Source organism: Apium graveolens, chromosome 3, assembly GCF_009905375.1.
Source record: "Apium graveolens cultivar Ventura chromosome 3, ASM990537v1, whole genome shotgun sequence".
In the NCBI taxonomy this organism is placed as follows: Eukaryota; Viridiplantae; Streptophyta; class Magnoliopsida; order Apiales; family Apiaceae; genus Apium; species Apium graveolens.
Genome location: NC_133649.1, coordinates 174,353,516 through 174,425,604, shown reverse-complemented (window position 1 = coordinate 174,425,604; position 72,089 = coordinate 174,353,516). Strand labels below are relative to the sequence as shown.

The 72,089-nt window shown below is 38.5% G+C and overlaps 2 protein-coding genes and 1 non-coding gene across 3 annotated transcripts; 1 reads left to right on the top strand and 2 right to left on the bottom strand.

The window, feature by feature from the left end:
• Nucleotides 1-12,839: 12,839 nt before the first annotated feature.
• Nucleotides 12,840-15,005, bottom strand: LOC141714728 (uncharacterized). Its single transcript, XM_074518228.1, has 3 exons — nt 14,745-15,005; nt 14,213-14,603; nt 12,840-13,792 (listed from the first exon to the last, which is right to left on the bottom strand). Exons 1-3 carry the CDS (start codon nt 15,003-15,005, stop codon nt 12,840-12,842), a joined length of 1,605 nt encoding a protein of 534 aa, XP_074374329.1.
• A 47,838-nt stretch (nt 15,006-62,843) lies between these two features.
• On the top strand, nt 62,844-62,950 carry LOC141715805 (small nucleolar RNA R71). Its single transcript, XR_012572554.1, has one exon. It is a non-coding gene; the product is annotated as a small nucleolar RNA R71 (small nucleolar RNA).
• Nucleotides 62,951-64,983: 2,033 nt separating this feature from the next.
• On the bottom strand, nt 64,984-65,493 carry LOC141714726 (uncharacterized). Its single transcript, XM_074518227.1, has one exon. It carries the CDS (start codon nt 65,491-65,493, stop codon nt 64,984-64,986), a length of 510 nt encoding a protein of 169 aa, XP_074374328.1.
• Between the last annotated feature and the right edge of the window lie 6,596 nt (nt 65,494-72,089).

The following is a 72,089-nucleotide window of genomic DNA, read 5'->3' as shown; positions in this document are numbered from 1 at the left end:
TGTAGTGTATCTTGGAGAAATTGGTGCACTTATGTATCTTGGGAATAATACAAGGCCATATATTGCATTAGCTATGAATTTATTGGTTAGATTTTGCTCTGCTCTAATGGATAAATATTGGAATGATATCAAACATATATTTCGTTATCTTCAAGGAACAATAGACCTTGGAATATTCTTCTCGAAAAACTCGACATCTTAGTTCATTGGATATTTAAACGCTGGATATTTGTCAGACCGTGATTTTGGAAAATCACAAACTGGATATATATTTACAAATTTTGGTACAGCCGTTTCCTGGAAATACACGAAGCAAAGTACAGTGATAACCTCAACAAATCACTCAGAACTAATTACAATTTATGAACTCAGTAGAGAATGTGTTTGGTTGCGATCTATCATTAAGAATATTCAAGAATCATGTGAATTATCGGACATCACAAGAAACCCTACTATTATATTTGAGGATAACACTACATGTCTTGATTAACTCAAGGAAGTATATATTCAGGGCGACATGACGAAATAATAAGGGCGACATGACAAAGCATATTTAAGCAAAAAAAAAATTACACTCACGAGTTTCAAAGATTAGTGAAATTGTTATATATCAAATTCGATCATGTGACAAACTTGCTGATTTATTCAAAAAATCATTACCGAATTCAATAGCTAGGAAGTTACGACATAACAATTGAAATGCGTCGATTCAAGAATTTCTTACAACAAAATTTTAAAAATGATTAATTTTTTTAAGGGGAGATGATACTCTTTTTCCTTTATCAAAGTTTTTACCCCGCTGGGTTTATTTTAAACAAAATTATTACGAGAAAGTCTATGACCCAAGCCTAAGGCTGTAATTCGGGCCAAGCAAGCTGAGTTTCAAACCGGGCGTAATTCGAGCTGAGCTGGCTCATTTAACTAATCGGGTCTAAATCTCTACCATAACTCGACTCGTTTAATTTCACGAGTGGAGCTGAGCCGACTCGTTTAGATAAAGGAACCGGTTTTAACGAGTTAGGCGAGCCGACTTGTTTAATTTTACACTTAATCAAGACTAAATCTCTACTTTAACTCGGCCCGTTTAATTTTTCAGTTCGAATTGAGCCGTCTCGTTTAATTAAACGAGTCTCAATCTTTACCGGAACTCGCATTGTTTAACTAAATGAGGTGAGTCGAGACCACTTAAACAAGTTGGAGCCGAGCGAGCTCGCGAGACATCACTGAAATTACAATGCTACCCATACACCACAGTGACAAATAAAGTGACAAATAAAGAAGAGTGTTATGAAATGACTATCGCGTGGTCAATCTTGTCCCAGTGGGACTAAATTTTAGGTATAGAATATTATCATGTAAATTAATTAAATGTCCCTTTCACTTGTTATAAACATGATGTGTGTATATGTGAATGTAAACTTGCACCGAATATTCTATCTTCTGCTCCTTCTCATTTTCTTGCTCTCTCTCTCTAATATATATAGTAGTTTTTCTAGTAGCTGTTATATTGTTATTATAACTAATATTTTAAAACAGATAACTAATAAATACAACATCACTATATATCTTTATTTATGTATATGGAGTCTTAAGAGCAGTCTAGATCATGTCAGCAGAAACACTATTTTACCGGTAGAAGAAGCATTGGTCCATGTCCAATTATTGTTTGACAAATTATTTATTTGCGGATAATTTTTATAAAATAAACAAAACTAAAGTACAGATGGAATAATGTAATAATGTGATTGTATATTCACATCAATTTCGTATTCGGTCAAATTTAGTCGTGTTTGAATTTGTGTAGTTGAATTTGACCTTTTTTTTACAGAGTTTTCGGAATTGTTGCGAACATATGATAACAATCATGGCTTAATCGTCATGAATCAAGATCATTTAAAAAAGAGAAATAATAGAATATCAAAAATTTATTCCAATATAGGTATGAAATAATAAGTGTCAGTATTTGATTGGTAATAATTTTTATAAAATGATGAATTTATTGTACATTAATATACATTAATATGAGTGTATAAATATATTTTTAAATAATTTGATGAGTGGAAAAAATATTAAAATAATTTCACGATAATCTATTTCAACCCGATTCTTGATCACGTCAGTCGAATTGAAGTGTATAATTCTGACCGTTGTAGCGTAGACAATTTAATGAGTGTTGTCACAACTCGGTAATATGCAATTAATTTGTCCATATGAATGGTAGTTCGATGAGAACGATCAACTTTTAAAATCCATAATATGTTCCGCAGAAGATTTTTTTTATATATTTTAGGTACAGTGAATTATTACAGAGATAGGTTTGGATACTATATAATCAGATTATAATCTGATGGCTCTGCATCAATCAATTAGACAAGGGGGCAATTACACAAAAAACATGGGTTAATAATTGGAAGAAAGAAAGATAATTTGGTCAAAAGATGACTGAGCCCGAGGCTCACTTGCATCTCCTCTTAGTGATTTTAAGTATAAGGTGGGTCCCATTAAAAGAATGGCTACATGTTTCTTTCACATGTCACCCAACATGCATTCTAATTAGCCTTTTGTATTCCCCCTCCTTTTGATCTTAAAAGTAATGTTTTTAAATTTGGAAGAAACCAAAAATGTTTGAATATACAAATATCAGAAATGCATGGTGTATGACTATCGATTGATAGTAGGCTTGATAATCCGTTGTTTTAAACTTCGTCCAAATATACTCATTTCTACATGTGGTTCAAAACTTTTTCCCCCTAAAATAATCGACGTAAAAGGGAAAAATCACAATAGATCGGACGGTCCAAAATTAAAATAATACATTTTCACTACTTCAATTATAAAAAGAACATTTTTAAATCAGAGGAGTAGATATATATATATATATATATATTTATTTATTTGTATAAAACTTAAGACTTAAAAAAGTTGTAAGCTCAAAAAGCTTGTATATTTGTACAAACATTTTTAAGCTTTGATATTACTTCCTCTATTTTTTTTATAAGTCGTTTGACTTTTTGTACACGATTCTAAGTTTTTTGACCGCATAAATAAAATAATTTTTTTATTTTTTTTGTAAATTAAAATTAAAATTTTATATTTTTATTCAAAAAATAAATAAATTATTATTTTAATTATATAATCAAAACTAGAAGTGTGTGCATAAAAATTAAAAGCACAAAAGCTTGTGGCCAGGGGAAATTTGAAAAAAAATCGAAGGCCGTGGATTGATCATTGAATTTTGGATGAATTGAATATTTGGGAGAGCACATGGGATGGCAATGATGCAATTTTTTTGAACATCCAACGCCAAAGAGCCATTTCAGTAATTGCAAAGGCCGTGTCAATGTTTAACGGAGTTAAGACCATTGAACTAAATTAATATTAGAAGGAGATAGGCTGTGGGATATGTTTTTAATTTATTTATTTTTAAATTTAATGGGGAAAACTTAAGAAAATCTAATGTAATGTCTTTTTCGAGCCTTTTGTGTGAATCTCTAAAAATGACTTTAATTTAATTATATTTCACTGAACTCGTCGAATCTATACTACTTATATTATACTATAATAATCGGAATAAATTATAATTTGGTTTAATGGTTATTCCCAAATTTTGGTTATTAAAAAAAATAATATCATATATCCGCTAAACTACTAATTTATAAAACTACTATACACACATAATCTACTTATCCTACTAAACTACAACCACGGTTTATACTATTATTAAAAAAAATAGTGCTACATATCCGTTAAACCATTAAATTGTTAAAATATTAAATATATCATACTTATCCTACTAAACTACGATCACAGGTTAACCTATTAATTTTTTTATTAATTTATTATTATTATTATTATATATTTATATAAATAATTTTAAAATTATAATATGACGGAATAAATAAAAACATTCAATATTAACGAGAACCCGTGCATCGTACGAGATTTAAGCTAGTAATTATACTATAATAACGGAAATGAGGTATAATTTGGTTCAACGGTTATTCCCTAATTTTGGTTATTAAAAAAGTAAATAAATAATGTTATATATCCGCTAAACTACTAAATTATTAAACTACTACACACATAGTCTAATTATTCTACTAAACAACAACCACAATTTATCCTATTATTAAAAGAATAAATAAATATTGCTATATATCCGCTAAACTACTAAATTATTAAACTACTAGATATAATATATTTATTCTACTAAATAATGATCACATGTTATTCTATTATTTTTTTATAAATTTATTATTATTATATTGTTAGATAAATATTTTAAAATTATTACATAACAGAATAAATAAAAATTTTAAATATTAACAGGAACCCGTGCATCACACGGGATTTAAGTTAGTGTAGTTAAAAAGAAGTTTACGATTATATTCGATTGAACATGGTCGAATGTAGCTAAAAGAGATTAATAATTATTTTTAATTTTTAATTTTTTTATTGTAGTTACTCGTTATTAAATAAATATCTGAACCGAATGATTACGACGGAAATTATAATGAGATTGATTTCAATTTTAATGAAATGTGTAAAATGGTTTTTTCTAACCGGATTTTCTGTTCTTATCAATCGAGAAAAATACTTTATCGGTTACCTATATTTGCTTTTCATTAACATAATAATATCTGTATCATGGACTTTGCTCAATCACCTCAGAAATAAGCACCTCAGAAATAAGCACCTCAGAAATTAGAAGTCATGTAAGCATGTGGTTAGGTGGAATTAGTGTCATTAGTGTCCAGGAGGCCACAATCTGCGGAGGAAACAGAATGCAGAAAAAAGAGTGATAACTCCTGGTGGCGGGGCTGCTCCTTCGACGCCGTCCTGGATCCTTCGCCGCTGTAGAGCTGTAGTTGTGGTTGGGTTCCTACAAAACAACACCGGAAGGGGGGTTGAAGTCCCGCGGCGTCTCCGGCGTGAGAGGAAGAACTAGCTTTTTGGGAAGATGAATATGAATGCAGGGTGGCTGTGTGTGTATATGAGTGTGAAAGAATGATTAACCCCAAAACCTCACCTTCTTGGGCTATTTATAGCCCAAGGGTAGGGTTTTGGGGTTGGTACCTTTAGATCATAGCCATTGGTTCTGGGAGCGGAGGACACCTGGCTGGAGTGGATGCTTTACACGTGTCAGTGCGGGACTGGCCGAGGAATGTTCTGAGGATCCTCTGACACGTGCCCTGATTATTCCCATGATTGATGTGTGACAGTTGTCCACATCACGTGCCTGGGCCAACGTCTCACGTGCTGGGATTTACCAAGGTTAGGCTTGCGGGACTGAGCCAGTTAGGAGTGGTAGTGTGCGGGACTACTCCTTCCAGGAGCTACGCGGAGTCAGGGGCCTAGGAGTAGCCCTCCCAGGAGCTGCATGGAGTTAGGAGCTTAGGAGTAGTCCTTCCAGGGGCTGTATAGAGTTGAAGGCCTAGGAGTAGTCCTTCCAGGAGCTATATGTACTATCATGTGCCCCCCACTCCCTTATGCAGATTATCTGGATGGGGGAGTGAATTTGTGTTTGTTCTGTAGAACGTGAGCTTTTGATTGTTGTGTTAGAAGAATTTGAGCTTTTCTTGCCCCCAGTCCGGATTGCGCTGAGTTCGGCGAATCAGGACTGAGTTGGTTATACTTGTCAGGAGTTGAGCGTATCTCGCCCCCCCAGTCCGGATTGCGCTGAGTTCGGCGAATCAGGAATAAGGTGGTTGTTCTTGTCAGGAGTTGTGCTTTTATTACCCCCAGTCCGGATTGCGCTGAGTTCGGCGAATCAGGACTAAGGTGGTTGTCCTTGTCAGGAGTTGAGCTTTTCTCGGCCCCCAGTCCGGATTGCGCTGAGTTCGGCGAATCAGGACTAAGGTGGTTGTCCTTGTCAGGAGTTGAGCTTTTCTCGCCCCCAGTCCGGATTGCGCTGAGTTCGGCGAATCAGGACTAAGGTGGTTGTCCTTGTCAGGAGTTGTGCTTTTCTTGCTCCCCAGTCCGGATTGCGCTGAGTTCGGCGAATCAGGACTAAGGTGGTTGTCCTTGTCAGGAGTTGTGCTTTTCTTGCCCCTAGTCCGGATTGCGCTGAGTTCGGCGAATCAGGACTAAAGTGGTTGTCCTTGTCATGAGTTGAGCTTTTCTCGCCCCCCAGTTCGGATTGCGCTGAGTTCGGAGAATCAGGACTAAGGTGGTTGTCCTTGTCAGGAGTTATGCTTTTCCGGCCCCCAGTCCGGATTGCGCTGAGTTCGGCGAATCAGGACTAAAGTGGTTGTCCTTGTCAGGAGTTGAGCTTTTCTCGCCCCCCAGTCCGGATTGCACTGAGTTCGGCGAATCAGGACTAAGGTGGTTGTCCTTGTCAAGAGTTGAGCTTTTCTTGCCCCCAGTCCCGATTGCTATGAGTTCGGCGAATCAGGACTAAGGTGGTTGTCCTTGTCAGGAGTTGTGTTTTTCTCACCCCCAGTCCGGATTGTGCTGAGTTCGGCGAATCAGGACTAAGGTGGGTGTCCTTGTCAGGAGTTGAGCTTTTCGTGCCCCCAGTCCGGATTGCTATGAGTTCGGCGAATCAGGACTAAGGTGGTTGTCCTTGTCAGGAGTTGTGCTTTTCTCGCCCCCCAGTCCGGATTGCGCTGAGTTCGGAGAATCAGGACTAAGGTGGTTGTCCTTGTCAGGAGTTGTGCTTTTCTCGCCCCCTAGTCCGAATTGCGCTGAGTTCGGCGAATCAGGACTAAGGTGCTTGTCCTTGTCAGGAGTTGAGCTTTTTCTCGCCCCCCAGTCCGGATTATGCTGAGCTCGGCGAATCAGGACTAGGGTGGCTGTCCTTGTCAGGAGTCGAGCTTTTCTCGCCCCCCAGTTCGGATTGCTATGAGTTCGGAGAATCAGGACTAAGGTGGGTTTCCTTGTCAGGAGTTGTGCTTTTCTCTCCCCCCAGTCCGGATTGCGCTGAGTTCGGCGAATCGGGACTAAGGTGGTTGCCCTTGTCAGGAGTTGAGCTTTTCTCTCCCCCAGTCCGGATTGCGCTGAGTTCGGCGAATCAGGACTAAGGTGGTTGTCCTTGTCAGGAGTTGTGCTTTTCTTGCTCGCCAGTCTGGATTGCGCTGAGTTCGGTGAAACAGGACTAAGGTGGTTGTCCTTGGCAGTAGTTGTGCTTTTCGCGCCCCCAGTCCGTATTGCGCTGAGTTCAGCGAATCAGGACTAAGGTGGTTGTCCTTGTCAGGAGTTGTGCTTTTCTGGTCCCCAGTCCGGATTGCGCTGAGTTCGGCGAATCAGGACTAAGGTGGTTGTCCTTGTCAGGAGTTGAGCTTTTCTCGCCCCCCAGTCCGGATTGTGCTGAGTTCGGCGAATCAGGACTAAGGTGGTTGTCCTTGTCAGGAGTTTTGTTTTTTTCACCCCCAGTCCGGATTGCGCTGAGTTCGGCGAATCAGGACTAAGGTGGTTGTCCCTGTCAGGAGTTGAGCTTTTTTCGCCCCCAGTCCGGATTGCTATGAGTTTGGCGAACCAGGACTAAGGTGGTTGTCCTTGTGAGGAGTTGAGCTTTTCTGGCCCCAGTCCGGATTAAATTGAGTGGTGTAGTCCGGACTTGGAAGTTGAAACGTTTTTGGTATTTCCCCCCCAATGATTTGAATTGTTACAGTTGTCTTTTTTCAAAAGACGTGCTGTAATAATGACTCCTCATTAATAACCATGTGTGATGGGTGGTCAGAAAGTTGCCACGTGGCGCGACCCATTTGTATTCACCACGCCTATAAAAGGCGCTCCAGATTTCTAACTTTTCTTTTTTACCTTTGGTTTTCTTCTTAGTTTTCTCTCTTTTCTCTGAGGTTTTTTCGTCAGGATTTCTTGCTGGTGTGCCGCCGTTGCCCAGTATTCTCCAATCTCTCCGTAATTTCTTCATTTGTAAGTTTCCTTCTCTTCTTTTCTTTCTTTGCTTCTTCCTTTTAGTTTGTTGTCCAATTGGGTTTTGTGTTTCTGCTATAGTGCTTGTGTGCTGTTGTGTTTAGTTTTGGTTGAATCCTTGTGTATATATTTGTATGTGTGTTTGTTTTTGTCATATTTTGGTGTTTGATTTTGGTTAATAGTGTTTCTGGAATTAGGATTTTTTGTTAGGGTCCGGACTTGGATGCCTAGTCCGGACTAATAGGCTAGGATTTGGAGTTTGTAATTGGTTGCTGTTTTTGTGTTATTGTGACATCTGAGTTCGGAGTAATAGGCTAGGATTGTTTGTTTAGCTTTGGGGTTTCGCAGTCCGGAGCGTCTGTTTAGTTTTGGGTTTTTGTTTTCTTTTGGATTGGGTCTCCGGACTGTTCGTTTTTAACTTGTAATAAAATTGAACATAGTATAGTCCGGACCATATAGCTTTGAAGATAAATAAACTGTAGGGTTTTTAGACTAACCTTTATAACTTATTTTAGGTATATGGTCCGGACTAAGGCGCGTGCCAAAGCTTACATAACTAGCTATCCGGGGCCATCTGGTTCTGATATCGAGTCTTCTTCTGATTCTGAACGAGCTGAGATGGGGAAGAGGGCTTCCACTTCGGACTCTGAGGCCATAACGAAGCTTACAGTTGCTAAGATTTCTTCAAGAAAGGTACCTTGCAGTCCGGAGGGTCTGTGGGTGGAGAATTTGGGTTATTTTGTTAGCAAGAGTGAAGAGATAGAGGATAGCTTTTATTATAGGAGCATTAGATCCGGATATGCTAGGCAGCAAAACGCTGGTCCGGGGACATACGATAGGGAAGCGTTTGATAGGAAGTTTGCGAATAGCATAGTGGCTAAGGAGCACTATGTGCTCAAGGATGAGTATGCTGGGCTAGATTATGAGGCTCAGGATTCTGTGATCCGGGCTGCTTTTCAGTTGGATCGCCGGATAGAGTGGAGGTGGCCGACTCCGGACGAGAGGGCTCATCATAGGCCGGCTGATGGATTCGTTCCAGTGTGGATGGAGCATCTCCGGTCTGGATGGAATCCACACTGGTATCTGTTCCTAAAGCATTTTTGCAAGTACATATACAAGATTTCCCCGATGCAGATAACACCTAATGGTATAAAGTGGATGACTTGGTTCATTGCTACTTGAAATCAATTTAAAGTTCAGCCCACGTTCAAGCTATGGCATCACATTTTTCACCTGGTCTGATCCAGCCAGTTCCCTCTATATGAACTTCGGTTCCGGGCTCCGGAGTGCGGCTATGGTGGCTCCTACAGGCCTGTTATCCAGTAATCTTCGCTGAAGTATTGGAATGGGGAGTTGATTATGCTCCGGGGCTTAGACTTGTACTATCTCCCCCATATGGCTTCAGAAGGGGTGTAGACTCGTTTCCATAGGGATTTGCTCCGGGGTGAAGCCATCCGGTTAATGTTTGTATTTTGTGAATCTCTGGGTTTCCAAATGACCCGAGACACTTTTATGAATCATAGAACTTTGCATAGGCTAGGCTGTAAGTAGTTTTCCTTCCTGTCCGGACCTCTCATATATTTCCTATTTGCTTTCATCTGCTTTGGTTGTTTATTGGTTTTGACTTGTGTTTTTTTTCTTTGTTTCTTGCAGGTTTGCCACACTATAATCTGGACATTTCGTCTTTTGCGTACAGTGATACGTTGAAAGGTCTGGGCAAGGCTTTCAAGTTGCCCAAGAAGAATGCTACTGCTGGGTCCGGATCTAACGCCTCAGCAGAAGAGGGATCCCAGAGCAATGCGGTTCCAAATCTGGAACCTGAAGTTGGTGTGAATCATCCTGGTCCGGAGCTGGATGCTGAAGTTGAAATTGGAGGTGAGTTTGCTAATCTGGAGGACCTTGGTCCTATAGGCGAGGCTCCGGGTGGAGATTCTGGGAGGAGGAGGAAGAGGCTTCGCACCCTTGGGAGTAAGCCTCCCCGGGCCGAAAACTTTGAAGCTGGTTCCGGGTCCGGGGCTGGCAAGGGAAAGAATGTTGATGAAGAGAGTCCGGATGAAGGTGGTCCGGGGCTCGAGGAAAAAGTTGCTCGCTTCATGGATGGGATTCCTACTCAAACTGAGTGGAGGAGGATGAATCAGTCCGGATTTGACGCAACTATGAAGGAGTGTTCCCGGCTCTGGGGTCAGGTACTTGTTCTTGCTATTCTTGTTTTTTGTGTTGATTTGCCTTAGGATGTTTTTCTAAGTTTCTCTATTTTTTGCAGCTTGGCGGGTATATGGCCGGATCAGCTTCTCTAGCCTACAATGAGCTTAACAACTCCCGGAGTGCCATTGCTGATAAGGATTCGGAGATTAGTCAGCTCCGGGATCAGATAATTATGAAAGACAATTCTCTGTCCGGATTGAACAAGCACCTGAATGAAGTAACCATCCGGACTGAAAATGCTGAAAAGGAGGTTTCTTATTTGAAGTCTGAGTTGGCTGAGCTCCGGAGACAGATGTCCGCTGTGCATCCGGAGTCTGAAGTTATTGCTGAGTTTAAGAGATCTGAAGAGTATGATAAAGCTCTTGCTAATGCTGGCGCTCCGGAGATAGCTCGTTGCTGGTTGATTGCTGAAAGGCATATTAAGACTGATCCAGAGGCCAGTTAGGACAACTTCGTTACCGAGTTTATAAAAGCCAAGGAAGATATTGAGCTCGGACTAGGTGAACCTGAGCCGTTCGATGGCCCTTGCCCCAGTTTCCTGCCTCCTAATGCTCTGGAGTCCTGATCTTTCTTTGATTTGTAACTTTGCTGCTGATTTAAGACTTGATAAATTTGATTTTTATAATATTCGTACTTTGCTCCGGGCTCGTATGAGTCCGGTAATTCTTAATGTTTGCTATTATTTTGCTTCATTTTTGTATTTTGTTTTTTGCCTCAGAATATTTTTCCAAGTAAAATTTATTGCACTAGTCCTGACTAACTTCTTGTCCGGACTAGTAGTTAGCTTTTTACTTAGAAATTTTATTCCAAATAAAAATGGTTGCACTAGTCCGGAATTATAGCATGTCCGGACTAGTGGTGGCCTTTTAGTTAGAAAATTAATTCTAAGTAAAAGTGGTTGCTCTAGTCCTGACTAATAGCTTGTCCGGACTAGTGTTTGCTTTTAGCTAGAAAATTAATTCTAAGTAAAAATGGTTGTTCTAGTCTTGACTAATAGCTTGTCCGGACTAGTGTTTGCTTTTAGCTAGAAAATTAATTCTACGTAAAAATGGTTTCTCTAGTCCTGACTAATAGGTTGTCCGGACTAGTGGTGGCTTTTTAGCTAGAAAATTAATTCTAAGTAAAAATGGTTGCTCTAGTCCTGACTAATAGGTTGTCCGAACTAGTGGTGGCTTTTTAGCTAGAAAATTAATTCTAAGTAAAAATGGTTGTTCTAGTCCTGACTAATAGCTTGTCCGGACTAGTATTTGCTTTTAGGTAGAAAATTAATTCTAAGTAAAAATGGTTGCTCTAGTCCTGACTAATAGCTTGTCCGGACTAGTGGTGGCTTTTTAGTTAGAAAATTAATTCTAAGTAAAAGTGGTTGGTCTATTCCTGACTAATAGCTTGTCCAGACTAGTGTTTGCTTGTAGCTAGAAAATTAATTCTAAGTAAAAATGGTTGCTCTAGTCCTGACTAATAGCTTGTCCGGACTAGTGGTGGCTTTTTAGTTAGAAAATTAATTATAAGTAAAAGTGGTTGCTCTAGTCCTGACTAATAGCTTGTCCGGACTAGTGTTTGCTTTTAGCTAGAAAATTAATTCTAAGTAAAAATGGTTGCTCTAGTCCTGACTAATAGCTTGTCCGGACTAGTGTTTGCTTTTGAAAAATATGTAAAGTAAAAAAGCTTTTCATTAATGATTCATACAAGATAGAAGGAGAAACAGATTGGTTGCTTGCCATATTGGCTACAAGTTTTTTGGTTGCTTTGTTTGCTTTCCTACTGGTAGAATTTCCTTAGCCTTAGTCCATGCCAAGTGTTTGGGACTTCTGAGCCATCCATGTTCAGGAGCTTGTAGGTTCCTGGCCTGAGGACTTCTTTGATCTTGTATGGTCCTTCCCATTTGGGCATTAACTTTCCAGTTCTTGTGGGATCTGATGCTTCGGTGTCTCGAAGAACTAAGTCTCCAACTTGGAAGTTTTTGACTCTTGACTTCTTACTGAAGTGCTCTCTTGTTTTCTCCTTGTATTTTTCCATCTTTTCTACAGCTTGGTCTCGGACCTCATCAATTAGCTCCATGTTTATTTTGAGTCCTTCTTCATTTACTTCTTCTTCAAAGTTTATTGCTCTGTGAGAAGGAGAGCCAACTTCAATAGGAAGCATTACTTCTGTTCCATAAGCTAGTTTGAATGGAGTTTCTCCGGTGCTTGTCCTTGGGCTTGTCCTGTAGGACCAAAGGACACTTGGTAGTTCTTCTGGCCATTTGCTTTTGCTTTCTTTGAGTCTTTTCTTGATACCTCGGAGCAGGATTCTGTTAGTTACTTCTACTTGGCCATTTCCTTGGGGATATGCCATTGATGATTTTTTGTACTTGATCCCGCGCTCTTGGAGGTAGGACTCGAACTCTTATCCAATGAATTGGGGCCCATTGTCTGATACTAGGACTCGCGGTATCCCGAACCTCATCAAAATGTTGTCTATAAACTTTATACAGTCTTGTTGATTGATTGTCCTCATTGCTTTTGCTTTAACCCATTTTGTCATGTAATCAATAGAGACTAGTAGGTACCTGAGGGGACTGAGGATGGTAGGACTGGTCTTATCCGGGACACGTTGCTGAAGAGCTGGCATTCCTTGCACTTCTTGACGAATTCTATTGCATCCTGATGAATGGTTGGCCAGTAGTAGCCTTGTCTTATAATCTTATGAGCTAGGGCTTTTGCAGACATGTGGTCTCCGTATATCCCTTCGTGCACTTCTGCTAAACAGTACTTTGCTTCTTATGGGCCAATACATTTCAGGATAGGAGATGAGAAGGTCCTGCGGTAGAGTACTCCTTCTTCGAGGAAGAACTTGGCTGCTTTTGCTTTCAATCTTTGAGCTTTTCCTTTGTCTTCTGGGAGCTCCCCTTTGTCCAAGTAGTTTATGAAGGGAGTCATCCAGTTTTGAGTGCTCTCTATCTCCAAGATCTTACCGGATTCAATGGATGGTTTATGGAGTTCTTCGAAGTAAACTGAGCAGTCTAGATCTGATGAGTTCCAGACTAATTTGGATAGGATATCAGCTTCTTCATTTTCTACTCGGCATATCTGAAGGACTTGGTGGCTTGGAATTGAAGCTAAGTAGCTCTGAACCAGTGCTTGGTACTTCGCCAGAGTAGGGTCCTTTGCTATGTATTCTCCATTTGTTTGCTTGACCACTATCTGGGAGTCGCTGTATATTTTTAAGTCTTGGACCCTTAGAGTCCTGGAGAGCTTTAGTCCTGCGATCAATGCCTCATATTCCGCTTGATTATTTGTTGCTGGGAAGCTGAAAGATATAGCTGTCTGAATCTTGAATCCTTCTGGACTCTTGAGTATGAGTCCGGCTCCTGACCTCTCGCTTGTTGAAGAACCATCTACCTTTAAGGTCCAGGCTCCCGGACTTGTATCATTTTTTGGGTCCTGGTCCATGTCCATTGGTTCTGGATCTTCTTCTGGGAAGTTGCATTCGATTATGAAATCTGCAAGAGCTTGAGCTTTGATTGCAGTCCTGGGAATGAAGCTTAGATTGAACTGGCTCAACTCCACAGCCCAATTGACAAGTCTTCCCGAGACATCTGGCTTTTGAATTATTTTCCTTAATGGTTGATTTGTCACTACTCTGATTTCCCTCCCTTGGAAGTAGTGCCTGAGTTTTCTTGAGGTTGTAACCACGGCAAAGGCAAACTTCTCCAATCTTGGGTATCTTATTTCTACATCTTTTAAAACTTGGCTTACATAGTAGACTAGTTGCTGTGTTCCATTCTCTTCCCTGATTAGGGCAGCTCCTACGGCTTGTGCTCCTGCTGACAAGTATAAGTAGAGAGGCTCTCCCAGCTGAGCTTTAGTTAGGACTGGTGGCTGAGAGAGGTAGGACTTGATTTCTTCGAATGCCTTTTTCCACTCTGGACTCCAGTTCACCTCTTTCTTGTTTGTTGCTCCTTTGAGTAAATCAAAGAATGGTAGGCACCTCTCTGCTAGCTTTGAAACAAATCTCCTGAGTGCTGCTAGGGACCCTGCTAGCTTCTGCACATCTTTTTGGGTCCTGGGAGCTTTCATCTCCTGGATTGCTTTTATTTTCTCTGGATTGGCTTCTATTCCTCTGTTGCTGATCATGAATCCTAAGAACTTGCCTGCTCCTACTCCGAAGGTGCATTTTTCCGGATTCAGCTTGAGTTGGTGCTTCCTCAGGTTGTCAAAGCACTCCTTCAGATCTTCCACATGTCCTGGTATAGTTGTTGATTTCGAAATCATGTCATCGACATAGCACTCCAAGTTTCTCCCAATATGGGACTTGAATATCTTGTTCATGGCTCTTTGGTAAGTGGATCCTACGCTGGTAAGCCCGAAGGGTAGCATCACATAAGCATAGACTACTCTGTGAGTTATGAATGCTGTTTTAGGAATGTCCTTCGGGTTCATCTTTATCTGGTTATATCCGGAGAAGGCGTCCATGAAACTAAGCATAATGTGTTCGGAGGTGGCATCTATTAGTTGATCAATGTTTGGAAGAGGATACGGGTCCTTCGGGCATGCGTCATTCAGGTTAGTGTAGTCCACACACATTCTCCATTTGCCGTTGGACTTCTTAACCATGACCACATTAGCTAGCCACTCCGGATATTTGATTTCTTTGATGATTCCTGCTTTGAGTAGCTTTTCTACTTCTTCGTCAATGGCTCTTTGCCTCTCCGGAGTAAAGTTTCTTCTCTTCTGTTTTACTGGTTTTCTGTTGGGGTTGACATCCAAGCTGTGCATTGCTATGGACTCATGTAGTCCTGGAATGTCCCTTGGACTCCAGGAAAAAACATCTATGTACTCCCGGAGCAAGGATACTAATCTCTCCTTGAAGGACTCCTCGAGTCCTGACCCAACTTTCACTTTTTTGCTAGAATTGCTTTCATCTACCTGGACTTTGTTGTGCATATATTGTGTATTTGATGATTTCATAAACAAAACATCTAAGTAGATTTTACTTAGTGAAATAATGTAGCACTCAACGGGTAAGAATTATAGTCCCGACAGATGACTCATTATAGTCTCGACGGATGATTAACTTATTATCCATCGAATGAGTAGCTTATGTAATAATAAGTTTGTAGCACAGTGATGTATGCACCTTTGTATAGAATCTGTAGTAGCATATAAGTCATATTGACTTTAACTAGATATGCAGAATAGGTTGATTAATTGTACATAAGTAATGTCTTGTAATTTTGTATAAGTGAAATGAAGTCAAGTGCCAAAATAGCTACCGACGGATGATTAACAAAGCCTTCGACAGATGATCAAATGACTATCAACAGATGTTTAACATAGCAGTCGATGAATGATCAATTAAGTCATCGACGGATGATCTAAAAGTCGACAGATGATCATATCAAGAATTTAAACATCAGTTGAACAGTGAAAGCTGACACACAGCCGTCGAGTTGGATACAAACACATTGTGGAAGCCCATTAACTGGGTAATAGAGGACGGAAAGCAGCAAAGATTAAGACTGTTAGATTTTATATTTGTTCAGTCTTTTTGACTTTGTAATCTTGGTATTATATAAACCAAGAGAGTAGCAAATAGAAAAATAATTGAGATAGCTGAGAAACATAAAAATAGAGAAATCTTTGTAAGCATAATCTTTAGCAATTCCTGTATTCTCAGCAGTTCTATTTGTAAGCAGCTGTGGGCATTTCTGCACACAGAGTCCTCTCGATATATTATATATATCTCTCGTGGAATTGTTTAAATCCACCAGAAAGTTTTTAAAGACTCTTGTTTTTAATTACTTGTGTTTTGATTCATTGAAGTTTATATTCCGCATTGTGCTAATCAAAACAAATATATCAATAATCGAGTTGAACATTTTTATTTCAAGAAAAAGTTCAAGAATTCCATTCAACCCCCCTTCTGTAATTCTTGCTACATTGTTAAGGGACTAACAATTGGTATCATAGCAAGCTCTTAATCTACAAAGAGTTTAAAGATCAAAACAATTCAGCAAGATGAACAAGAAAGATGTTGGAGTCAAGATTCCTTTTCTTGATAAAGATAATTACCATCATTGGAAGGTAAAGATGCATCTTCATATGCTTTCTCAAGATGAGGCCTATGTGGACTGCATAGAAAGAGGCCCTCATGTTCCAATGAGAGCTGTAACAGGAAATGAACCATCTGTTCCAAAGCCAAGGCATGAATGGTCTGATCCTGACATTGAACAAGTCAGGAAAGATAAAAAGGCCATGAACATTATATTCAATGGTGTTGATGCAGACATGTTTGATAACATCATCAACTGCAAGACTGCCAAGGAAGTTTGGGACACAATACAGATAATCTGTGATGGTACTGAGCATGTAAGAGAAAATAAAATGCAGCTCCTAATTCAGTAATATGAGCATTTTCATAATGAAGAAAGTGAGTCACTCACTGATATTTTTAGTAGATTCCAAAAACTACTAAATGCTCTTAAGTTGCATGGAAGAGTCTATCAGACTAAAGACTCCAATCTGAAATTTCTCAGATCTCTTCCAAAGGAATGGAAACCAATGACAGTCTCATTGAGAAACTCACAAGATTATAAGGAGTTTACTTTAGAGAGAATGTATGGCATTCTGAAAACCTATGAGCTTGAGATAGAGCAGGATGAAAGAATGGAGAGAGGAAAGAAGAAAGGAGGATCCATTGCACTAGTTGCTGATCTGGAAAAGGAGAAAGAAGCGAAGATGGAAGTTGTGGAATCAACTTCAAAGGTCTGTGAAAGCAAGGGTAAGGGGCTAGCTGCAGAAAGTGAAGATTCATTGAGCCAAGATGACATGGAGGACATTGATGAGCACCTAGCATTCCTTTCAAGAAGATTTGCCAAGCTCAAGTTCAAAAAGAACTTTGGAGCAGCCAAGCCAAATAGAAACATGGTGGATAAGTCAAAATTCAAATGTTTCAAATTTGGCTTGGCAGGGCATTTTGCAAATGAGTGTAGAAAGTCAGATTCCAGTAAGAAAAGGTTTGAGTCTGTAGATTACAAGCATAAATACTTCGATCTACTCAAACAAAAGGAAAGGGCTTTTATTACACAAGAGAATGACTGAGCAGCTGATGGTTTGGATGAAGATGAAGATGTCAGCTATGCCAATCTAGCCCTAATGGCCAAGTCTGATGAAACAGAGACAAGTTCCTCAAGCAATTAGGGAAACAGAAGGAATCTTTGGTACTTGGATAGTGGTTGTTCAAGACACATGACTGGTGATTCTACCCTGCTCACAGAGTTTAAGGAGAGAGCTGGCCCAAGTATTACTTTTGGAGATGACAGCAAAGGATATACTGTGGGATATGGCTTGATTTCAAAGGACAATGTCATCATTAAAGAGGTTTCCTTAGTGGATGGTCTCAAACACAATCTGTTGAGTATCAGCCAGCTTTGTGACAAAGGCAACTCAGTAACCTTCAATAAACAAGCCTGTGTTGTGACTAACAATCAAGACAACAAAGTGGTTCTCACTAGTGTGAGAAGAGGAAATGTGTATCTAGCTGACTTCAACTCAACTAAAGCAGAATCTGTAACTTGTCTTCTCAGTAAAGCAAGTCAAGATGAAAGTTGGCTATGGCACAAGAAGCTATCCCATTTAAACTTCAAGACCATGAATGAGCTGGTAAAGAAAGAGCTATTAAGAGGCATTCCTCTAGTGGAGTTTACAAAGGATGGACTGTGTGATGCCTGCCAAAAAGGGAAGCAGATCAAAGCATCATTCAGGAAGAAACTTGATTCAGGAAATGAAGAGCCTCTGCAACTGCTTCACATGGATTTGTTTGGACCAGTCAATGTATTGTCAATTTCAAAGAAAATATTTTGCCTAGTAATTTTAGATGATTTCTCAAAGTTCTCTTGGACATATTTCCTAAAGTCTAAAGATGAGGCTAGTGAAATCATCATCAATCACATAAGGCAAGTTAACAATCATCCTGATTTCAAAGTTAGGAAAATCAGGAGTGACAATGGAACTGAGTTCAAGAACTATGTCATGAGAGCATTTTGTAAGGAAAACGGGATCTTGCATGAGTTTTCAGCAGCAAGGACTCCACAACAGAATGGATTAGTGGAAAGAAAGAATAGATCTCTTATTGAAGCTGCAAGGATAATGCTTGAAGAATCAAAATTACCAATATATTTCTGGGCTGAAGCTGTAAACACTGCATGCTACACTCAGAACATCTCTCTGATTAATCAAGCAAGATGCATGACACCTTACCAATTATTCAAGAACAAGAAGCCAACTCTAAACTTTCTTCATGTCTTTGGCTGTAAATGCTATATTCTGAGAAATCAAACTGATCAAAATGGGAAGTTTGATGCCAAAGCAGATGAAGGTATTTTTGTTGGATATGCTGTTGGTAAAGCATATAGAGTCTACAATCTAAGAACCAACATTGTTGTTGAATCTATACATATTGTGTTTGATGATAAAAAGATAGAAGGACTAAAAGATGGAGATTACCATGAGAACCTCAAATTCGACAATGTTGAGATGGTCAGTGATGAAAGTGATGATGAGAGTGATCAAGAAACAGTGTCTAAGGATAATACAGACAAATCTACCACCAATGAAGCACATAACTCAACATCCATCGAGTTACATAATGCTTCATCCGTCGGAAGGCAATCTGTGTTATCCGTCGAAAGACAACCTGCCTCATCCGTCGGTACTCAAAATTCACCATCCGTCGGGTTATCTAAAGGAGCAGGAAATCAAGGAAGGTCACCTATAGAAAGTACCCCTTTCTCAAATCAAAGATCCACAAACTCAGGGGGAGTTTCTAGCAATCAAAACTCAATCACACATCAAGACAACATTGAGGTCTCTTCATCTAGAGCTAATCTACCTCAACCAAGGAAATGGACAAAATATCACCCCTTTGAACTGATTATTGGTGATGTTTCTTCTAGAGTTCAAACCAGGAGAGCAACTCAAGAAGAATGTCTATACAGCAGCTTTCTGTCAAAGGAAGAACCAAAGAAGGTAGAAGAAGCCTTGTTAGATCCTGATTGGATTTTAGCTATACAGGAGGAGCTAAACCAATTTGAAAGGAATAAAGTATGGAAGCTGGTACCCAAGCCTAAAGGAAAGAATCCAATAGACACCAAATGGGTATTCAGAAACAAGATGGATGAAAATGGTATAGTAGTAAGGAACAAAGCCAGATTGGTTGCTAAAGGCTATTGCCAGCAAGAAGGAATATATTTTGATGAAACATTTGCTCCTGTTGCAAGACTTGAAGCCATCAGAATCTTCTTAGCCTATGCAGCCCATGCCAATTTCAAGGTCTATCAAATGGATATCAAAAGTGCCTTTTTAAATGGAGATTTGGAGGAAGAAGTGTATGTTAGTCAACCTCCTGGCTTTGAAGATCCAAATTTTCCAGAGTATGTCTATTATCTACTGAAAGCACTTTATGGACTGAAGCAAGCACCTAGAGCCTGGTATGACACTTTATCAAAGTTCCTTTTGGAAAATCAATTCACAAGAGGTACTGTAGATAAAACTTTATTTTTCAGAAATGTTAATGGCTCTAGCATACTTGTTCAAATTTATGTAGATGATATTATCTTTGGCTCTACAGATGAGAAACTTTGCAAAAAGTTTGCCAAACTGATGCAAAGTAAGTATGAAATGAGTATGATGGGAGAACTAACTTACTTTCTTGGTTTACAAGTTAAGCAAGTTAGTGATGGAATATTTATTAGTCAAACTAAATATATTTTTGATCTTTTAAAGAAGGTTGATCTAATGGATTGCACATCTGCAAAAACTCCCATGGCCACTGCAACTAAGCTTGAACTAAACACTACTGAAAAGTCTGTGGATATTTCAAGCTATAGAGGCATGGTTGGCTCACTTCTGTACTTAACAGCTAGTAGGCCAGATATAATGTTTGCTACATGTTTATGTGCTAGATTTCAGGCTGATCCTAGAGAGTCTCACTTGATAGCTATTAAGAGAATTTTCAGATATCTCAAAGGAACACCAAAACTTGGCATTTGGTATCCTAGAGATTCTGGTTTTGATCTAACTGGTTATTCAGATGCAGACTATGCAGGTTGCAGAATTGACAGAAAAAGCACAACAGGAACTTGTCAATTTCTAGGAAACAAGCTTGTGTCCTGGTTCAGTAAAAAGCAAAATTCAGTTTCTACTTCTACAGCTGAAGCTAAATATATTGCTGCTGGTAGTTGCTGTGCACAGATTTTATGGATAAAAAATCAATTGCTAGACTATGGTTTGCAAGTTGAGAGGATTCCTATTTTCTGTGATAACACAAGTGCAATTGCCATCACTGAAAATCCAGTGCAACATTCAAGGACAAAGCACATAGATATCAAGTACCATTTCATAAGGGAACATATAATGAATGGTACTGTAGAACTATATTTTGTTCCAAGTGAGAAGCAACTTGCAGATATTTTTACCAAGCCACTGGATGAATCCACCTTTTCTAGGTTGGTAAGTGAGTTAACCAGAAATTTAACTGATTTTTTTTAGTCTTGGATGAAATTTTGGCTAAGTCAAAATTTTCATCTCGACGGATGACCATTATCCATCGAGTTGAGTCATCCGTCGATATACAATGTGCAAATAAAAATCAATTATTTTTCTGGAATCTTTTAATACTCGACGGATAACTGTTTATCCTCATCCGTCGAAGTGTCTAAATCTTAACCGTTAATTCCCTCAATAGTATCAATCGAGTATACTTACAGTTTGTAAGCATTACACGACGGATAATGAGTGGAATTTTTACAGTTTATTTTTAAAATGGCTATTTTAGGAAATTTCTATTGGGTAATTTACTTCTCTTTATTATTTTTATCCGTTGATTTTGAGTAAAGTATAAAAGCTTATTTCATTTTAATCATTTTCTTTTATCATTCTCAAATTCAACTGCGTTTATTTCATTCTCTCTCAAGCAAAATTCCTCTTTCTCTTCAAGCTTTTCTTATCTAACAATGGCACCTGTAGTAAAGATTATGTCTCAGACTGGGTTCATTTATGAGAAGAACAACTTCACTGCTTAGGTCAACAAGGGCATTCAGCAATCAGAAGACTATCACAAGATGATGGACTTCGTGAAGAACTGCAAGTTAAGTTTTGCCATGCTTGAATCACCCACAATCTTCTGTGAAGTTGTAGAAGAGATGTGTACTTCTGCAATTTACAACTCTACTGACAAAACCATCACTCTGACCATCAAAGGTAATGAATTATGTATCAATAGTGATATGATAAAAGCATGTTTCAAGATTCCTGATGATTATGTAACTTCACCACACACTGACACTGATATTATCAATATGCTTAATTCCATGCATTATGCACTTCCTACTAATAAGCTAAGTGAGATTAGAAGACTAGGTCTTAGGAAGGAATGAAGTTTCATGTGTGATGTTGTGACTAAAGTTTTCTCTGGAAAAGTCAGTAATTTTGATTCTGTGAACATTTCCATGCTTAACGTGCTATACATGCTAGTTACAGATAAATTTTACAATTTCAGTAACCTTGTCTTGTATGAGTTAGGTTTTAAACTAGGTGAGCTAGCCAAAAGGGGAAAGAATGTATATTATGCTAGATTTTTCATGATATTGGCTAACCATATTTGTCAAGAGATTGTACTTGAGAACCCAAACAACAAACTAGCTTGTTGGGTTCAAGAGAGAAGAATCATTGTAGATTTGGACAGAGCCAACCACCATCGGGATGTGCCAAAGTTCTATTTCCCTGTAATGCTGACAGCTCAGGTAAGTGAGGTAAGTTCATCCATACCCTAAATTATTTCAATCCCCTCTATTTCTTTGAGTTCAGGCATAGCTATGGCAACCGTGACAATGAACAAACAGTTGCCTACCAAAGCTGCCAAATCAACTGTAATTTCCAAATCCAAATCAAAGAAAACCCCCTCTGGTATCTCTCAAAAGGTACCAGTTGAAAAATCTACCAAAGCCAAAGAGGGGAGTGTGAAGGAGGGTCAGATAGGTGAGGGAAGGGGTGAACATCAAAGAAACCCCAAGGATAAGGTTGGAGAGTTGAGTGAATCCCAGCCTAGCCACACTGCAGTTTCCCAACAAACTGCAGTGCTTAAAAAGGACAAAAGCTCACTTCTAGCTACATCCTCCCAAAAGGATGTGGCTATTGAAAAAATCTCTCATCCAAGAACACAGGCCAAAAGGGTTAGGGACACAAGCTCACCCCAAACTTACACTAGAAAGAAGAAATCCAAAAGAACTGGGGATGCACAGGGCACACACACAGTGTAAACTGGTGCTAAAGACACAGTCCCTGCACCTTCTCAAATTTAGATTGATGTGGCTCCAACAAATGTGGAGTCACAGCCAAAATCTCTCATTATAGAAGCCACTGAAACACCATACTCACCAACTAACTCACTGGAAGTGGATATGATAAATACTTCAATTCCTGATTCCCCTTCTTTAACTCTGTTGGGGAAGCCAAAATCTAGTGCAAGTGAGCATCATCTTTTAGATGATTTGTTGGCTCACTTGCCAATTCTTTCAGATTCTATTGTGACATCTGTGCCTCAAATAACTTCAATCAACACAGAGTCAACAATAGTTTCTCTTCCCACCTCATTCATTTCTACTCTCTCGATGGATATTGCTCATCCATCGAGTATTGATTGTATCCCGACGGATAAGCTTAACAGCAGTTATCCATCGGATAGCTTTACCACTCACCCGACGGATATCACTCATTCGTCGAGTGTCTCTGCATAACTTCAAACTTCAATAATTTCAAGTGCAGAAGATTTAGTGGTAATACAATCACTCTTAGGACTGAGAGAGGAGAGTGCATTGAGTGAGAGGCTGGGTTGCTCCCAGGCAAAAGGAGAGGAAAAGAGTGAATCTCAGCAATCCATTTCTTCAGGATTGGCAAAAGTGAGTGAGAGGAGTCCCACCTTAGTAGGTGAAGGTGAGGGTGTGAGGGTGGGGAGCCAGGGTGAGACCTTGATGCAACAAAAGAGAGACTATGAGAGAAAGGCAGGTACAGGAGAAATAAGGATGGATCCAGCCATTGCTAGTGAGTCAATGATTGTGGATGATGCTGAAAAGGAAAGACAATTTCAGCAACATTACAAAGCTGTAAATGATAACATTTCCTTGGATGCTGACACTTTTACTCACCCTGTTCCAGCCTATCAATTGTTGGCTGCTCAGGGCAATGTGGAGGCAGAACAGACTTTGAATTTACTGCACACCACAGAATCTCTTCAAAGAGATAAAGCTGCTTGTTAACAGGATGCCTTCTCAAGCTGGAGAGCCATCTGAAGAATTTGGTGTAAATTCTAATGATGATGACTCTGGTTCTTTGGATGGAAGCATGAACTTAGGGGGAACTGAAGGCCCAAGTTCTGCTTTAAGTTTACCTGAATGGGCATGGGCAAAGGAATCTACACCAGGACAATTTGAGGTGTCTTTGGTCAAACAAGTAATGGCTATTCAACAGGCCCTTCAGGAAACCTCAGATGCTGGTACCAAGGCTGTTCTTCAAGCTCACCTAGACTCTCTACATCTAATGAAGATCCAGCACTTAAGACAGAATCTCAGTATTGATGAATTGAAAAGAGATATAACTGACTTGAAGACCTATAACTCTGAGAAGCTGGATTCAGTAATGCCATATGGTACCATGCAAGATCTACTACTAAGATTGAGGAGAGAATCAGACTCTGAAAAGAAGCTAGCCAAACTGGAAAATAGAGTTCAAGTTATTGAAGATTCAGTGGCTATTCTTCTTCAAAATCAACAGACTCAGACAAATCTTCTCATGCAACTGGCTAAAGTACAAGGCCTAACTCCTCAACTTGATGATAACAAAAAGGGGGAGAGAGAATCAAGTAAGGGAGAGAAAGGACCAATAGAGGGGGAGAAACTTCAAGTACAAATCAGAAAAGTAATTGTACCTTCAATTACTATCTCCAAGCCACCAGTTGCAGATGGTATAGATCTAATTGAAGCTGCAGCAGCAAATTTGAAAGTTGCTGAAAAAGGAAAGTTGAGTTTAATCAACTGGGAAAAGATTGATGAGGAAATTCAGAAAAAGTTTGAACTAGTCAAGGAGCCAGTTAAGTCAGCCATCCATCACTCTCATGTCAAGCCAATCAGTGTGAATGAGATGAGCATGAACTATCTGGAGAAAGGACAATCTTCCTGCATCAAATCACAAAAGGTTGAAACAATTCTTGAACCAAGGGCAAATTATCCAAAGTCATCTTTGAAGAATCCCTTGGACACTGTATATGAGACACCCAAGCCTGATAAAAAGAAGCTTCTGTCAAGATCCATTGTCTTCTATAAAGATCCAGTTGATTCAGCCTCAAAAAGGAGAATTGCTAAGATATTCAGAAATGGAAAGGTAATTTGTGTGGTAGCTGGACATCCACAGTTTGCTCAAGCAAAGAAAGAAGAAAAAGCCAGATTAAAGCAGGAAAAGAGGAAAGTTGCTCTAGATGCAAAGAAGTCTAAACAAAAGAAAGAATAGATTGCTATCTTGGCCAAGCTACAGGCTGTAAACTCTTCTCAAAAAATTCCCTCTCAACCATCTGAAGCTGCTGAATCAAAGAAGAAGATTGAAGAACAGAAGAAATCCCCAAGAAAGAAAGAACTGGCTAGAAGAACAGAAAGGAAACTGGATGTTGTTGACAAGGAATTGGAAGATCAATTTCCTAAGGAATCCACTCAAGCTAAAACTCAAGCATCAAAGCCCTCTGTGGTATTTGAAGACATAAGGGTGGTGGACCCCTACAGGAACATACATGGAGAGCTTATTGTGCCAAAGGATGAGCCAATAGAGTGGGATAAATTACCAATTCCTGACTTCAACTTGCCAATTCTTACTAAGCCAAGAAGGACAAAATCAAGGACAGTCAAGAAAGTGAAGCTGTCACCTCTCAAATCCAAGTCAGTAGTCAAAGCTCAACCCAAGGTCAACAGGGGAGACTACTTGTACTTGTGTGACATCAAAGAATTCTCAGATCTAAACCTTTATCTGGATGAACTGGATGAAGTAAGGGCAATTGATGCATACAGAAACCTACCTGAAAGGTTGGTGTTCAAGTACAAAGGAGGAAGGGAGATGCAGTGGCCTCTTCACAGAATACTTCAAGAAAGCCAAGCTGTGTTGATCAAAGTCTATTCATCCTTCAAGAAAAACTTTGGGTTTAATGTAACTGCAAGAAGATTAGTATTGAAGAAGATTGAAGAGCTGAGGAGTGTTAGAGCTAAAGATGCACTCCCAAAGACTCTAATCATCCCATACACAGGGAGAAGAGTGCATCTAAGGCCCTACTGGCTGATGGAATTCATGAATGACAAGGGTGTGAGAAGATTCTTCAGACTAGAAGACCAATTGAGTATCTCTAGCAATGAGACTCTCTTGGAGATGCAAGAAATGCTAGATCTCTCAGAATCTGATGAACTAGAATTCCACAGGCAGCTCCAGAATCAAATTGAAGAAAACTACAGAAAGCTTGGAAGAAGATCCAGACCTTCAAGAAACTAGAAAAATCTACTCAGGATAGAGGAGCATCTTAAACTGACTGTGAGCCAAACCTTGTACATTTTGTTTAATTGAAGCACTTTCAGTTTTATCTACTTATCTTTAAAGACATATGTTTAAGATGTTTTGTTATCATCAAGTATCTCTTAATTTATGGCTACAATTCCAGTAGACATAAATTGAGGGAGATTGTTGTGCATATGTTGTGTACTTGATAATTTCATAAAAAAACATCTAAGTAGATTTTACTTTGTGAAATAATGTAGCACTCGACGGATAAGAATTATAGTCCCGACGGATGACTCATTATAGTCCCGCCATCGAGTGAGTAGCTTATGTAATAATAAGTTTGTAGCACAGTGATGTATGCACCTTTGTATAGAATCTGTAGTAGCATATAAGTCATGTTGACTTTAACTAGATATGCAGAATAGGTTGATTAATTGTACATAAGTAATGTCTTGTAATTTTGTATAAGTGAAATGAAGTCAAGTGCCAAAATAGCTACCGACGGATGATTAACAAAGCCTTCGACGGATGATCAAATGACTATCAACGGATGTTTAACATAGCAGTCGACGGATGATCAATTAAGTTATCGACGGATGATTTAAAAGTCGACGGATGATCATATCAAGAATTCAAAAATCAGTTGAACAGTGAAAGCTGACACACAGCCGTCGAGTTGGATACAAACACATTATGGAAGCCCATTAACTGGGTAATAGAGGATGAAAAGCAGCAAAGATTAAGACTATTAGATTTTATATTTTTTCAGTCTTTTTGACTTTGTAATCTTGGTATTATATAAACCAAGAGAGTAGCAAATAGAAAAATAATTGAGATAGCTGAGAAACACAAAAATAGAGAAATCTTTGTAAGCATAATCTTTAGCATTTCCTGTATTCTCAGCAGTTCCATTTGTAAGCAGCTGTGGGCATTTCTGCACACAGAGTCCCCTCGATATATTATATATATCTCTGGTGGAATTGTTTAAATCCACCAGAAAGTTTTTAAAGACTTTTGTTTTTAATTACTTGTGTTTTGATTCATTCAAGTTTATATTCCACATTGTGCTAATCAAAATAAATATATCAATAATCGAGTTGAAAATTTTTATTTCAAGAAAAAGGTTCAAGAATTCCATTCAATCCCCCTTCTGTAATTCTTGCTACATTGTTAAGGGACTAACAGACTTCTTCTGTTTCAACCGCGGCTTCAATTTTTGCTTGTTCTTTGTTTGAAACCATTTGATGAATCCGGGCTTCAGAGTTCTTCTTTAGATAGTAGTTTGCTTGCATGGTAGGACTAGCTTGTTCTGGGACTTGATTTGCCTTGTCTAGTACCATGACTTGGTTGCTTGCCAGTCCATCTGGACTTGTTTTGTTTGCTTCTTCCGTTGTCCGGGGTCGGTGCTTCTTCATGCTTTGTTGCTTGCGAAGGACCGTAGCCTTCCTCTTGTTATCTTGATGGGTTTCTGCCATAACTAACCCCTGGTTGTAGCATGTTTCAGCAACTCCGTAATCTCCTTTAATCTCCCCGACTCCTGTCGGGTTGGGAATTTGATCTTGAGATGGGAGATTGAAGTTATCGGTTGCATCATGGTTAGAGCTGATATGCCAATAATACCGTTGTATGAAGAAGGAACATTGATCACATAAAATTTGATGACATGAGTCACTTGGTTAGGAGCGGATCCAAAAATGACTGGTAGATACAAAGTTCCTTGGATCGGGACTAAGTTGTGGCCAAAGCCATAGAGTGGGTCCTCTCAACATTCATTTGAGTGGACACTCCCTAACTGCATTCTATCCATTGTGTGCTTGAAGAGAATATTTATCGAGGAGCCATTATCTATGAGCATTCTTCTTACTTCATTATCAAAGATATCTAGAGTGACAACCAAAGTTGCATTGTGATGAGGGTTGACTCCTTCGTAGTCCTTGCTGCTGAAAGATATCACCAGGTCTGGGAGTGATTGGATTGAGAGCACTTCTTCGCTGAAGTCCGGGCTCCGGGGTGGGGATTGGGATCCACCTAGGACCACATTGACTACATTTTTTCCTCTCTTCTGTGCTTCCCCTCTATTGTCCCGAACTAAGTACTTGTTCATGTTCCCCTTCTTCACTTGGTCCTCAATAAAGTACTTGAGTGATAAGCAATTCTCAGTCTTGTGGCCATGGGTTTCGTGGTAATCACACTACCTATTATAAGGCCTGCTTTCCGGAGGAGTTTGCATTGGTTTAGGAGGATAATATAAAGGCTTGTCTTTTACCTCTTTCAAGATTTCCTCCCGGGTCATGTTGAGAGGAGTCCAGTCCGGCTCCTGCTTTGGCTCCCGGGGCTGCTTCGCGGGTCCTAGGTCACTGTTTGACTCCTATTTAGGACCAATTATTTGGAAAACTGGAGTAGTTTGTCTTTCTTGGCCTTGGTTACTTTTCTTGAACTTCTTATCCTGATGGTAACCCCCTTTTGGTCGGTCATCAGTATTTTTACTCCTGGACCCCCCATTCCGGGTCATCCTCATTGCCTGGAGCACATTTATTTCCTTAATGAATCTGGCAGCCATGGAATAAGCTGCTGCTAGACTTTGCGGCTCCTTATTGATTAGCTCCACTATATATCTCTCGTTATTCTCTGGGTCTAGGTTTCTCCTAAAAATGCTTAAAACTTCCCTCTCATCCAAACTTGAAACTTTGTTGATTGCTTCTTGGAACCGGTGCATGTATGCAGAGAGGGACTCATTGTCATGCTGTCGGATTGTCTCCAGGTGACACATGTGCATTTCGTGCATTTTGTTTGCCCGAAATCGCTGAAGGAAGGATGTTCGAAATTCCTTCCAAGAGTGGATGCTGCAGGAGGGGATTCTGCTGAACCATCTCTGGGCCCCCCCTTAAGAGTTGAAGCGAAGAACCTTGATTTCGTCAAGTCATTGTAGTTATATATCTGCGCTATTTGCTCAAAGTAATTCAAGTGCTCCTCCGGGTCTCCTAGTCCATTGAAGGAGTCGAAGTTATAATGCTTCAAGTTCCACTGCCGAGGGATAGCTTCCAGGGAGTGGCTGAATGGAGTTAATATTTCTCCAACCTCTACTCCTGAGTCTCTGTCCATCTTTCTCTACAATTCATAGATCATGTCTTTGAGGTCCTTCTGCCCCTCTTCTTCTTCGTCATCAGAAATCAGCTCCGGAGTAGGTACTCTCCGAGTTCTTTTGCTACTAGACTTGGCCAATAGCTTTTCTTCTTCTAGCTGAATTCTCTTTTGGATCTTTAGCTCTAGCTTTGCTTCTTTTTTTTTCCTGATCTGCTCCCGGACTTCTTCCAACTTTCTCTGCTTAGCAGTTCTGCTTCTTTCTTGCTTTGATCTTTTTTGCTTTTCTTCCCTTTGGCTCCAATTCGGTCGAACACATACCTCTTTGATTGCTGGGAGTCCCCGGACTCCTCCGGTTCCTCCTCTAGTTCGGCTTCTTCTTGGAGCCGGGTCTGCTCCTTCCTATATAGTCTGATTGCTTCTGCTAGTTCATCGCTTGTAAGGTTTGCCATGTGCTCTTCGGCTACCGGGACATTGGTGTACTTGTACTGATTGAGCTCTATGAGGGTCCTGGCATCCCTGGTGTTTACAATTCTCTCCACTACAGAAGTGTGCAGTGGCTGCTCCTGGAATATTTCTCTCTCGGCTCCCGGGTCGAGGGCCTGGAAGTGGTCCGGCTCCTGGACCTGAGTACTAGCAGATGGTCTTCCAGAGGTATTCTTTTCTGGTCTTTCCATTTCTCAACAATACCAACAATAAATAACAACAATATGCCACAGAGAATATCGATCTAAGGTTGCTTTATGAAATTTGCAGAAACTACCCAAAATAACAACAAACACTAACAAATAGCTTCCTGGGAGCAGCTCAAACAATTTCCTGGGACTACTCAACGATGAAGTATAACGCAAATGCCATATTCAAACTAGAACAATAACGATTAAAACTAATGATAGCTCACACAAACATGGCTTAAATAAAAAAAACGGGCTCACACAAACGTGGCCTAAAATAACGAGCACACACAAACGTGGCTGAAATAAACAATATTCATGCTTATGGAAAAGGTTGGTTGCTTGGGTTCTTACAAGTTTGAATAAATGGACTCCTTGAAGAGTTTGTTGATGAAGGTGAATCCAGGGGCACCGAGACCCAAGGATGGAGCGCCCCCTTCTTCTAGCGCCAAATTATAACTCCTGGTGGCGGGGCTGCTCCTTCGATGCCGTCCTGGATCCTTCGCCGCTGTAGAGGTGTAGCTGTGGTTGGGTTCCTACAAAACAACACCGAAAGGGGGGTTGGAGTCCCATGGCGCCTCCGGCGTGAGAGTAAGAACTAGCTTTTTGGGAAGATGAAGATGAATATGAATGCAGGGTGGTTGTGTGTGTATATGAGTTTGAAAGAATGATTAACCCCAAAACCTCACCTTCTTGGGCTATTTATAGCCCAAGGGTAGGGTTTTGGGGTTGGTAGCTTTAGATCATAGCCATTGGTTCTGGGAGCGGAGGACACCTGGATGAAGTGGATGCTTTACACGTGTCAGTGCGGGACTGGTCGAGGAATGTTCTGAGGATCCTCTGACACGTACCCTGATTATTCCCATAATTGATGTGTGACAGTTGTCCCCATCACGTGCCTGGGCCAACGTCTCACGTGCTGGGATTTTCCAAGGTTAGGCTTGCGGGACTGAGCCAGTTAGGAGTGGTAGTGTACGGGACTACTCCTTCCAGGAGCTGCGCGGAGTCAGGGGCCTAGGAGTAGCCCTCCTAGGAGCTGCATGGAGTTAGGAGCTTAGGAGTAGTCCTTCCAGGGGCTGTATAGAGTTGAAGGCCTAGGAGTAGTCCTTCCAGGAGCTATATGTACTATCAAAGAGTGTAATATTTTTTAAGTTTGATTTCAATTAAATTAAACATTTCTCAGTTAGTGTTTCCAAATTTATTGTGACTAAATTAAATTACTTTTTTCTGAAATTTAGGAATATAAAAATGTTAAAAGTATCTGTATATCACGAGGTATTTATTGTAAAAATATAAAATCCAGTTGCACCTTCTGACCTGGTTTGGTTTAATTATTAGAAATGATACTAAAAAAAGACCTTTTAGAGAAGATGAAATCCAGTTATGATCTCTATATAACTTGAAATTAATATACTACTCCTCCGTCTGTCTTGTTTTGACTAGTCAACAGTCAAATTATTTAAATTTTGACTGTAAATTACGCATAATATATAATTAAATAATTTTTAAAACTAGTATCATTAGAAAATATATCTAATTCTCTTTTAAATGTATTTTTTATTTTTTAAAAATAATATATAAAATTATAGTTATTATCATTCAAAACTTGGTCAATTTGACTTTATGTTAGTCAGTCAAAAGACATAGGGAGTATCATCTTAGCGGGTTCCAACAGGCTCTTTCTGACATTCAAATTTGGGACGACTGACAATCAATCAAAATACTTAAATTAGCGGTGTACGCGGTTCAGATCGGATCGATTTTAAGGTAAAAGTTGAACCAAACCGCGAAGAGCAGTTTTAGAAAATTGTCATCCGCAACCGCAAATTGTCATCCGCAACCACATTTGCGGTTGCGGTTAACCGCGTCAATTGCGGTTATTGCGGATCGGTTTGCGGTTCAAACACTTATTTTAAAATAGTTAATAATTTGCAAAAAAATAAATTTGGAATATTAATAAATTCAAGTTTAAGTGACGTGATAATTTTTCATTCAAAAATAAAATACAAACTAATTCTCCGTGTGGAGCAAGGATATTAAAAACATACAAAAATATGGAGGCGAGCGAAAAGAAAAAAGAAAAAGACAAAAAAAATTACGTGTTGATTACATTTTCCATTTGTTTGGTTATATATCCTATAATGATTGTGAATCTTATGAAGAAGTATTAATATTAACCTAAAATTAGTTAATAAATGTGTATACTTAATAATTTATATGATATCAACTACATTTTTGGAAATATATTTTATTATAAATATATGTTGCAAGTTGCATTTGCGATTGCGATTTTGCAATTTTTAATAATTTAAAACCTCATCCAAACCGCGAATGAGCGGTTTTTAAAATTTAAATCCACAACCAACCCGTATTTCGCAATTATCCGCAAAATACGATTCGATTACGAGCAGTTGAACGGTTGGTACCGGTTGAGCGGTTCATCACTACACCCCTGACTTAAATTATTAAGAGCTCAGATAGATACTTTCTTCTGACAAGAAAAAGAACTGAAAAAAAATGCAGAGGGAATGTAGAATGAGATATGATGATCGAGTAAAGTAAGGATTATGATTGGAAAGTTGATTCAATGATAGAACTACTTTCTGTATTAGTTGTTTCTGCAGGGGCCTAGGCGTTTAATCTATCACAGATATATGATTATATCTCCCTAAATTAATATTTGATAAATTAATAATTTTGGTTAATTAATTATGTTTTATAGTCCTGACTGGCCCTTTATTATAAATTAATATTTTGCTACATTTATAAAATAATAATTTATTATTAAAATATATAAGTCCCATAAAATATATAAATTAATAATTACATACTAATTATAAGACTAACTTTTAAAATAAGACATTAATCTGACTTTCTTTCTTTTAAAATTTATTTGTTCATCTACCCATCAAAATTATATATTTATCCAAAGATGTAACTTTAAAATAAAATTCTAATATAACTTGCTTTCTTTTACGATTACTTTGTCATGTACTTCATCTTGTATTTTTTATAGTGGATTATGGAGCTCTATTGTATTATTATGTTCATATTGCAAAAATATATTATCCAATATTATTGTTGTTTTAAGATCATTTCATGAGACCATCTCTAACTCAATACTAACATTTTTCGCGATTCATTTTCTGCTCATTTCCCATAACACTGTTAATTCTTTATTCAGTATCCAACAACCATAGGTTCATTTTCAATAATTTTCAACATCCATTTTATCACAATAATTTAATTCTTTAATCACAAAACTCAATTGTTCAAAATGATATATATATAATTGTTGTAAAATAAAAATTAGGGTTGTGATTGTAATTAATGATGGGATTATTGAGTTTTGAGTTTTAATGGTTGTTCTCGCGGTGGGTACTAGCTGTCATCGCAAGATGTCTACGTATCTTTATATTGTAGAGAATCAAGCCACAAATGTAGTTCTACGTTGAGGGGAAGAGCCCTTTATATAGATGTTGAGTTTAAGGTTAGACTAGGGTAGGGAGACTTGGTGGACAAGTCTCCTACTTAGATGATAGGTAGGACTCTCCCAGACAGTGGATTATGGATCCTTCTAAGAAAGAGCCCGTTTCCATGTTGGCTATGATGTTGGTGTCACTGTGGACCTCACTCTCAGGTCTGCTCGGCTGTCCCATCACGTAGCTAATTTTGGGTCGTGGGCAACACGACCCACTTTGTGTAGTGGTCGTCACAATCTACTCAGACTATCAAGGCTGATATTGGGTTGTGACTGTGACGACCTACTTTATTTCATGGCGTCACGAGTTTGACCAGTCAACTTTAGGACACATTTAATTTAGCATTAATTGTGTTATTACAGATTACTTTCTATCCATGTCATTTTCTCCCCAACTTTCGGGAAAGATTTTCAAGTTTTCGTGAAAGTTATAATGGTCTAATCGCGACTCAGAGGTAGTTTCGTCCCTTCTTGGGTTCAGTCATATTATGAAGTGTGGAGCGACCTACACATTCATAGTGACTTATTCATTATTAAGTGTTACTTCACTTTTTGGGCCTTTACGAGGCTACTTGGATAGCATTTAACGCTAAATTGCCCTAATCGGGGCTATATATCGGGCATTCATCACATAAACCTTCTTCACGGTTAATTATAAGGTGAAAGCCACTAATAAGTCTTAATCGGGACTAATCGACCTTAGTTGGGGCTAATTTCAAGATAACAGCTGTAAACTAGGCATATTATAGCCTAATATTGAGCTAAAGTATGTTAATTAACCTTAATCGTGGCTAATCGACCCTTATATGGGATAATTATTAAGCATAAGTTATTAACTAACCTTAATATAGGCTATTATAAATTATATTATGCTAATTGATCTTAATCGCGGCTAACCGGTCTTAATCGAGGCTAAAATTTGTTAAATTTTCACTAATCGGCCCTAAATAAGGATAATTAATAAATCCGAAAATTTCGATTTTTTGTCGAAAAATCGTCCAAAAAATTTCGCCGGTGTTCTCCTTAAGGGACCAAAATTTTCATTCGTAGTCGCGATGGGTGAACCGATTTTCAACTGTCTCAGCGACGGAGGACTGAGGGCTCCCTTAGAGCCTATTCAACCTACTCAAGTCGGCTGAGAGGCTCCACGGTGGAGACCCACTCGGCTAAAAATCCCCTCCCCCCTTTTTCCTTTTTTTCGTTGCCGTGTAGGCGACGGTGGCCGAGGGACTCCCATGGAGGCCACTCGGCTACCTTCACTCGGATGGGGGCTGCCACTGTGCCCCTAGCTCAGCTGTGGGGTTTAGTCGTGGCCTTCTCGGCTGAAAACCCCCCCTTTTTTGTTGGGTGGTTGTCTCCTACTCGGCTGAGAGGTTCCCCTGGAGCCTACTCGGCCAAGGGTACTCGACTCCAGAGCTTTGGTTGGTTATGATGCTCTATTAGGCTGAAAAGCCTTTATTTATAATCCCACTCTTCCGAGTCCACTTTTTTTAGAGTATGCGAGGTCACACCCACAACTAAAAGTCTTCAAAAGTAATCATACTCTTCTGAGTTCACTCTTTTGAGAGTATGCGAGGTCACACCCACGGATGAAAAGCCTTCAAATGTAACCGAGAGTATGCGAGGTCACACCCACGGTTGAAAAGCCTTTAAATGTAATCCTACTCTTCCGAGTTCACTTTTTTGAGAGTATGCGAGGTCACACCCACGTCTGAAAATCTTTCAAATTTTTGAAGTTAGTTTTCTTGGAAATTCATTTCTAAGTTACCTAACTCATTTTCTTAATTAGGGAGATTAGTACCGTTAATTCTAATTAGAGACTAACCCTTGATCTTAGCTTTAATTAAGCGTACTCGAGACTGTCTCTGTGGATTTAGCTATTGTTCCCTTAAATTCTGCCCTGAGGGAGCTTTTATTCGCTAGTTATATACTTTTCTTATTTTCTTTGAGTTGTTTTAATCATCTGTAGGCATTTAATCTGTAAACAACCTACAAACGCGAACCAGCCTGGGTGTTGACCTACTTTAGCACGTGCCTTTTTTTTATAAAAGGAGGGAGAATCATTCATTTTCTTTCACTTCTCATTTCCCAACTTTTCAAATTCTCTCTAGTTCTATCATCTTCAAGTTTTTCAAGATTTATTTAAGCTTTTCTTGAAAATTTCTGAGGGGCATAACGGCCCTTCTCATGATGGCAATAGCGGGAATGATGGTGGGAACAACGGTCCTTCTCCCTCCGTGTCCGAGATGTTTGCTCGTCGAGCGAAGGAAAAGTTACAACGAGGTATGCTACTTAACTATTCTATGTCTTTGAAACCTTGTTTAGCAGCTTTAAGTTCGTCAAACATGTTCCAAGACTTAGTCGAAGAGTTCCCAACTAGTATTCATCTTGATGCTTATAGCCATATTAGTGAACTCAAGAAGAGGGAGTTCAGGCACATTAAACAAAAATATAGCTTCCCTTAAATGATGAAAGTCCGTATGGCTTGTGATAACGATCGAACTTGTCATTGTAGTACTACTCACTTATGTGTATTCAGGAGCTCTATCCTTACGGGAATAAGGTTCCTTGTCCATTCCTGTATCGTGGAGCTGCTATCACAGATAAGAGCTCATCCTTCCTAACTCTAACCGAATACATGGGATTTGATTATTGTGTTCATAGTAAGATGCCATCAGTTGGGAATTCCTTTAAGAAATACCATCTTTAGGAGTATTTTCTTATTCAAGAATTCTCCCTCAGTGAGGGCTAGATGGGTTCAAGTCAGTCATAGACCCGGATTAGACATCATTGTTGATTCACTTTCTCTTCTGGACTCTCATCTTGGCTGGAACAAGAAATTCATTATTATTGAGCTAAAGGACGGTGATTGGGGAGATCTCTTTTGCCTATATTTTGCAACGTAATCGATCATCTCGATCATATTTTGAAACTTACCATTCCTGAGGGGTATGCCCGAGATGCTCTTATTAGTGACAAGGGCCAGACTCATCTTCGGCACATTGTGACCGAAAGAGCGCTAGTTGAAGTTGGACTTAGTTGTCTTTCATTTGAGGGTATTTTACTTTTTCATTCTTCAATTTTGAACAAACTTATTCTTATACCAATATTTTTCTTGTTTTTTATTAGCTGCTGATGCCTTGGACACAGAGGCTGCCAAGAAGGGGATCAAGCCAACACCGAGAATGACAATCAAGCTGCGAAGGAACCAAGCCGTCTTCCTCCTAAGATTTTCACTTTCTTGGAGGATTCCTCTACAGAAAAGAAGAGGATAAAGGGTTCTGATGGGAACTAAAAGACTCATTCTGAGCCCGCTTGGGGTATATACGGCCAAGATTCTGTGATCGGGAGTCCGGAGCTTACCCTGTATAGGTCTAGGTGTGCTATCACTGCCCCTGACCTGATCGAGGTCAGTACCCCTAGCAAGTTTCTAGAGGTGGATATGTTGAAGGCTTGTTAGATATATTTGATAATGTCATGGCTAATATGATTTATGTTTAGTTTTCAGATCTTACTTAAACAGGATAAATCAGTACTTACTGGAAGTCAGGACTTAAGGATATCAGTACTTATATTATCAGGAGATAATCATCAGAAGATGGATATCAGAAATTAAGTACTGAAGGACGTTCAGATAAGGACAGCAGCTGATTAAAGGAAATAAGATCGAGATAAACATAAGAAGAGATATGCATGAAGAAGGAATTCTATGAAGAATAGAATACTTGGAAGAAAAGATATCTGATTGATGTATTTTAGGAAGCAGAATTATACTCCATATCAATTAGCAATTATCTTGTAACTGTGTAGTATATAAACACAGACATAGGGTTTACACTATAAGTGTTATCATTATCGAAAATACTATTCATTGTAACCCTAGCAGCTCTCGTGATATTTATTCATCACTGAGAGGTAACAGTTCCACACTGTAACAGAGTTTATTGTTTCAATAAAGTTTGTTTTCTGTTACTTGAGTTTTTAAAGTTCGATTTGATTGTACTTTGCACTGTATTCACCCCCTCTACAGTGTGTGTGTGACCTAGCAAGTGGTATCAGAGCCTATCTGTTAACGCACAAACAGTTTAAGATCCAAACACAATCATGTCTGACACAGAAACTCCAACTAAGCCCACCAAAACTGAAGAACCTCTAAAAACACAAATTCAAAGTCGGTATGAAACCATTAGAGTTCACATATTGAGACCATCTGAGTATGCCATATGGAAGGTGAGGATGACCATCTTTCTGGAAGCTACAGATCCAGAATATCTTGATAGAATCAAGGAAGGACCTCACAAACCAACCAAGCTCGCAGTTGCAGTTGCAGGTGAAGTAGCAAAGACTGTACCAAAGGAGAAGAGTGATTACACTGCTGAAGATATCGCATCAATTGCTAAGGATGCCAAGGTACGACACTTACTGCATAGTGCCATTGGTAATGTAATGTCAAACAGGGTAATTAACTGCAAGAATGCAAAGGAGATATGGGATGCTCTGGAAATAAGGTGTCAGGGAACTGATACAATTAAGAAGAACAGGAAGACAATACTCACTCAAGAGTATGAACACTTTGACTCAAAGGCTAATGAGTCATTGACTGATTTATATGATAGATTTGTCAAACTCTTGAATGATTTGTCACTGGTTAATAAGGAGTATGATCTTGAAGATACAAACCTTAAATTCCTGTTAGCTCTTCCTGAATGCTGGGATTTGAAGTCAACAACAATAAGAGACAACTACAATCTTGATGAAACAACTCTTGATGAAATTTATGTAATGCTCAAGACTCATGAACTTGAGATGGAACAAAGAAGCAAGAGGAAAGGAGGAAAGTCAAGGACAGTTGCTCTTAAGGCTAAAGAAGAATCCCCCAAGGCAGCTACCTCAAGGAAAGACAGGAAAAGACAGCTGAAGTAAACATAAGTTTAATGACTAAGAAGCAGCTTAAGCATAAGCTGAAAGATGTTAAGAACGCAAACAAGGTAAAATCACCTAGGAAAAATAGGAATGGAAAGGAAGGTGTGAATAAAAGCAATGATTATAAGCCTGTTCCTAAAGCTCCTAGGAAAATGTGTCATAACTGAGGAAGTTCTAACCATCTGGCCTCTTTTTGCAGGAAGAATAAGAACATAAACTCCTTACCTTCAAAGTCAGGAGTTAAGAGTCGGTCTGTTAGATATAAGCCACAAAATCCTTATTTTTGTTGTGGTAGTTTATGGCATTCCATGTATACTTGTAAGGAATATCATAGTTTGTACTATGATTTTTATCAAATAAAACCTTCTTTAAAGAAAGTTTCCATTGTTCCTTCTAGTGTAAATTCTAATTCAAAGTCTGATAGTGTAAATTCTGATAAGAAAACTGTTAACATAAACTCTGATTCTAAATCCGCTGTAAATGTTAACAAACTTGATAAGGCCAAAGGATCCAAGCAAGTCTGGGTCCTTAAAATTAATCATTAGTGGTCTTTGTGATTGCAGGGCAACAGAAAAAACATCCTGGTTCTGGACAGTGGATGTTCAGGACATATGAATGGAAATAAAGCCCTGCTATCAGACTTTGTGGAGAAAGCTGGCCCAAGTGTTTCTTATGGAGATGGCAACGTTGGAAAAACTTTGGGATATGGCAATATCAATCTTGGGAATGTCATCAGTAAAGAAGTAGCTCTGGTCTCAGGACTTAAATACAATCTGTTGAGTATAAGTCAAATCTGTGACAGAGGTTATCATGTTGATTTCTTTGAAGAACACTGTGAAGTTGTGAGTAAATCTAAAGGCAAAGTTGTTCTGAAAGGATACAGGCGTGGTAACATTTATAAAGCTAAGCTTTCAACAAGTACTGATGGTTCTGCAATCTGTCTAATGAGTAGAGCATCAATTGAAGAAAGCTTGAATTGGCATAAGAAACTCTCTCATTTAAATTTCACCAATATAAATGAGTTGGTCAAGAAAGATCTTGTGAGAGGACTGCCAAAGTCAGTATTTGCTCCTGATGGCCTTTGTGATTCTTGTCAGAAGGCCAAACAAAGAAAATCTTCATTCAAGAGCAAGACTGAATCATCAATTCTTGAGCCTTATCACCTTCTACATGTTGATCTATTTGGTCCAGTAAATATCATGTCTATTGTAAAGAAGAAATATGCTATGGTCATAGTGGATGAGTTCACCAGATACACATGGGTGTATTTCTTGCACACAAAAAGTGAAACTGCATCCATCTTGATTGATCATGTCAAACAACTGGATAAATTGGTCAAGGATTCTATGAAGACAATAAGGAGTGATAATGACACTGAGTTCAAGAATTTGATAATGGAAGAGTTCTGCAAAAACCATGGAATTAAGCAGGAATACTCTGCTCCTGGAACTCCACAGCAAAATGGAGTTGTTGAAAGGAAGAATAGAACTCTCATTGAAGCTGCACATACAATGCTTGAAGAAGCAAAGCTTCCAACCTAATTCTGGGCTGAAGCTGTGCAGACTACTTGTTTTACTCAAAATGCAACACTCATTAACAAGCAAGGAAATACACCATATGAGATGGTGAAGAAAAAGAAGCCAAATCTGAAGTATTTTCATGTATTTGGATGCAAGTATTTTGTTCTTAAGACTCATCCTGAACAGCTATCCAAATTTGATCTAAAAGCTGATGAAGGAATCTTTGTTGGATATCCACTTTCCACAAAAGCCTTCAGAGTCTATAACCTGAGAACAAGAGTGGTCATGGAATCTATCAATGTCTCTTTTCATGACAAGAAGATTACTGGACTTGAAGATTTTATTGATCATGATTAGCTGAGATTTGAAAATGAAGACTCAAATTCTGATACTGATAATCCTGACAATCTAAGTCTTGATACTGCAAACTCTGATGGATTAAACTCTGATGTTATTGAAACTGTGGTGACTACGCTAAAGGAAGATGCACCTATGCAGGGGGAGCATACTCAAGATCTTACCACATCTCAAGAAGCATCAGAACATACAACTGGCTCTTCAAGTTCTGATTCGTCAAGTTCTGATAAGCCAAGTTCTGATAGTTCTGAAAATCCAAATTCTGAAGAATCCAACTTAGAGAGCATAGTTTCAGGGGGAGCATCAGAAAATGAAAATGAAGACAACATGGATCATGGGGGAGCATCCAGTTCTAGAGAAAACCTTCCATCTGCAAGGAAGTGGACTAAATCACATACACCTGATTTGATAATTGGAAATCCTGATGCAGGTGTCAGAACTAGAACAGGTACTTCAAACGAATATCTTTACAATTCTTTTCATTCTCAGACTGAGCCAAAGAAAGTGGAAGAAGCTCTTCAAGATGCTGATTGGGTGCAAGCAATGCAGGAAGAGTTAAATGAATTTGAAAGAAACAAAGTCTGGACCCTAGTGCCAAGACCAAAGAATAGATCTGTTGTTGGTAAAAAATGGGTATTCAGGAATAAAACTGACAGTGATGGCATAATTACAAGGAATAAGGCAAGGCTGGTTGCAATAGGATATTCTCAACAGGAGGGAATTGATTATGATGAAACATGTGCACCAGTTGCTAGGTTAGAAGCCATAAGGATATTTTTGGCTTATGCTGCTCACAAAAAGTTTACTGTCTTTCAAATGGATGTGAAAAGTGTTTTTCTCAATGGAGAATTGGAGGAGGAAGTATATGTTGAACAACCTTTAGGCTTTGTAGATTCCAAATATCCAGATTATGTCTACAGGCTTGATAAAGCACTTTATGGACTTAAGCAAGCTCCTAGGGCATGGTATGAGACTTTAGCTCAGTTTCTTCTGGAAAGTGGATTTAACAGAGGAACTATAGAAAAACACTGTTCTACCTCAACCATGGAAATGACTTACTTCTGGTCCAGATTTATGTTGATGATATCATTTTTGGATCTACAAATGACAGACTTTGTAAAAAGTTTGCCAAATTGATGCAGTCAAGGTATCAGATGAGTATGATGGGGGAACTTAGCTATTTTCTGGGCCTTCAAGTCAAGCAGAATGAAGAAGGCACTTTTATTTGTCAAACTAAGTACACCAGAAACTTGCTGAAGAAATTTGGAATGCAAGATTGTTCAAGTGCATCCACTCCCATGGCCACTGCAACAAAACTGGATAAGGATACTGGTAAATCAGTAGATATTACTGATTACAAAGGTATGATTGGCTCTCTAATCTATCTAACTGCTAGTAGACCTGATATCATGTATGCTACCTGTCTTTGTGCAAGATTTCAAGCAGATCCAAGAGAACCTCACTTAACAGCTGTGAAAAGAATATTCAAGTATCTTAAGGGAACAACTGATCTGGGATTGTGGTATCCCAGAGAATCAGATTTTAAACTAATAGGTTACTCAGATACAGATTTTGCAGGTTGCAAAATTGACAGGAAAAACACAAGTGGAAGCTGCCAATTTTTTGGAGGCAGATTGGTTTCTTGGTTTAGCAAGAAACAAAAGTCAATTTCCACATCAACTGCAGAAGCAGAGTATATTGCTGCAGGAAGCTGTTGTGCACAGATTCTTTGGATGAAGAATCAGTTACTGGATTATGGGTTAACATATTTCAAAATCCCTATTTACTGTGATAATCAAAGTGCTATTGCTATGACTGGTAATCCAGTTCAACACTCAATGACAAAGCACATCAGTATTAGGTACCACTTCATAAGGGTACATGTGGATGAAGGTACAATGGAATTGCACTTTATTCCAACAGATCAACAACTAGCAGATATCTTCACAAAACCACTGTGTGAAGCTACTTTTACAAGATTGGTAAATGAACTTGGAATGGTTTCAGGTTCTTTCTCTAAATCTGCTTAGTTTTGTTCTGATGCATCAAACTTTATGATCAGTATTTACAGAAATTACTCTCTTTGTGTATTCTGTGCTTAATTGAAAATTTGCTTAAGTACTGACTGTTGTCTGATGTAACTTTCTAAACTCTGAAAATGATATGTATGTTTATGTAACTATTCAATCCTATGAGGATACCTGTGCTAGATGCTGACCTAGTAATCTTCAATATACTAATGATCCCATGTTAGAAGTAACTATTTATGTGGAAATCCATTGACACAAGCAATTTCTGATATTGAGCCTAGTTGAGTTTACTTTGTCTATCTTATTACTAAGTCATAAACTAGAATAATGCTTCTCATCTGTTAAGTTCTGATGCTAGTAAATCTGTTGAATGTACTAAGTGCTGACAGACCTCTCTTATCAAAAGAAAAAGAAAAGATTTAAGGATTAAAATTCAGGTACTCCTTTGAGATCTAGAGTAAAAATGTGGAAGGAACGACCCAAGTGCATTGCTGGTATTAAGTAAATATGCATTAGAAAAGCAAAATATTTTCTTGGTGACTTTTCACACTCTATGATTACTGGAGAAATACTCTGATAATAGCATAAATTCTGATAAGCAGTCGTGACTCACTTACACTGAGAAGCCACTGTAAAATGGAATTTAAAAAGATGTACAAAATTAGCATAAAATAGTTGAGGTGGACTCAAGCATGAACTCATTCAAAAGTAGGTTTCAGAATAATGACAGGTTTTTAGTAAAGTTTTAGTTATGCCTTATTTCTAAGATGTACTGAAGTGAATCAGACTTTACTCTTTATCTAATAATTAGCTTAATGCACACACTAAACACTCCATATGAATGATGAAAATAACTATGGTGATCCATGTTATTTTAGATGAACAGTTTCTGTGTCACATTGCACAAATTCTGAGGACAAGTTCTGATTGCATGTTCTGATGATTAAGTTCTGAAGAATTTAAATCAGAATTTGTGCGAGGACTTACTAAAATAGACGTTCATTTTTCGAGTTAAGAAATTATGTTCTGATAACTGTTAAGTTCTGATATAAGTCTAAGTTCTGATATTACATTCTGATCCTTTACTTGACTTATTTGTGGATAAAATCTAAAAACAGTCTCATTTTAAATTAGAACACGTTTGGGTAGAATATTAACAGTCAATATCATTAGGGATAGTGGTTCACGTACACGTACATTAATTTTTACTTGTTACTTGTGCGTATTAACCCTGATTTACACTTCCAATGACTGTTTTTCGTCTTCCCAGTCTCGGGAGATGAGGTAGAATTAATTCTACCTGTCAACATTAAATTCCCTTGCGTCTCCTGGCATTATTTTGCCTATATAAACAACCACTTCATATCAGCCTTCACATCAACTCTTTTATCACAAACTCATCTTCATTTTCTTTATATCAAAAACACCATGGTCAATTATAATATATTTTTGAACTATGAAAGTTTCAACATGGAGCTGAGCTGTAAAGCCTGGCAGCAGGAATGGCACGTCACTGCCATTCCTGATGAGATATGGGACTCAATTCCCCAGGAGGTACTCACCCACCTCCTATTCTTCTACATGGATTACCATCGCCATCTGGAGCGATTGGAGGAGGAAAGGCTGGAAGCTCTCCGCCAGCAAGAGCGAATCATCCGACTCACTATTCTGTTTATCGAGAGTAGGAAGAAGAAATGACTTATTTTCTTCTTCCTATTTTTCTTCATCGTCAGCCTTGCCCTGCTTCTTGAGCTAGGACTAAGGCTGTTGATGTTAGGTTTAGAAGCTTAGGACAATCTTATAAAGTTCTGATATAATTTAAATTTCATGAATATATTCTCTTAATATATTAATGAAATTTCCTTTCTTTTTTGCAAGTTCTTGTCTCTGAGATGTTCTAAAATGCATTGATAAATCCTGATAACTATTCATATTCTGATGACCATTACAATTTAAATTTAAATTAAGTTCTGATTTTATGTTATCAGTACTTGTTCCCTTGAATTATTTTGGTCATTCTCACTCGATTTTTTTTTCAGAATATTGGTGTTGCAGTGAAAAATAATTGAATAAGTGGAAACAGTTTCAATTTTGACTTAAAACTGATTTACCTTGATTAATGGAATTACTGGGTAAGTGGAACAGTTTTCCTTGAAAAACTGCAAGTGGGTAAGTAATGATTACTGTTTTCCCGTGCCCATTAACTATTCATTATTACTGCATGTCTGACAGGTGTTCAACGGTTACATTTTTTTTAAAAGTATAAGTAAGACAAAGAGAGGATTTTCTAATCTTTTATTCACTTTTACACTTTATCTCTCTATTTGCTTTTACTCTCTTTCTACTCCTGACATCGGTTTTTCATTTAGACATTTTATCAAACACCTAACAGGCACTCTTAAATCTCGATTTTTCTCATGGCACCTAAGGATTTAATCATTGATGGAGCTAAATTTGTTCCAAACAACTATGCTGCAATTCTCGATCATGCTGAAGCTCCATCTGAGTTGCATTTTGTGCAAGATCTTCTTGCACACAGTGAAATCGGGTATGCATTGACCCAACCTTCAGTCTTTTTCGGCCAACAAGTTCTGACGTTTTGGCGGACTGGGCACTTTGATAATGGTGGTACACATGGTACACCCAGTATCATTTTCGAAGTGGATGATTCTACACATGTGGTAACTCCTGGTACAATTCGAAAAGCTCTACATTTACCAGAAGGATGTACTTTTTCAACCCCGGAGGAATCAACTCTTAAAGAATTAATGGCTAGTTTGGGGTATGAGCAGAGTTTGGCAAAGCTTGGGCAGTTGAAACGGGCTCATATCAGAAAGGAATGGAGTTTCTTCTTCGACTGCATCACTAAAGCTTTTGGAAATAAGTGTTCCAACTTTGATGCAATCCCTATAATGAGTCAGCACATCGGGTATGCAATCATTAAGCAAACTCATTTTGATTTTGCAAATGCTGTGATAGGTTTTATTGAGGATAGGATGACAGAAGATAGGAATGTTATTTACTTTGCTAGATTTTGTCAGCTTATATATAATTTTTGTTGTGCTGATGAACCCCAACCTACCACTGACTTAACTGCACCTTTCAAAATTGCAAAACGAGCCTTTAATGATTTGGTAAATGCCGATCTTAAGAAAACAGTGGTTAGACCTTTACATATTCCTCAGTCTGTAAAACAGATCTTGGTAAATGCTGATCCTGACACCTATAGATCTGTTTATCCTAATATCCAACCTACCACCATATCTCAAACACCACAGCAACCAACAGAACATACCACTCATAATACTCAACCATCCCTCAGAATCTCAAATCATATCTCTCCACTTCACAGACAGCTCAACCCTCATCCTCAGCACCTACTGTGAAGCCTTCATCTTCCAAGCCTAAGAGGACAAAGACTGTTCCTCAAACACCTCAGAAGAGAAGGAGGATTGTTTTGAGAGATGAATCTGACAGTGAAGAACAGGTTTCTACATCAGAACCTGTTATCAAAGAAGCTGAGAAAGTTCCTTCTCAGAAGGATTCTGCAATTGGGGAATCTAGGCTTCTCAAAAGGCTTAGACGAATGACTGTTGATGAAACTCCCAAGGAATCTATTTCTTCAAAGAGATACAAGAAACAGAGGGCAAAAAGGCCAGTTTCAGATGATGAAGAAGCAGCAGCTAAGGAAGGAGATCAGGAATCTCTGATCTCACAAGAAAAGGAATCTGCTAAAGTCACTACTTCTCCATCAACTCCAACTTAGGAAGCTGTTACTGAAAAGGCCAACACACCATCTGTGTCTCCTGTTCAAAAGTCTGTATCTCCTATTGACTCAGGCACAAGTGCTGACATTGATATCCAGACCTTGGTTGTGCCTGAAGTACTTTACTTAGAAGCTCCAACAACAACTAATCCATCAACAGCACATGTTACTGATGCTGCTCAAACTCAAGAATTATCTACTACACCTTCTCTGCATCTAGATGCTGATGATCAGAATATAGGTGTGTATCAGGATATGGCTGTTGATCAGAACTTGGATCCAGATCAGCACTTAGAAGATGATGCTGAAGCCTCAATTGCTTCGCATACTGTTATTTTTTCAGAAGATGTTGATTCTGTAAGTTCTGATGCTGCAAATACTGGAGATACTGGTGATGCTGCTCTACAAGCAGATATTGATGAAGCAGGTCCTTCAGGACATGCCCCTCAACAAACAGTTCTTAAATCTAAACTTGTTAAGAAGTTTGTTACCATAGAAGCACCAGTGCCTTGGAGTGAAACTCCTGCTGGTCAGGAGTGGACTAAGGAATGGAACTCAATTACTTGTGTTCCATCTGCAAAGAATCTGACTGAGCACTTGACAAAAGCTGATGAGATGTTAAATACTGATGATTTTAAAACACAGCTTAGAGTCACTGCATTAAGTACTAAACATCTACAAGGTCTCCATTCAACTACTCATGCAGCGCTACACAAGATTCAGGAAGAATTCATCAAACAGGATCAAATTCAGAAAATTGACAAGAAAAAAATTCTTCCAACCTACCTTTGACCGAATTGCTTATATTGAGAAGACTCAAGAGAAACAACAAGCTCAGATTGATGATATTCTGAAAAATCAAGCTTCTCAGCAATCTCAACTTAGTGAAATCCAAGCCTCAGTGGAATTGCTTGTCTCTCTTCTATTACCTGTTGATGCCAAAAAGGGGGAGAAAGTAATTAAGTCCAAATGCAAAACTGATAAGACACTGAAAGGGAAGGATGATAAAAAGGATGACCAAGGAAACTCTGGAATGAGTAGAGGTCATAGTCAAGGTAGAGGTTTCTCATCAAGAAAAGCTGAAATCATAAGTCACAGGACAAGTTCTGATGCTGGAAAAAGAATTATTTCTGCTACTGGTAAAAGGATAAGTTATGATGAACTTTTAGATCTTGATGAAGAAATGTCAAGACAGTTATTTCTTCAGGAAAATCCAGGAATGGACTTGGAGAGTTTAATGGAAGAAGAAGCCAGACTTAAATCAGAAAAAGTCACATCTAAATCTGAAGCTTTTGGTAAAAAGACACTTCCAAAACTCAAAGGCATTGTGATAAAAGAAAGGACAAATACTGAAGCAATATTGGCTAAATCACAACCGCAGATAGATCCAAGATCCAAGGGTAAAGAAAAGGTTGGTGAACCTATCAAGGTTTATGTGCCTCCTGAGAATGAAGAAATTACTGATGAAGATGCTGATCTTGCTCTGATTTCAAGAAAAGTTCTTAAGACAACCTCTGACATAGCTCAAGTTGTTCAGAGTCAAGAGACAGTAAGTTCTGATATTTCGAAGAAGCAAGTAACCTCTGACATAGCTCAAGTTAACTTGATATCAGAAGATAAATCAAAGACACTCCTACCAGGATTCACTACAGCAAAACAGACTCAACCTTTGAATACTGCTGCAAGTGGTTTTGAAGCAAGAGTAGTTACTGGAAAGGAAGCAAGAGATAAAACTGGATTGGGAAGTGCTGATGAAAGAAGAATACAGAACACTACCAATGATCCAACTTCCTTGAGTGAACCAGGTATTAGAGCAACTCCTGAGAGATTGAATCAACTAGAATCTGTACAAATGGTTTACCATACCTACTTGAAAGAACACATCTTGTTGTACTTTATGACAGATGGTAGGGTTTATCATATAAGGCAAAATGCCATTCCATTGAAGTATTTTGAAGAATTGGAGCATGTACTATTCTTAATTCAAGTGAATGACAGATTGACAGGAAGTGCTGCAAACTATTTGAAGGATCAGATTCAGAGACAGAAAAGGCTTTATTCTGTTAAGTCTGACAGCACATATGTTCCAAAGTACAGAGATCACAAGGGTGATATAGTTAAAATGAAGCCCAACACTGCTAAGATTATAACTACCTTTCTGGGTTACAGGGTTGTGGAATTCAATCTTGAGTCTGATAAAGCTTATTTGATCAAACTGGATCAGGATATAAGAAAAGCTAAGATTAATGATCTCAGGGCTGCAATCTTTCAAATTGGTGAAGATACTGCAGAGCTTAAAGATGCTAAAAGGAGGATGATTGATGAACTCAGATATGCTGAGAGATGTTTGTTGAAGAACTATCTCAGAACAACTCCTGACATCAGAGAGATCAGAAGATGAAGCCAAGTCATGATCTACAACTGATTAAATTATGATATTTGTACAGACTGAAGTTGTTATCAGAAATTAAAGATTGGTAAAGCTTTAAGGACTGTAAGTTGTAGTTATCTAGTCTAATTCTCATGCATTTGTACTTAATGTTTTTGACATCATCAAATATCTGTTAAACTTGTATATTATGCTAATTTACAAGTTGGGGGAGATTGTTAGATATATTTGATAATGTCATGGCTAATATGATTTATGTTTAGTTTTCAGATCTTACTTAAACAGAATAAATCAGTACTTACTGGAAGTCAGGACTTAAGGATATCAGTACTTATATTATCAGGAGATAATCATCAGAAGATGGATATCAGAACTTTAAGTACTGAAGGACGTTCAGATAAGGACATCAGCTGATTAAAGAAAAGAACATCGAGATAAACATAAGAAGAGATATGCATGAAGAAGGAATTCTATGAAGAATAGAATACTTGGAAGAAAAGATATCTGATTGATATATTTTAGGAAGCAGAATTATACTCCATATCAATTAGCAATTATCTTGTAACTGTGTAGTATATAAACACAGACATAGGGTTTACACTATAAGTGTTATCATTATCGAAAATACTATTCATTGTAACCCTAGCAGCTCTCGTGATATTTGTTCATCACTGAGAGGTAACAGTTCCATACTATAACAGAGTTTATTATTTTAATAAAGTTTGTTTTCTGTTACTTGAGTTTTAAAGTTCGATTTGATTGTACTTTACACTATATTCACCCCCTCTACAGTGTGTGTGTGACCTAACAAGGCTCATGCCTTGTATCAGGTATGCTAGATTCTCTTGGTACATTTTAAGTTTTCTAGTATATTTTTGGGCTATACTTGAGTCTACTCTTATTAGTTTAATCGGTTTCACTAACTCCTTGGTACTTTCCCACTCCTATTTTAGCAAATGCTTTCTTCAATGCCTTATCTCTCCAAGGGCGCAATATGATGGGACATAACATTTCCTTAGAGGAGGCAAGGAGCAAGTGGGATAAAGATTCCAACGAGTAGGAGTCAATGGCTGTGGTGGCTGAGGATAAAAAACTGTGTTCCAAAAGCAGTATGATGATCTTGCGAGGAGGAAGAAGCTGGAGTGGGGGACGATGGTTAATCTATACCATCAAACATATGTGTTCCTTCAACTGATGGACCAACATGATGTTGAGATGCATCCAGTGAATATGTCACTTGGTTGGAATTCGACCATTACTAAGATCCATGGTGTTTATCCTGAATTGTTTTAGCTAGAAGACTTCCCTTGTACTTGGTATCATCTAACACTACAATGGTCGCTGAAGCACCTGACTCTAGGCCAGTTGTGGCTCCTTAGCATTCTGGCTCCAATTCGAGCTGTTCTGGCTCCAGGGAAAGCGTCCGTTCTTGATAGAGCTAAGGGCAAAGCCCCCGTTCATGATGGAGCAGCACCTCCTTGTTGAGGATATGATTGCCTTTGAGCATATTGCTGAGGTTGCTGGAATCCAGGTGGATTAAACTGTTTACTTGCAGCTTGCTGATATGGTTGCTGAACAACATTCTGATTATTGCTCCAGCTGAAATTGGGATGATTTCTGTTATTAGGATGATAAGTAGCGGGCACAGGCTACTGCGATCTCTGATAATTGTTCACATACTAAACAGATTCATTAACAAGAGAACATTGATCCGTAGCATGAGAGCCGACACAAAGCTCACAGACAATAGCTAGTTGATTAACTCCATAGTCGGCTAAAGAATCGGCCTTCATAGATAATGCTTGGAGCTGCGTTGCAATAACTGTAGCTGCATCAACTTCCAGAATACCTGCTACCTTCCCAGGCATCATCCTTTGAGTTGGGTTTTGATACTCATTTGCAACCATAGTTTCAATGAGATTATAAGCCTCAGTAAAGCTTTTGGCCCACAAAGCGACTCCAGAAGCTGCATCGAGCATGGGTCGAGATTGGGCCCCCAAACTATTATAGAACCCAGTGATCACCATCCAGTCAGGCATACCATGATGAAAGGCATATGTCATAGCCTACTCGTTTATTCGAGTATTTAACTCAACTCAAATAAGAATGTAATAAGTAAATAGTGGATCAATCGTCAGAGAGATCTCACAATGTAACATCTGTCAAAGAATAAAGAAACATTGTTCATCTGCAGACTTGAAGATTCACTGGAAGAAGTTCAAGAATTTGATCATGCCTCAGTGATATAAATCAAGATCGTGGATTTAATCAAGTGACAGAGATCTCGTCAGGGTATCATTTATTACAAGGATTCAATCAGAATATCAAAGTCAAGACATGAAGAAACGTCACGGAAGTTAGTCACTCATGAACCAGACAGTACATCGAGTGTCAGCAATAAAGTGGCGGAATTGATTCATAAGTCTCAGTGACTTTCAGAAGATTGTCAGAAGAATGGATGCTGCTCAGGGTTAGTATTAATTCTCTATTAATTAATTAAGTCATATAATTTAATTAAGAAAATAAATTATATCTGCAAGGATTAATTTATTGATTAATTGAATTAAATTGATTAATTAATTTAGAATTAATATTAAGGATTTACAGAATTTTAATTGGTTAAAATCTGTTTTAATTCTAAAAAGACAACTAATTGTACTAGTATGACAATCGGTATGACAATTGATAGTCATACCGAAAGTCATGCTAATTCAGTTGACTGTCTTGATGGAATTATTATTTAGATTAAAATCACTTAATAATTCAGTAAGACAATTTCATTTGTACTACTATGACAATCGGTATGACAATTGATTGTCATACCGAAAGTCTTGCTAGCTCATTTTTAATTGTCTTGCTAGTTGTAAACATTGTCCTACCGAAAGTCTCACAAGCTTAAAGGATTGTCATTCCAATTCAATCAATTCGGCTGTGTTGTTTAAAAGAAGCAGAAGACCAATTCATTTTTACCAATCTAACAGAACACAATACAAGAACAAAAGATAAAAGCAGCAGAAAAACATTACATCTCATCTGCAACTTCAAGATCAATTTCTAGATTATAAAGTTAAATCCAATCAACTAGAAATACTTATCTTGTTCTTGTGTATCTATCTAGCAGATTAAAATCCCTAGAACTTAATCTCAAATCGCATTTAGCATTTGATCTTTTAATTACAAAAATAGAAAAAGTTCATGTCAAATTTATTCTAGATTTGTAATAATTGATTTGAGATTAATCCCTTGTAACCGATACCGTAGTTGTAACACATTTCAAGTTTAATAAAAGTTTTTTTTAACTTGAATTTTGTTTCACAATTTTATTCCGCATTTTATTCGATTAAACGATATTGTTTGCATTCAACCCCCCCTTCTACAAACAAATTGGGACCTAACAATTGGTATCAGAGCCTTCTGATTAACGTACAAATCTAGATCCTAGACTTTTGTGTTTCTTTCACTTCTTGAATTTTTTATTCACTCAAAAAATTCATAATGACTACACAAAAAGTTGGAACCATTAAAATTCCACTTTTCGATAAAGAAAATTATGTTATGTGGAAGAAGAAGATGCTACTGTTTTTACAGGTTGCTAATCCCAAATATTTGCAAGTGTTGAAGAAGGGTCCAAAAATTCCTATGGTTATGGAACTAGAGGTAATAGAAAATGATGTGGTGATCACCAAAGCGAGAACTTATGTGAAGGATCCTGAGGACTTCTCTCCTGCTGAAATAGAAGAAGCTTCCCTGGATGCTAGCCTTCAATTAATCTTAGTAGATTCCCTTAATCCCCTGATGAATAGACATGTGATGAATTGTAAAGATTCCAAACATATCTGGGAAACTATTGAGATTATTAATGAAGGCACAGAGGAAGTTAGGGAGAACAAACTAGAAATCCTAACCTCTGAGTATGAATACTTTAAATCCAATCCAGGAGAAGGAATCACTGAAGTGTTTGAGAGGTACAATGCATTGATCAACAACCTGAACATTAATGGTAAATACTATTCCATCAGGGAGGTCAACAAAAAGTTCCTTTTAACACTGCCAACTCATCTCGAACATAGAATCACTGCCATAAGAGAAGCAAGAGATCTGAGTGAGATTTCTTTGGAGAGGCTCTATGGTGTGTTAAAGACTTATGAGTTGGAGCAGATTCAGCAGAAGGAAGTTTATGGGAAAGGAAGAGTGGTCAGCACGTCTACTGCTCTAGTAGCTGATGAACAACAACAACAACCACAATATCAACAACAATCTCAACAGTCTGAAAGAATGGTACAGTCTTCCAAGGTTGAAGATAATGTTATAGTAGCAGAATTTGATTCTCCTACTACAAATCAATCAGGAGATGATTATTATTCCTTGGAAGAACTGGAGCAATTGGAGGATGAGTCAATGGCCCTGATTGTCAAGAGATTCTCAAATGTCAGATTCAAAAGGAATCCCAAGTTCAAGTACAAGTCCAACTACAACAATTCCAGAAAGGTGGATCTTCATCCTCTAACACCAGCAGTGGTGGGTATAAAACAGGGATGGTTGATCGAAGCACCATTCGATGCTTCAACTGTAATGAGTTGGGACACTTTGCCACAGAATGCAGGAAGCCAAAACAAGCTAGGAAGAACTCTTACGATTCTAATCAGAAGAGTAAATCTGAAAGGGCTTACCTGGCAAAGGGAAGAAGCTGGGATGATACTGACAGTGAAGATGAAGAAGTTGGGAATCTTGCTCTCATGGCTAGTAATGTAAGCACCTCATCGTCAAGAAAAGAGGGCATTAAACAGGTACAACCGGTAGTGTGGATTCTTGACAGCGGATCGTCAAGACATATGACCGGAGATAGAGCCCTGCTATCAAATGTAGTTGAGAAAGCTGGCCCAATGGTTACCTTTGGAGATAACAGCAAAGGTTTAACGGAGGGATATGGCTGTTTGCTAGCTGGAAATGTTATCATTGAAAATGTATATGTTGTGCAAGGACTTGAACACAATCTGCTTAGCATTAGTCAGTTCTGTGACAACGGCTACAATGTTTTATTCGACAAGCTGAAGTGTCAGATTCTGCACAAGAAAAGTGAAAAACCCTCCTTAATGGGAATCCGGAAAGGAAATCTGTTCGTAGCTGACATGAACTCTGGAAGCAATCTTGAAGTCAATTGTTTCTATGCAAAGGCATCGTCAGATGAGAGTTGGCTATGGCACAAGAGACTTTCTCATCTCAATTTCAAAACAATGAATTCTCTTGTCAAAAGAGAATTGGTAAGAGGTCTGCCTCAGCTGGAATTCTCTCCAGAAGGACTATGTGAGGCTTGCCAGAAAGGAAAGTCAAAGAAAGCAAGTCACAAAGGCACTGACACATCTTCCATAACTGGTGTTCTGCAATTATTGCACATGGATTTATTTGGTCCAGTTAATATCCTTTCTATGTCAAAGAAGTGTTACTGTCTTGTGATAGTTGATGACTATTCCAAGTATACGTGGGTTTTATTTCTTCACTCTAAGGATGAAACACCACAAGTTGTGATTGATCATATCAAGATGATTGAGTTAGATTCTAATGTCCCTGTTAGAGCAATAAGGTCAGATAATGGGACAGAATTCAAGAATGCACTTCTCAATGGATTCTGTACAGACAATGGGATTACCAGACAATTTTCAGCTCCTAGAACCCCTCAGCAAAATGGAGTGGTAGAAAGGAAGAATCGTACATTGATTGAAGCTGCAAGAACGATGTTAAGTGAATCAGGTCTTCCAATGTACTTTTGGGCTGAAGCTGTCAATACTGCATGTTATACTCAGAATCGAACTCTAATCAACAAAGACTTCATGAAAACTCCTTATGATATTTTGAATGAACAGAAACCTTCTATCAAATACTTTCATGTATTTGGTGCCAGATGCTTCGTGATCAAGGATGGAGATGATCGTCGTGGTAAGTTCGAGGCAAAGGCATATGAGGGTGTTTTTGTTGGATATGGAAGAAGATCATATAGAGTGTATATCATTGATCAACACAAAGTAACTGAAAGTGTCAATGTTACATTTGATGACACTAAACTCCCTAGTATCCAAACTGAAGATCCTTCTGAGAAACTGAAGTTTGATGATACGTCAGATTCAGAATCAGAACATGGTCAAGAACCTGAGGTTGTTGCTGGTGAAGAACCTGTTAATCCTGATGATACTCAAGGTAATAGTGATGGAAACTTTGGCAACAATGGAGATACCACTGCTACTGACGGAGAATCTTCAAGTCAACATGGCAACAACTCAGGGGGAGATGCTGAAGGATCATCTAGTAGGACACAACATCACAATGAATTTCAAGGCGGATCATCAAGATCAAATCTTCCAAGACAGACTGTCTGGAATAAAGCTCACCCTTTTGAGTTGATTATTGGTGATCCAGATGTTGGAGTCAGAACTAGACGTGCTACTCAAAATGAGTGTCTGTTCTCAGGATTTCTTTCTGAGATGGAACCTAAGAAAATTGAAGAAGCACTGACTGATCCAGATTGGGTGATTGCTATGCAAGATGAACTCAATCAGTTTGAAAGTCAACAAGTCTGGAAACTGGTACCTAGGCCTGTACACAAGAAAGCTGTTGGTACTAGGTGGGTATTCAGGAATAAACTAGATGAAGATGGTGTGGTTACAAGAAACAAGGCAAGACTGGTAGCTAAAGGGTATTCTCAAGCTGAAGGCATTGATTATGATGAAACCTATACTCCAGTGGCTAGACTTGAGGCCATCAGGATATTTCTGGCATTCACAGCATTTTCAAACTTTAAAGTTTATCAAATGGATGTCAAGAGCGCCTTTCTGAATGGAAAGCTGGATGAAGAGGTATATGTAGAGCAACCTCCTGGTTTTGAAGATCCAGATCATTTGGATTTTGTCTTCTTTCTTTTCAAGGCTATCTATGGGCTGAAACAGTCTCCAAGAAAATGGTATGACACTCTCTCTGAATTTCTTATTGAAAATAGCTTTATTAGAGGTGTCATAGACAAAACTCTCTTTTCTAAAAAACATAAGAATGATACTATATTAGTCCAAGTCTATGTGGATGATATAATATTTGGGTCTACTAATGATAATCTCTGTAAGAGATTTGCTAAGTTAATGCACAGCAAGTTTGAAATTAGCATGATGGGAGAGCTAAAGTTCTTTCTTGGATTACAAGTAAATCAAAGGTTAGATGGAACATTTATTTGTCAATCCAAGTATCTCAAGGAACTCCTCAAAAAGTACAATCTAGAGGATTCTGCATCAGCAAGGACTCCATCAACTACAGCTGTCAAGCTTGGACCATGTGAAAACTCCATTAAGGTAGATGTCACAAGCTACAGAGGTATGATTGGCTCGTTACTCTATCTTACTGCAAGTAGACCAGATATTATGTATGCTACATGCTTATGTGCAAGGTTCCAAGCGGATCCTAGAGATATCCATCTCGTTGCTGTTAAACGAATCTTAAGATATCTTAAGGGAACACCAAATCTAGGTATTTGGTACCCTAAAGAATCTGGTTTTAACTTTGTTGGATATACAGATTCAGATTACGCAGGAAGTGTTGTTGATAGGAAAAGCACCTCAGGAAGTTGTCAATTCCTAGGAAGCAGGCTAGTCTCATGGTACAGCAAGAAACAGCAAACAGTTTCCAACTCAACGGCCGAGGCTGAATATATTGCTGCTGGAAGCTGCTGTGCTCAGATCTTGTGGATTAGGAACCAACTACGAGACTATGGCTCTGTATTGAACAAGATTCCTATTTTATGTGACAATACAAGTGCAATAGCCATCACCAACAACCCTGTGCAGCACTCGAGGACAAAGCACATTGACATCAGGTATCATTTTATTAGAGAGCACGTCATGAATGGTACTGTTGAACTATTTTTTGTTCCAACAGAAGAACAAATAGCAGATATTTTCACTAAACCACTTGACGAATCCACATTTACCAGATTAGTTGGTAAATTGGGCATGTTGAATAGTTTTAGTGATTAATTTAGTTAATATCTGAGATCTGTTCTTGAATGAATTTACAAATGAATTTTTCATAAATGAAAAATTCATTTGCAAATTCATTTTATCATTTTATCATATTTCTTGCTTATTTCTATGTAATATATATTATCTTATCTATTTTTATTTTCTCTACTTGTTAATTTAAAATATCTCAGAATATTCTATTTCCTCTAAAAATATTTTTCTATGAATTTTATTTGCTAAAATTCAATAGAAATCTATTTTTGGAATAAAAATAATAAATTCTGATATATTGTCTTTGTTTCAGTACATTTATAGATTCTGTACATATTTGAGTGTCCTTCTACTGAAATGACAATCGGCAAGACAATTGAAATTGTCTTGCTGAAAATTATTTCAGTACTTATATATATATATACTTATTTTCATATTAATTCTGTGTGAAATCCTTTTATTTCCAGAATGACAATCGGCAAGACAATTGAAATTGTCTTGCTGAAAGTCATTTGCGAATATAATTGTCATTTCAGTGTTTTTCAGTATAGTTTTATACTGGCAAGACAATCGGTATGACTATTGATTGTCTTGCCAGTTATAAACATTATATATATATATTTTATTTTATTTTATACTGGTATGACAATCGGTATGACTATCAGATTGTCATACCAGTTATATATTATGACAATCGGTATGACAATCCAGGATTGTCATACCAGCTGTCATATAAAGGCGTGTGTTTGTTTTGTTTTAAACCATCTGCAACAGTTTTCATTTCTTTCAAAAAATTCGAACAGTTTTTCTTCCTCATTCTCTCTCTTCTCTCTCTTCGATCAAAAACATCTTCAAATCTGATTCTCCTTTGCTCGAGTTTTTACTCAGCATACTAATTCATCACTTTGTGGTATATACATACAAGTATATACATACAAAGGTGCTGTTCAATTTTTGTTAAAATCAATATTTTATTTCGATTTGTGTTTGTTGATTTTGAGCATTTTTATTTCTTATTTTAATTTCTGATTTGTGTCGTTTGGTCTTTCAAAACTGTGTTTGTGAGTTAGGAATTTTAACGAGATACATTTCTGTCTAAATTTTTCGATTATAATTAATTTAATTCGAATTATTAAATAAATTTAATTAATTCGAATTTTCTTAATATTATTCTTAAAATTCTGAAAGCGTGTGTCTTATTATTATTTTAAATGGCTCTCAATTTCCAAATTGTCGCGCATAATCAGGTTGGTTATTTTAATCCGGAAAAATGTGATGTTAAAAAATTTAAGCCATGGATTAGATTTTTAAATGACCATTCGATTGTTAGCTCTGCTATTAAATCAAATGTGATTTTAAACATCGATCTACTTAGACTGATTTGCACAACCTCTACTGTGGCCGATGATTCAAAATCTTTTTCATTCACCGTCGCAAACACACAGTATGTAGTTGATGAAACAGTCGTCAATCATGCGTTAAATTTTCCACTAGACAATTTCTGTAATTTACCCTCTGAAAATGATATCACAAATTTTTTCAATGCTATTCACTATCAGGGGGTGATCAATTTAACCAAACTTTCTAAATCAAATTTGGTGTCTGAATGGGATATTTTCTTCGATACACTTTCCAAAGTGTTTGCCAACTGCACAAAATCCAATTTTCATAACATCACTTCCACTCTGCAGTATATTGGTCTTGCGGTTGTTTTCAATCAAAGGATCAATTTTGGCAAACTACTTTTTCCCATTCTCTTGAGACGTCTAACTTCTGCTTTACGTGATCATTCTACAAATCGTAGGGTATCATGTTACTATGCTCGTTTTCTCATGCTTATAGCAGATCATCTTCTCTCACCTGAACACAAAGCCCTTTTTGCTAACTCTGCGGTAACCGAACCCCCTCCAGTTAGCAAAAAGATTTACACTCGCCAAGACACAACCTTCAAATTCATGCAAGTTCCAGTACTTGTATCTGCTTTCATGGCCACTTATATTCCTTTACCTAATTTCAATCTTCCCGGCCATGAACAGCAACCTCAACCTCCAGTGGTTCAAGCCACCCAGGCTCCTCCAACATCAGATGCTCTTCCATTACAGGTAGTAATTCCTCACTCTCACTCCCTTCCTACTTCTGTTGAAAGACCCCCAGTGGTTGATAGGGCTGACCATGAAGTTGTAGAACCACAGCTTCAATCCCAGGTCATAGAGCCAAACACAAAGTCACATTCTATCTCAACCTCTCCCCCACTGTCTAAAATGTTACCCAAGAGATTACTAGGAAGTAGTACATTGTTAAATATGAGTGAACCCTCAGCTCTGCCTCCTCCTAAGAAAAGAAGAACATATTCTGAGGCATCTGAAAGCCCATCCTTGTCCTCCCAACAGGACATGGACTTTGAAATGGCCAATGAACAGTTACTAGAGGCATTCTCTCAACAGGATGCATCTATTGAAATTCGCCATAGGGCCATGGCATCTTGTACTGAGTCAAGCATAATTCCATTACTCACAATGGAACCATACACTTCCCCAGAGCATACTCAGGACACACAGCGAGGAGTGCACGTAGAGTCGGTTACAGTGCCTGCCATAGTTACGGCAGAAGAGCAGTCACATGCTTCAGAGGGAAAATCTGACTCTCCGCCATCTTTAATAGAGTCATTTTCTCCCCTCCCAGATCCAACACCTCTGGCTCCCTTATGGGATTCTCCACTCGTAGATTTATCTGGAGAAAGTGGAGGGCAACTCGGTCAATCTATCCCTGAAGTAATTCAGACATCTATTTCACATGAAATGATAGGTTTGACTGAGGATCGGGACTCGCGAATTCCCATTGCACCACCACTGACCTCTCTTGAAGAGGCTAGGGTGATTTTTAATGCAGGTACAGAAGAACAGCAACAGGAAGACTCCTCACGAGCAATTATATTGAGAGAAACACATGCACGTGAGGTGAGTGAGCCAAACACGAGTGAAATTCAGGTGAGAGCACACACAGACACTGATACTGTAAACCTGTTAGCTCAGATTGCTGCCCTAAAAGAAGAACTTGCTAAAAGCCAAGCTGAAGCTCAAGCATTCAAAGCACAAGTGGTTGAACGGTCTTCTTCTTCCACCTCTGTCAACAATCAGCTTGCAATCATAAGGAATGACATCTCAGATCTAAAGACCACTGTAATACCAAAGCTCAATTCTATTCAGGACACTCCAACTTTATCAGCTGATGACATATCCAACTTCTGCTCTCTACATACAAGAATGACTTCTCTTGAAGATCTCGTTGAGATGAATCATTCACTGGACTCCTCAAGATTTCTAAAGATAGAGACGGGCATGGAACATCTCAATGAAGGGATGAAGCACCTATATTACATGATCAAGAATTCTCATTGCCCTAATGAAGAACAAAGAGCTTATTTTGAAGGACCGTCTGGTGGAGGATCAGGCTCTGGAGGTGATAGAGGTTCCAAAGGAAAGTCAGTAGAGGATCCCTCAACTAAGGGGGAGAAGAAAGGGAGTAGTGCCAAAGGGAAAGAAAAAGATACCTCTGCTGGAGATAAAGGAAAGGCTGATGATGTCTACTACAGTGGAGAACATGATGACTTTGATATTTTTGACATTCCCACTGAACCAGTTCAGGAAGATAAAGATGGGTTATTTGAAGCTGAAGAGGAAAGTGATTTTGAAGATTGGGAAGAGGAAGATACAGTGGATCCTATGTTTGAGAAAGAATTTCAGAAAGAGCAGTCAGAGATGAAAAGAAAAGAAGCTGAACTCAAGAAGGACTCTCAGATCATTGACAGGAGGAAAGACATACAAAGAACAGAAACTCTTCAAAAGCAACGTCTTCATGACATTAAGGCTCAAGAAAGGAGAAGAGATGTCAGACTAAAGATTGGTGAAAAATGGGATGAAGCTAGGAGAGTACTTGATATGCCTCAGCTGAGCACTAACAATGATAGGCAGTTCTTACATCTTCTTGACAAGCTGGAAATCTCAAATCCTAACAATGACATGTACATGAATGCTATCAAGACTGAAGTCTCAAGGATCACAGCTGCTTTTGATAGATCCATAAATGAGATGAGCATTTTTGTATATTGTCAGAGTGAAGGATCATTCAAGGTGTCACTTCATCTATTTGAGAATCGTTCTTTGTCAGAGATTTGGGTTCTTTTAAACAAAGTCAAAAGAAGCTCAGAATTGAATGAAGTTCTTCGAGAAAGGCTTAAAGAGTTTGCCAGCAGGGCTAGTCCTCAAGTGGTCAACAATCCTCATCAGGTGAGATTCTTTAAGTCTGATTGTCTTCAAATCTGTCAGCTAGATGTACAATCTCTTAAAGACTACTCAGCTAAGCATCTGGTCTGGATGGAACATCATTTAAGAACTGCTGGATACTCATCCATGTTGAAGACTCAAGCTGCTGATTTGATTCAAGCTTATTGTGAAAATAATATTAAAAGGTACAATCAGATCAAGAATAAGCTGAAGTCAGTTGGAGTTCAACCAGTCAGACCAGCAAGCTTCACTTCAGAAAAGGATCGTGTCTTTGACAAAGAGTTGCTTCAAGATTTAGAAGAAGGTGAAGTCAGAAGAGAAGACAACTGAAATCAATTAGCTCAAAACTCAATGTAATATGATTAGAGCTTTATGAATCAAGATAGTCTAATGTAGTTATATGTTCAGGCTAGAGGAACATCTATCTTGTATTCACTTGTAAATTTCTTTTGGAATCTGGAAAATGTTAAATATAATCCAGAACTTTTCTACTATTTACTTTGCATTACTCTTTATATCTTTTTCTTATTTGTTAGTTGAGTTATCCTCTAGGTATTTGTTGTTATTGTCCAACAAGCAAATAGGGGGAGATTGAAAGGCATATGGCATAGCCTATTTGTATATTCGAGGATTTAACTCAACTCAAATAAGAATGTAATAAGTAAATAGTGGATCTATCGTCAGAGAGATCTCACAGAGTAACATCTGTCAAAGGGTTAAAGACTACTTGAGCGTCCGTTCTTGATAGAGCTAAGGGCAAAGCCCCCGTTCATGATGGAGCAGCACCTCCTTGTTGAGGATATGATTGCCTTTGAGCATATTGCTGAGGTTGCTGGAATCCAGGTGGATTAAACTGTTTACTTGCAGCTTGCTGATATGGTTGCTGAACAACATTCTGATTATTGCTCCAGCTGAAATTGGGATGATTTCTGTTATTAGGATGATAAGTAGCGGGCACAGGCTACTGCGATCTCTGATAATTGTTCACATACTAAACAGATTCATTAACAAGAGAACATTGATCCGTAGCATGAGAGCCGACACAAAGCTCACAGACAATAGCTAGTTGATTAACTCCATAGTCGGCTAAAGAATCGACCTTCATAGATAATGCTTGGAGCTGCGTTGCAATAACTGTAGCTGCATCAACTTCCAGAATACCTGCTACCTTCCCAGACATCATCCTTTGAGTTGGGTTTTGATACTCATTTGCAACCATAGTTTCAATGAGATTATAAGCCTCAGTAAAGCTTTTGGCCCACAAAGCGACTCCAGAAACTGCATCGAGCATGGGTCGAGATTGGGCCCCCAAACTATTATAGAACCCAGTGATCACCATCCAGTCAGGCATACCATGATGAAAGGCATATGTCATAGCCTACTCGTTTATTCGAGTATTTAACTCAACTCAAATAAGAATGTAATAAGTAAATAGTGGATCAATCGTCAGAGAGATCTCACAATGTAACATCTGTCAAAGAATAAAGAAACATTGTTCATCTGCAGACTTGAAGATTCACTGGAAGAAGTTCAAGAATTTGATCATGCCTCAGTGATATAAATCAAGATCGTGGATTTAATCAAGTGACAGAGATCTGGTCAGGGTATCATTTATTACAAGGATTCAATCAGAATATCAAAGTCAAGACATGAAGAAACGTCACGGAAGTTAGTCACTCATGAACCAGACAGTACATCGAGTGTCAGCAATGAAGTGGCGGAATTGATTCATAAGTCTCAGTGACTTTCAGAAGATTGTCAGAAGAATGGATGCTGCTCAGGGTTAGTATTAATTCTCTATTAATTAATTAAGTCATATAATTTAATTAAGAAAATAAATTATATCTGCAAGGATTAATTTATTGATTAATTGAATTAAATTGATTAATTAATTTAGAATTAATATTAAGGATTTACAGAATTTTAATTGGTTAAAATCTGTTTTAATTCTAAAAAGACAACTAATTGTACTAGTATGACAATCGGTATGACAATTGATAGTCATACCGAAAGTCATGCTAATTCAGTTGACTGTCTTGATGGAATTATTATTTAGATTAAAATCACTTAATAATTCAGTAAGACAATTTCATTTGTACTACTATGACAATCGGTATGACAATTGATTGTCATACCGAAAGTCTTGCTAGCTCATTTTTAATTGTCTTGCTAGTTGTAAACATTGTCCTACCGAAAGTCTCACAAGCTTAAAGGATTGTCATTCCAATTCAATCAATTCGGCTGTGTTGTTTAAAAGAAGCAGAAGACCAATTCATTTTTACCAATCTAACAGAACACAATACAAGAACAAAAGATAAAAGCAGCAGAAAAACATTACATCTCATCTGCAACTTCAAGATCAATTTCTAGATTGTAAAGTTAAATCCAATCAACTAGAAATACTTATCTTGTTCTTGTGTATCTATCTAGCGGATTAAAATCCCTAGAACTTAATCTCAAATCGCATTTAGCATTTGATCTTTTAATTACAAAAATAGAAAAAGTTCATGTCGAATTTATTCTAGATTTGTAATAATTGATTTGAGATTAATCCCTTGTAACCGATACCGTAGTTGTAACACCTTTCAAGTTTAATAAAAGTTTTATTTAACTTGAATTTTGTTTCACAATTTTATTCCGCATTTTATTCGATTAAACGGTATTGTTTGCATTCAACCCCCCCTTCTACAAACAAATTGGGACCTAACACATGATGTGGACACTTTCTCAACATTTTCTTGTAGTGCTCCCAAGCTTCGCACATAGATTCTCCTTGTTGCTGCGCAAACTTAGTAAGAGCACTCCTCATAGCTGCAGTCTTGGCCATTGGATAGAACTTCACCAAAAACTTTTGCGCGAGATGATCTTCCCAAGTAATGATGGACCCAGCTGGTAAAGAATGTAACCAGTCCTTAGATTTATCCCTCAGAGAGAATGGAAAAAGCCTCAACTTGATAGCCTCATTATTAACACCATTATATTTGAAAGTACTACAGATCTCGATAAAATTCCTGATATGCATAAACGCTCGCTAGAGTACCTGAAACACAACCAGAAGCAGTAAGTAACAAGTCATCCTAATGACCAGTATCTTCTTGACCTTGTAAGGTCCTTTTCAATTTGGGGCTAATTTTCCTTTCTCTCCAACTCCTGATGCCTCAATCTTCCTCAAAACCCACTCTCCTTGCTGGAAGAACCTTTCTTTAATCCTCCTATTGTAATAGAGGGAGGCTCTGTTAGGGCGAAAGTACGCGCTAAATAAATCACCTAAGTATACGCGTTCACAAGTAATATATAATGATTTCTAGTTCATTCCCACAGAGACTCTGATTAATTATATTTAATTAATACTTACTCACCTATGTATGATTACTCTTCAATGTCAAGATAATAACAATTAAGATTGATTAACTAATATTAACTACGAGAATTAAACACTTAAATTAACAATATTAAACACACATGAGACCATAACTTAATTACTACTTCATTCAATAGTTATTGTTATTACCCTTAGCATGTAATTGTGATGATATTAATCGAACAACACGAAACTGATAAATGCCAAATTTCGTTGTACGAATACCATTCTACCAAGCATCCATAATTAAGATAGAAGTTGAATAGGCATCAATTATATTGAGACCCTATATGTCTACAGAATTCGACAACATAATGATTTAAGTGCAAGTTATTCATTATGATTACACAGGGCAAGTAAAACGGTTAGAGTTACCCACTAATCATGCATACAATACATGAACCTATACTAGCATGGCAAGTTCTAAATCTCAAGATTCACTGTCGCTTCACAAGAGATTAATAATCTATCTTACATGTTCGCGACGCACATAAGACGAATAAGCACAACCTATGCTAGATATCATACAATTACCAAATACCAAGGTATTAAACAATTAACTAAAGAAATTCATAGTAAATCCGCTATGATCCCATGATCACGATTAGCCCATAATAGAACTCATTGTCACCATGGGTTCATATGAAAATATGATAATAACACAACGATATAAACTAATAAAAATACTTAATAAACAAAGAAGTACGTCACAGGAGTATTAAGGTTCAAAGAGTAAAGATAACTAGCATCCACTGTTACAACGAATTAAAAAATCAAAAGATAAATGTATGCTTCCTCTTCTTCGTTGTTGCGTGCTAAAACGGTCTTCTTGATCTTCTCTCCTTGTTACCTGTTATTGAAAACGTCTCCCCAATAGGTTTATATAAGGATCCATAAGAAACAGCGCCAACAGAAGTCCAATAGAACTCGAATTATAAATTCCAGAATCTGATTTTATGCACCCAGGCGGCCGCCTGCATTCACCACGCGGGCGCCTGCTACCAGGCGGTCGCCTGCTCATTTTAGGCGGGCGCCTGCAACACTTCTGGAAAATTTTTAGGTTTGCTTCTGATTTTGCTGAATTCTTCGCACAACTTTCCAAGACTGATCCCAAGTACTTCCTTAGGCTTATTTTGATGAAATCCTCCTATTTAAGCAAGTTATATCCTGAAATACAAAAATACTCAAAAACACGTCAAATACACAAAATACTCGAGTTCAAGCCGTTATGAGACGCTCTAAGTGGTATAAAATGCCACTCATCAGGCTCTATTTTGATGCTCCGTATTACGGGCATTGGCTTCATCCTGAACTTCGTCAATAAGGTCAAGGGCGAGCCTCATGTCTTCTTTATTAGTTTCTGGTTCATATGCTTCAACCCTCGGTGATCCGTGGGTGATCTTAAGGGGAACTAATTCCTCGGCTCCGTAAGCCAACATGAATGGGGTGGCTTCAGTTGTAACTTTGTAAGTAGTACGATATGCCTAGAGTACATGTAGTAATTCATCCACCCAAGTGTTTCTTGAGCGTTCAACCCTCTTCTTGAGTCCGTCAAGGATGATCCGATTAGTGACTTTTGCTTGCCCATTTTCTTGAGGATGGGCAGCTGAGGTGAATCGGAGTTTTATGTCGTTGTCATTACAATACTCCTTGAACTCTTCGTTGTCAAAATGTCGCCCATTATTAGTCACAAGGATGCGTGGGATTCTAAATCGACATATCATATTCTCCCAGAAGAATTGAGAAAACTGCTTGGTGGTTATCTTGGCCAGTGTCTTGGCCTCAATCCATTTAGTGAAGTAGTCAATGGAGACCACAATGAACTTCCTTTGTCCCGATGCTACATGAAAAGAAGCTAGTATGTCCATTCCCCACATCGCGAAGAGGATGGGAGAGCTAATTAATGTAAGCATCTTTCGGGGCTGTCGAACTACAGAGGCATGCCTCTGAAATCTATCACACTTCTTCATATAAGCCTTTGCATCGGCTAACATTATTGGCCAGTCAAACCCCAACCAGGTTATTTTATGAGTGAGGGCCCTGCCCCCAAGTGTTGCCCACAAATCCCTTCATGGGTTTCCTTCAGTGCCTCTTCTGCCTTGTGACGTCTTAACCACTTCAGATATGTGATCACAAAAGATCTTTTGTACAGAAGGCTTTCGATAAGAAAGTACCTCAATACTCTTACTGACAACTTGTGTGACTCTTGGGCATCATCGGGTAGCCAACCTGTCTCAAAGTGGTTTTTGATGGGATCAATCCAGCAGCTAGTTAAGCTAATTGGTGATATCAAGTTTATGACATGGATTTTCGGGATCCTTAGGACTTGGAAGTAGATAATTCTGGAATAGTTCTCAATTTCAGATGAGGCCGACTTGGAAAGAGCATCGTCCGTAGTGTTTTTATCTCTCAGAACATGTTCCGCGTACCATTCATCAAATTGACTCAGTATTCCTTTCACGACCCTTATGTACTTGGCCATGGCATCATCTTTAGATTCAAACTTCCCATTTACTTGGGAAAAACTGAGACTTGGGTCTCCACAAATTTTAACACTTCTGGCCCTCACAACTCTAGCTAATACTAACCCGGCTCTCAAAGCCTCATACTCTGCTTCATTGTTCGTAGTCAGGAAGTCCAATTTTAAAACATATCGATCATAAACCCTTCAAGGCTTTACAAGACTAGGCATGCACCATTAGATTTTATTTTGGACCCTCCATCAAAATGGAGAACCCAATACTCCTTCAGAGTAAAGTCTTCATCTTTATCCTTCTCTCTTTCTTATAGGGTGGTTATCTCTTGCCCCCAACTTCATGGGCGTTAATGGTGCATTCGACCACGAAGTCTGCTAATGTCTTAGCCTTGATGGCTGTTCGAGGGTTGTAGTTGATATCAATTTCACCTAACTCAATTTCCCATTTGATGAGCCTTCCACTTGTTTTAGGGATGTGAAGGATACTTATCAGGGGTTGGTCCATCAGAACCTCTACTTTGTGTACCTGGAAGTATGGTTGTAGCTTCCACGAGGCTATCATGAGGGCGAATGCAAACTTCTTGGTGGTGGAGTAGTTCAACTGGGCTCCGTGGAACATTTTACTTACATAGTAAATAGGCTTTGGAACCTTTTGTTCTTCCTTCACCAAAACGGCGCTTACAGCCTGCTCAGAGACCACAAGGTATAGGTAAAGGATATCCTCTGGACTTGGTTTGGCCAACAACGAGGCTTCAATCATGTATTTATTCATTTGTTCAAAGGCCTCTTGTCTTTCAGCAGTCCAATCAAAATTCTTCACCTTCTTCAAAGTTTTGAAAAAGGGTAGGCACTTGTCTCTAGATTTAGAGATGAACCTCCCCAAGGCTACAATTCTCCCCGTCAATTTAAACGTATTTTACGGAGCGTGGCGGCTCCATATCTAGGATGGCTTAAAAAAAATTCAGACCCAACACCGAAGGCGCTCTTAGCAGGGTTTAACATCATCTTTTGGTGCCTCAGCACTTCGAATGCCTCTTTGAGGTGATCAATATGATCGGCCTTGGCTATGCTTTTGACCAGCATGTCATCAATGTAGACCTCCATAGTTATTCCGATCATATGAGCGAATATCTTATTCACCAATCTCTGATAGGTGGATCCTGCATTCTTTAGTCAAAAAGCCATAACAAGATAGCAAAAGACACCAAAATCAGTTATGAAAGATACTTTGCGGGTGTCATCTTTGTGCATTTTAATCTGATTATAACAGCTGAAGCCATCCATGAAGCTTAGCATCTCATGCCCAACAGTAGCATCGATCTTGGTGTCAATCCTTGATAGAGGGTAGCAGTCCTTAAGACATGCATCGTTAAGGTCAGTAAAATCGATGCACATTCTCCATTTTCCATTGGATTTCTTGACCATCATAGGGTTAACAAACCATTAAGGGAATTGTACTTCCTCGATAAATCCAGCTTCTAGGAGCTTGTCGACCTCCTGCTTGATGGCTTCCACCCTATCAGGGGAATAAATTAACTTCTTCTGTTGTACGACCTTCCGAATTGGATCGACATTCAACTTATGAGTTATAAGGTTGGGGTCGATCCCAGGCATGTTAGCTGCTGTCCAAGTGAATACATCATTGTTCTCCTGTAAGAACTTTGTCAATTAGTCCCTCGGGGGTTTCCCCAAGGATGCTCTAATGTAGGTGACCTTATCAAGGTCCAACGGGTCTAAGGGAATTAGAAACAAGTCCTCAACCGGCTTTACCCAATGTTCATCATTCTCACGGGTATCCATGTATTCTCTTCGGAGGACCTGCCCCCAGTTCCATCAAGCCTAATGCTAAATTGCAACTTGAAGCCATTTTCCTGATCTCTTTTCTCTTCTCCAACATCATTTTAGGTTAGAAACTTGAATACCATGTGATAGGTTGAGGGCACGGACTTGAACTTATGAATTTTAGTTCTCCCCATGATTGCATTGTAGGTAGAGGCTGCCTTGACAACCTGGAAATTTAACATCCGTGTGGCCTCTCTAGGATCTTCCCCAATAGTCACGGAAAGTTAAATCGCTCCTTCTACTTGACATTCCACTCCATTAAACCCGTAGATGGGTGCATCGGAGGGGATCATTTGGGAGTCAATGTACCCTATCCTTTGGAACGTGTCGTGAAACTGAATATCTACGAAAGCTACATTGTCAACTTGGTCCCTATTGACATGACAATTCTAAATTATCGGGGTGATAACTAGGGGATCATCTTGAGGGAATTTTAAACCATCAATTTCGGGGTCTCCGAATTCAAGTTTTATCTTAGTATTGGCACGTTTGGGTGCCTCTCCGACTATACTCATCAACTCTCTAGCATTAGCCTTTCGAGAGTTCTTTGTTGTCCCAGCGGCTGTTAGCCCTCATGAGATCATATTGATCACTGGCCCTCTGGACTGTGGGTTATGACCTCGGTTGTTACCTCCTCGATCATCATCTCTCTTGTGGCCTCTACTATCGTCACCTTTAATGAATCTACCACACTTTCCTCGTCAGATGAGATACTTGATCTTGTCCTTAAGCTATTTGCAGTCACTGGTGTCATCACCAACATCCTTATGGAACCGACAAAATTGGTTCTTATCTCTCTTCTCGGGGTCTCCCCTTAGTGGCTTCGACCATCTAAAATCATTATTTTTCTCAATTTCCATCAGTATTTGGCTCCTGGGCGCATTCAGCCTTGTGTATTTAGTGAACCTTGGTCCTTGATTCTTCTTGGAAGGGGGATCAAAGTTCTTTCCAGTTCGAGGATACTTGTCCTTGGCATCGTACTCTTGGTCCCTTTTCCACTTGTTGCCACGATTGGGTTCATTTTTTACTACCATATTCTTCATACTTTTCTTAACCTGGATATATTTTTCGGCCCTACTCTGGAGCTGTAGCATATTCTCTGGTGGACGCTTAGCTAGAGACATATTGAAGAATTCGTCCTTAGTTCCTTGCTGTAGAGCAATCATAGCCACTTTATCGCCAAGATCCCGGACCTTGAAGACCTCATTTGAGAATCGATTCAGGTAATCTCTGAGGGATTCCTTTGTTCCCTATACGATACTTTTGAGGAAGCCAAGCTGTTTTCGTGTACTTTGCCATGAACAACTTTATGAAAGCTTGGCTCAAATCTCTGACATACCCAATTGAGTTGGGGGGTAGATGGCTGTACCACCTCTGAGCCATGCCAGATAGAGTTTAAGGAAAGGCCTGATACTTAAAAACGTCATTCACGGGCTGCAGTAACAGGGCGTTAGAAAATGTCATGACATGATTTGTGGGATCGCTAGTACCATTATACGCCTTGATGGTGGGCATCTTAAAATTGCATGAGACGTGGACATCCATTATTTTTTTAGTGAATGGTGGGTTTGAATTATCAGGATCTTCTAGTGGCATCAAATCACTTGGATCAGCCCTAGGGGTCGCAACCCTTTTTCTTGGTGTTGGACCTTCCAGGTCTATGACGGGAGGAAAATCCCTTAGTCTCACTGTCTTTTAAAGTCTTATCTTCTGATGCATCTCAAGATCACGATTCAACCTTTGGATCTCAGCTTCATGAGCTCGAATCCTCTCTTGTACATCTTGGGGAATCGTCCCTTGGGTGCTTCTGGGCTATTGATAGCCACTTGGAACAGGCTCCTTGCCACGACATCTCCTTCTTGGAGCGGTTTCCTCATCCGATGAGTCGGGGTCTTTAATATAGCCGGGTCCTAAAAATTCTCGATTCTCAAGCATGGGAACCAAGCTACGAATGTATTGGGGCACCCTCCATTGTCCTTCACCTCGATTAGAGAGACCACTTCCTCCGACCTCTGGGAATAGAGGCATCCTGTAAAATAGGGTTGGTAGTCCCTGGAATTACGATCGTTGAGTACTCATACCCAATGAGTTGAGGGTTTATCGTTGCCTGTAGTTGCTGAATTTGGGAATTCGTCCCTTGAAGAGTTGGAGAATTCATCCCTAGGGGCTGATCTTGGATCAGGGGATTTGTCCCTTGAGCTTGAGCCTCAGATGCCCCTATAGGGTTTCCTCCTTCGGTGGTGGTATAGGTCGAGAATGGGGTATCTCCATCGTAGATGAGATCGTTTGCGATGGGACTACGTCATCGACTCTGTTGTTACTTCTATTTTGTGTGCTTTCCATGGTTTCTGTTGTCTTCCTATAGACGACGCTAAATGTTATGAAATAAAAATTAGGGTTGTGATTATAATTAATGCTAGGGTTTTGAGTTTCGATTTATAATGATTGTTCATGCGGTGGACACCAGTTGTCCTTGCAAGATGCCTACATATCTGTGTGTTGTAGAGAATCAAGCCAAAAATGTAGTTCTAGGTTAAGGGGTAGAGCCCTTTGTAACATCCCCAAATCCGGGGTTAGGATTGGGTGCCACTAAAAAACTTTAGACAATACAATCCTGTATATTAAAAAAAATATACAGATAACCCCTCATTTTCCGGATCGCTTACATGTTATGGTATGAAACAAGAATCTAACCTTCTAAAATTACAATAACTAAATACAATTTCATTACCTCTTTATTAACTTCCTCGTATTATTCACTCTGACACCTCCATATTCCTTCAGCTGGAATCTCTCCACTTTTGTTGTCTAATAAAAGTTATTCACTCTTGTCCTCATTTGATACTGAAAGAAATAAGAATTCACAAAGCAAGAGTGAGCCAAAAATGCCCAGCAAGTATCATAAATAGTTTCCAGGTATCAGATCAAAGAAACTCCTCGAAATAATCTTTAAAGGATATCTAGACACTTTTATTTATATAAAACAGTTGAGCGAATAAAATATCGGCCCTTATTGGCCTTTAATCATAAATCACATTTCTCTGTAAATGAATAGTGAACATTTCACTGATTCATCTCTTTGAATCAAATCTTTGTTTGATTTTGTAATCATAAACTATTCAAGAAGGAATGCCGTTAATGGCGATCAATAATAAATTAGACTAGATACTAGAAACCAACAGATGCACTATAACCTGCTGATCAGTCAGGATATAGTACGGATCTATACCCAACTGCATAGACCCACCAACATATGGGGTACCCAGGCACTGTGGCCTAATAATCAAGGGTCCAGCCATCCCTGGCCCTTAGGGTCCAGCTCATTCCTGGCCCTCATCGTAACCATCTAGTCCGTAGAGTATTTTGATGTCAAATTACTTTGATTTCAAAATATCCCGGTCCAGGGTTTGTAAATAACCCGAAATAATGGGTATTTGCTCAAGAGATCAATCGATAATCAAGGAACAAGATCAAAGAGGTACTTGCATAAATAAGAGTAATTGCAGCAAAATATAAAAATATTTAACTATTCTGAACTTAGAATAGGAATGAAGAAATATTTGCCATATTTTAGAAGAAAGTTTAGGAATACTTGCCTCAATTGATAAACCTATGATTTTTAACTATCTACCATATCACTCAGTCTTGATGTGTCTGCATTTCCATTGACAGGCCAATTGACCTTTCTTATCATTCACCATTTCTGGTTTATCTCTATTTTGAATCCACTTGTTCCATTACTACACGTAATCAGGCTTTACTTTTATAATTTTTGTCTGAATTTGAATACCTCGCACTATGTGTATCTATCATAAAAGATATCATTCAATTAAGTGATAATATATAATTGTCTAGTCTATACGTTTATCCTTATCGTCTACCCGCCCGATAAAAACAGATAAGGATCATCTTTAGTCATATAAAGTTTACTAGACACGTGGACTCATAATTCACATAACACATAAACACATAGGCATGTATCACATATTTCATCTAACATATAACTCATTTCGTCAAAACATTCGACTAGGTATGTTCAAAACTGAAATCGAGTCGAAATACAATTTTACGATAATTACGCGACTCAAAATCGTTTACAAAATTAAGCGACCTTTCGAAACGAAAGATTTTATGTCTCGAAAGTATTTTTATTGAAAGCATAATATTTTTCTGAGTCTAGACGCGTTCGTTTTGTATTAAACGTATGAACGGTCTATTTAATACGAATTTTTGAACATTTTTCGGAATTAAAACGGGTCTCGAAATCATTTT

Coding starts and splice junctions, on each gene's coding strand:
- LOC141714728 (XM_074518228.1), bottom strand. CDS start 15,005: ATGCACAACAAAGTCCAGGTAGATGAAAGCAATTCTAGCAAAAAAGTG. Junction 14,604..14,744: donor AAAGAGCCATTGACGAAGAA/GTAGAAAAGCTA, acceptor GCATGCCCGAAG/GACCCGTATCCTCTTCCAAA. Junction 13,793..14,212: donor CACCTTCGGAGTAGGAGCAG/GCAAGTTCTTAG, acceptor TAAAAGATGTAG/AAATAAGATACCCAAGATTG.
- LOC141714726 (XM_074518227.1), bottom strand. CDS start 65,493: ATGTTAGCCGATGCAAAGGCTTATATGAAGAAGTGTGATAGATTTCAG.